Genomic DNA, 70,187 nt, shown 5'->3' with positions numbered 1-70,187 from the left:
ATACTTCCTCGGGTCGCGCCTCCGGGCCTTCTCACCCGGGTGGGCGTACGGACACTCGGTCCAGTCATGTGACCTTCCACGTGCGCACCTCCTGACCTTGAAATCGAACATCCTGAAGTGGTCGCAGGAGTAGGCGTCGACCGGCGCGTCGGATTCGCGGCCAGAAATGTCGGAGTCGGAATCCAGGTCGGTCTCGTTGGACGGCAAGAAGCGCTGGAGCGTCGTTAGGGCTTCGTCGAGGTAGTACGGGCTGTTGAAGTCGGCGCCGCTTGCATTGCCGTCGGAGTTAACGGAGACGCCGCTGAGCGGGTACGGGGAGTACATCTCGCCCGTAGGATCGTCCAGCTGAAGCCACGGTGGGACGTGAACCGTTGGATTAGGACGGTGCGGTTCTCCGAGCATCATTTTTTCAGTGGTTTTTTTTGGGTGCGGATGGCGGTGTTTGGGGGAACATGAGTGAGGTGTGGGTTTTTAAACTGCCAAAAACCGAGTGGGTTTTTAACCGTGGTTGGGTTTACCAAGCTGTGGGTTAACCGTGGTTGGGTTAAAAATTCTAGGAGCTGCTGCACCAGTTACCACGCGGTTAAAAGAAACTTACGGGGAGTTTCTCGGTCACTGGGCTGTTCAGTTGGGTTCTCACAGCTGGAGCTTTGTTCTCCACGTGGTCCGCGCGACCGGCTGAGGTTAATTAGCGTTGATTTCGTTGCCACGTGGACGGTCGTGTTTTGAAGGTGAGCTGAACGGGATGAACATGCTGTTTGAACAAATCACACGTACCGTGTAATTTGGACAAATCACACAGATCGTTGGATCAAAATCCAACGGTTATAATTATTATAATTTTTAAAAAGATTTTTTTATTTGTAATAATTGAATTAAATTCAACAAACCATGTAATTTGCTCAGGACCTCTTAAGCTCAGGAAAGGATCTTTATTACTGCTAGGCCCTTGGAATTCCGATGGCGGTGGAGAGTGAATCGGAATAAAAGGATTTAAAACAGCAGCATAATAATCCGACAAAAAAATAAAACAACAGAAAAATCGAGGGAACAAAATAAACAAAAAAAAAATTTAATAGAAAACTCCGAATAAATTCACAACAAACGAGAAGCTTCTGGATTCTCTTTTTGTGAAAAACTTTTTGTAATTTTTTAAGGAAAATTTTATTGGCATTTCAAAAATCTCATTATACATTCTAAAAAGTATATTTTTCTTTCTTAATATAAAAAGTTTAGAGTGTAGAATGAGATTTTTGGAGTATTAGAATGAGATTTTTAAAGTACTAATAACAATTTTTTTTAATATATATTGTGTTTTATAAATGGACTTATTGCTCATAGAAGCATTCTATATAAGGACAGATTTCAATGTTCTAAACACGATTTGATATATTAAGTGCCATAAAATAATTGATTGAAACTAAAAAATAATAATTTCAACTAGCTGTACTGTGACATTTGATGTACCGCACTGTACTCCTCCTAAACACCAAAACTAATGATGCAGCACAATCTTTGCTCTCCAACACTCAAAACGTACCATATCAAGAACTCATCTTATAAATTGTTCCCAATTTTTGACAATTTGGTATAATCAAGATTTAATTATTCCACCAAGTCAACTTTAGTGAAGTTAACATCAATGCGTGAAAAAAATAGTTAAGAGTGATGCTACTCTTTGGTAGTACCCACTACACTAATTTTTGACGTAATGCAGATCCCATTGTTTGCCACACGAAAGTTTAGGTGAAGAGAAAGCTACCCCATTTTTAGGGTCAGGTTTATACTATAAATCTCTTTGGTGACTTATTGGGAGGGTTTCAGCTTTTTTTTTTTCATTTTTTTATTTTTTACAAATCCATGGATGTCTCGAACTTAGACTTTAGTCTAGAAAAAAAGAACGATTATTCTCAACTCAAACAACCCTAGTAGACAATGCATATCCCATTGTTTGGTTTGTAGCAATCAAGAGGTATAAAACAGACATTTCATACTTTGTAACCTACGAATTATACTAATTTGTTTAATTTTATTGTCAATTCCAATGGATAAAACTCTATGTAAACTGCTTAAACTACTTCTTTCAGAAATTCTTATTCTTCCTTCTTTGACTAGTAAGATTGTGCTGTGCACCACCACAAATTTTTTAGCATACTCGAAGGGTCAATTTAATCACGATCAATGTCCAATCCAATTGTCCTGAAAATGATATTTCCCTTAAACAGGGCCAAATATATTTCTAAAATATATTTAATAAAAATAAACTTACGTGTTATAATATGAATGAAATAATAAGTTCGTGCTCTGAATATTGAAAAATTGCTCGCTTTTGCTTTTGATCAATTATTTAAGTCTATAAAACCCTAAACGTTGTTGTTTTCTGTATTTGGGACGTGATTATCTGAGATTAACCAATTAGAAGCATGTGTTCCCCCATTGGGATTCAACCGTTCTGGTCCACAATGTTATCGTTGAAATGGAGCAGCAGGTTTGCGTGTGTGGTCGAGTTTGTGGCTATCCACTTCAGATGAAGCAACGATCTCCGATGCTTTATACAATTCTTCTTTTTGTGCCCTAGTCCATGATAACCAGAGGTCGGCAGCTCTAGATGGGGCTCACCTTTCTTGGATATTTTTCCAAAAGTCTATACTCCTAAAACTAATTATGGTTTATAATCAAGAAAATTAGCTGATTAACTTCTTTTTCTTTCCTTTTTTTTTTTTGTGAATTTGATTTAACTTTCGTGAGTTGATTAATTGATTAATTGTTTATACAATATTAAACTCATGAAAAAAATGGTTTGTCTCATACAATGGCCGGAATATTTACAATGCTGCATGAAATATAAATTGAACGAGTAAGATTTAAATAAATATATCATACGCTTTTGTAGCTGTATTTATATTACATATAAGTGAGATGCAAGAATGATGACGCTTTTAATATTCTTTCGAGAAAAACAATAAACAATTATCCAGAATAAATAAGGACAAAATGATAATTGTACATGTTTTAAACGAATCTTCAACACATTTTGTTGGTGGTTAATTCTTAATTATGCTTCATTGGTTTTTCAATTTTTACTGAAAATATGTAATTAGATCTAAAACATAGACAAAACTTGATTTTAAATTTAAAAAGGCCTTGTCACATGGACTTATCTACCATTAATTAAAGTTACATAATATAATAGTCATACTCCATATATATATTAGGCACTAATATTTGATGTGTCATATGTTATGTAATGAGAGAAACTTGCTGATGATACGAATAAAATTTTAATACCACATGCCAGTGTATCAGGATAAGGGGTTGACACATAAAATTAAGGATACTAATATCCTTCTCATTCGAATCATTGTGTTTTACTTAGACTCTCCTTTTCATTATGTAAATTACTTCATGATCATAGTCATCTACTTTTTTTGCTCGTAAATGAGCTAAGTGAATAGATCACATTTTACTGGCTAAGCAAGTTATAAGTGTGTATTTCTTATAATTTAGTGAAATGCTCTGGGATTGCAGCTCGGTTCCTCATGTATTGTGACAAATACGGGTTCATATCGGGTCTTAGCATAGTCTGCACCAATGCTTGCGAAAGCATAAGCACCATTATCTGATTCAAGAAAGAATAAGTTTTATGTTTCTTCGAGTGTAGTGAACGATGTCCAGAAGATTAGTGCGAACTGTTGAAACTCTTTTAGAATCCACTATGTAATTAGTTGTTTGTTCCTTAGTTGTAGTTGTAGAAGTTGGGTCTTTCTTTTTCTATGTGGTGAATTAGTCTATAAAACAGGCTCAGGACTGTGGGTAACAGTTGTTGAAACATAATTCATAGGAAGCAGCACTAGATAAGTACTTTACTAATCCCAGATAAGACTTCTATACGATTTACGACGAAGGCGTAATTTTGAATTTAGTTAATTATTTGCCGATGTTGTTTAAGTGAGAGTTAGAAATTAAGCGATTCAAATTATTTATAACATTGTAGAATGAAAAAAAATTAAAATAAAATATTAAAATAAAGAAGATTGTAAATATCTGTCTTACAAGCAATCTGTTTAAAACTGGAAAAATTAGGTTCTCTCAACATCATATTTTCTATGGATTCTCTAATAACTCACAATTTAACATTTATTTTTGTGTTAAAATTATAAAATATTATTTTAAAAACATGAAAAGCGAGGAAGTACATAAAAATTTTCACTTTTAGATAATCTCCGTAATATTTATCTAACATTAATCAGAGGCCATCAAGCATCTTTGAAATCGTCACCTCATTCTCTTGGATCTGAACCCCATAACAAAACAAAACAAATTCAAATTAGATAATATGAAATGATTGGAGATGCGGACAACTGGAGGTAGACGTGGAGGCAAATGAAGGGATAAGAATGAGGCAGGCATGTGCAATTAAAGGTGCAGCAGTGAAGGAGTAAGGTAAAGGGCAAGTGTGTATATATGCAGAGCAAACTTTAGCCATGCAAAAATATTAAAACCCTAGCCAACCTGCTGCTGCCGCTGCATGCTCACCGTAATAATACAGGTCATGGGACTCTGGATGCTAGTGCTGTTAGCCTTTGGGACTAACACTTGGCCCTTCTGTTGCGGCACGTAAGGTTTCATCTGTCCCCCACAACACAGCAGAATCAATACTGTCTGATGCAAGGGATTGTTAAGTCCTGTTTGGTGGTTCTAGCAATCTAGGGTTTCCAGCGCATTCTAAAGCAGTACCATCTTTTTGTCCAACATGTGCTTGCATCACTGATCACTGTGCCAAATTATTTAGGTTCTTTTGGGACTTTCATTAGGGACGACGGTACCCTTTGCTTTTAGAACTCGAGATTCCAAGTACAAGAGTAAATAATCTTCACGCACTGAATGATTAACTTCTTCGAATCGTTTGGTTCTTTTGAAACATGTTAGGGGACGATGCCCTTTGATTTTAAAACTCGAGATTTCGATTACTTGCATGTAACCAACTGAAATATAAACTCCTCGTTTTACTAACCGTTTTCCTTTCTCTAGCCTTCTTGTCTTGAGGGCTAAGTATTTGGTATTCTTATTCTCCCAATTGGGAACTGTGACCTGTCAACAAACATCTGGAATCTAATTAAATATTACAGGATAAGTTTAGAAATGTTTTTAAATTAATTGAAACGTTTTTAACGAAAATATTTTTTAAAACTAATTTTTAGGAAAAATTGTAAGTATATCTTAAAAAAACGCTTCAAGTGTTTTTTTTTAAAGAAATACATAATTGTAATTTTATTTTGTAAAATGTAATCAAATATGATGGAATTGTGCATTAAAAGTTGTTTAACGTGTGTATAGATGACAAATAATATCAATTTTTGAAATTAATTTATTCATACGCGCATAAACGACATATCTTAACTAATTTCTTATCATCAATTAATGATGAGATGATGGTTTGAAACTAACTTATTTAAAAGAGAAACAGAGTTTGAAACTTGGGACGTATATAAAAGTTCGAAACATTATCCACCGAAATATTGAACCAAATGCTATTTTAACGTTTTTTTTTTTTCGACATATGAAATTAGCTGCCAAAATACTGTGGATAAGGTTGTTTGGGTTGCCAAAAAAGTACTGGTACTAAATTGCAGCGTCACGTGAAATATTGTTGACGTAACAAAGGGTAAGGCCAAAGGAAGTCAGAAGGGTGGGATATGGGACACATGGCCCAAACTTGGGGGGGATGTTTTGGTGTCCCGACAAAACAGAACAAACTCCCCGTACGAGAAATATCCTAGCTTCCTTTGAGGTCACCGGGATTCCTGTACGTGTGGACCCACCACGCGTCCCGATTTCATCTCGTTCGCCGTACACGTGTCCCCGTCCTTTTCCACTAACTCCCGGAAGCGACAAGTAAGGACCCATACCGGCTGCTGTACATACACCTTTGTCCCACGTGGCATCATTTCCCTGCATCTTAGATCTTGAGATTCCCGTGATTTTGACGTTTCTGGATTTTAGTTCCAGTTGACCGCTTTGAACTTATCGGATAGAAGAGCTCTAATCCTGTGTCTCGCACCTATACCAGCAAGAACAGTCGTTCATCAAGGGCTCGAGATCACGGTATGATCAATGAACTTGATTTGATTATCATACACCGTTTATTTACGTTCATAGGATAAGGTTTAGAAGAACTCAACGTTTGTATTGAAACCATACTTTCTTTAGGATTTTAAGTCCTTCGTTGCATGCGTCATTTAAGCCGTTCGCTTGTTACTAGAAATGACTTGTCGCACTAAGACTATCATCTATTGGTACCTCTTTAATCGTAAGTTAAACAAATTTAGATTTAATTCTGATTAAAAACGAATTTGAATCACATTATTATGATTAATTTAATATGAAACTCAATCTATTCTTTTATTTCTTACCGTAAATAATATTGTAAGTTCAAAAATAAAAATGACTTATCATATGAGTAGATGCGAAGACGCTAATTTTTAAGATTTTAGAATATCTTTTGCTTCTTTCTTTCCTCTCTGGATTGGTAAGTTTTTCCTTTCTGATCTTGGTTTGTAAACTCGAATTTTAGTTTTGCAATTGTATTTTGTGAAGAATTTTGTTTTTGATTTACTTGGTGATTAAAAATTTATGATCGTTTGTTGATTAACTCTCACTCCACCTTGAGTTTGATATAACAAATTAAACACATCCATTTATTCTTCCTCTTTAATACCAAATTTAAATTTCATTTTCTCGCACTAAAAAATAAGACGACATTTTTTGTGCGCTAGAAAACAGTACATATAGGATAAGTTATGGATAATGCTAAAGTGATCATTTAATTCTATATTATAACTATCAATCATTCATTTAATATTAATTATAAATTTATTTTTTATTAATTACACGTTATTTTCTTTACAACTAACATTTGTTTTTATTTGTTGATTTGGGTTACATGGTAATGGTGAACAACATTTGACACGACGTGCAACGACAGTGATCTTCACTCAACTCTCGATCGTCTAAATTCGGAAATATTTATTTCTTTCTATTCTTAGAAAATTAATTATATTATAATATGTGAGGTTACAGGTTTATAGGGTAGTCTGTCGTTCTCTTTCAACACAGGTTACAGTTAGAGAAAACTGTTTACTTGCCTTGCAAACAAGATATATGCACGTGACATTAAGACATTTTGCCACCATTGATATGATATGATATCACTTACTACGTGACATGATTATATTTGTTTTGGATTTTGATATAAAGTAACGTCCTAATGCATGAATATCTATACTATGATACATAGTAGACTGTAGTTTTACTTCCTGAAGTATTAGTCTAGTTAAAATTGATAGTTTAAACTATCGTTTTGGTACATTAACTCTCTAAACTATTTGAAATCAGCCAATTGATCTCTTACCGTCAGGTTTGATGAAATTTCATATATTTTGCCTTTAAATACTGGCACATGACCAACACGTTGTTCACTCTTGAAGGTAAAGTCGTGCCAGTATATAATAGCAAAGTGAATGAAATTTCATCAAATATGATGGGGAGGGGTTAATTGGTTGATTTCAAATAGTTCAAGACATTAATTTACATAAAAACAATTAAGAGATCAATTTCAACTGAAATAATAATTCAAGAGGCCAAACGGTAGTGTACCCTTTTATTTATATGTCGAAGAACATTGTTTTCGCCGATATAATATAACAAGTGTCCTAGGTCGATTATTAGGCATAAAGCAACTGAAAAATTAACGAGGGTGCACGATCTTTGGAATCGGAACTCAAAAAAACTAAATAGAGTAAAGAACATCCTTTTCATCAAACAAATAGAATCAAGAACACAACTTGAGTTAATAATCCTCTTTGATTTATTTTAATTTATCGACAATCTGAAATGTTATATTCTTCTTGTTTGTACTATATAAATTACAATTTAAGTTAATGATTAGTATTAACCAACGACATATATTCTATGCTATTATCTAAATCGCTAAAATGACTATTGCGCTCTATTTATGCTAAAAGAGATTAGTAGTAAATAACCAAGGATAATATGGTAAAACTCACTAACATAATTTCTTCCTTTTTTGTTTGTTTTTGTTTTAAGTAACTACTCAATCATTAATTGATTTTCTGTTTAGATAAATTAATGAAACAATAGCAAAAAAAGAAGCCGATACAACAGTACTTTTTGGCCATGAATATCGGAGTAGGCCGAATAACCCAGTGAATATTTTGTTTCGGAACAAAATAATTAGAATTAGTAGATCAACATCATCACAAACATGATATGTGTATTATTTTGGATTAATTGAACCCTAGAACCTGTTAGTTGAGATATATACTTTACATTAGTGGTGGTGGGCACGATCACTGCTCGGAAAGATTTTCAAATCCTCAAGTTTAAATAATTAAGTTGGAGAGTCTTTAGCTTGTGATCGAGTGAAAAGAAAAGCATGCATGCGAATGATAATTGCACTACTGCTGCTGCTGCTGCTAGAGTCTAAAGATCTAAAAGAGGGTTTTGCCAATCTCATCTGGTGCTGCCCAATCAAGTTCTTGGGGTGAGCTTTGGTTCGGTAACCCTAGGCTGATGTACATATTTATATACTTTGCCTTTTCAACTAATGGAGGTGTTGTCGACGTTATTGGGATTTAGAAGATCTTGCTGCCTGTTTAATTGAAAGGGAAAGCACACTTCACGCACTGGCGAAATTAAGAGAAGTAATTTACACATAGCGAATTTACAATCATATAACATTTCATTCAATAATATGTTGTCATGTGGAAAAAAATTTGCACTTAATAATGTATTATTGAATAAGAAATACCACATGACGATGAACATGTTATATATAACTCATTCTCTAAATTAGGAGGAAAGAAGAAATCATATTCCATACAATAGTTGTAAAGTTGAAAGAAAATATTAATTAACCTGTTAGTTTGATACGTTTGGTAGAACTTTAGAGTCTCATTAAATTAGTTAAACTGTGGGCACCAGCCAAAAATAAAGAGATGCAAGTAGGGGTACCTCCTAAAGTGTAAAAGAATTATAAAAGAGAAACCAAGACAAGAACAAAAACATAGGAAGAACTAATTAATTTGGGAGGTTCATAAGGGTAGAAGCTAAAAGGTATCTTTCTAACGTAGTTAATTAAGAATTAATTAACTAATAATCACGGAGTAGTTCAACGGTTGAAGACGAAATTCAAATCCTTGTTCCATATAACACGTTTTGGATTTGATTTTTAATGCTGATGAATTACACGATAGTGGTTAGGAGGAGGATTAAATGTCTCTATAAGTCTTTTTAATATCCAGAAGGATGGACTGCCCGCTAATCCCCTCTCAAATAAAAAAAAAGTACTAATTAACTATATGTTTATTTTTAACTATAAAGTGAATGGAAATCAGTCGGCTTGATCTGCTGTTTTCTGATTTTTATAAACAAAATTGCCAATAAATCAACATCACAGAATATTAAACTTAATTTTACAAAAGCAAGAAAAATGCCGATATGGATATGACCAAGGTTTCCCTAGTTGCAGTTACTTGTCTAGAAATGGATTAATTCCACAACTTTGTGCCTAATTATGTTGCTCAAGACCATTGTTAATTTGCTCCCCCATATGATGTGACCAAACACCTACCTAGCTATGTCGACATGGAAGATTTTGATTTATTAATTTATGCACGGACACATCATCCTAGTTTTGACCATCGATAGCTGTTTGCCTACTACGATCCAAAGCCAAAGATAAAGGATAAGAATCCATCAAATTGTTTGGCATCTTTTAAAACAACAATATTTGGCTACTTAAAAGGTAAGTAAAATTTATATTTAAAATTATTTGTTATTAATTTATAAAATTTTGAGTTTATGATCTGAATTGTTCATAATATAAACTACTATATAAAGATCATCTCTACAAAAATTCAATTAAAACTAAGATCATTTATTCATCAATTGTATAAAAGCAGATTAAAGAAATTGATAAAAGTATTATGAACTGTCTATGTATTTGCTAAAATAAATTGACTAAACGGTCTTAGTTTTAATTCATTTTTTGTAAAGATGATCTTTACAAAGTGATTCATAATATGAACGATTCTGATTATAAATCACAAAGTTATGTGATTCGAATACAAAGAGTTTTGATTTGGAGTTCGTACTCGTCCCAAGCTTATTCATTATGAAATCCATATTTCTGATGGTTGTCACCACTAGGACTAATGATTTAGTGATAGTCCTGTAATTTTTTAGGTGGGAGATTTAAGCTCAACTTTCACAAATGATAAAGTTGATACTTTATTATCCAATTCATTGTGTTGTGTAATTCAACTCTCACTCTCCAAAATTATTTATCCTAAAGAAAATAAATCATGATTCTTGAATTCTCATATTTTACATTATATTGACATAGTACTCGATCATATGCGTCTGTTTGAACACCATGGAAGCTAGTGGCAGAGTTAGCATGGATCCATTAATTGTCCACGATTTTAACTTCAAAAAACTCATATATATTGTATCCAACACTATAAACAATTAAAACAAACTAAATTATAACTCATTCTCGTACTTCTTCTTTATTGTTTATCATGCATGTCTTCATTTTCTCTACTTGTGTGTGACTCTATTGTGCACACCAAATGCTCAATGAAATACCTCAATTGACAAGCCTTGACAATCTTCAACATTACTCCACAATTCATGTAACCACCATCAACGAGCCTCTACATATCATAGCAGTTGTTCACATATGTTCGTATAAACATTCGGCATATGTTGGTAAAAATTGATTGGTTCCTACTAAGTGCTTGATGAATTAGTCTAAGGAGGCATTCGCCAGCGTAAGGGTGCCCACCAAGCGACACTTTTTCTTTTTTTTTTTGGTTGTGCTGTGAAGTGAAATTGTATTGTATGTTAGTTAGAGAGGTTGGCGAACTACTACGATCTATAGATTCCCCATCTATATTCAATCCCAACGAGAATAGAAGCGAGTCGCTTCCGGCTTGGCTTGTAGTCGTAGTCTTTTTGCTTATGTAGTGGTCGGCCTTCCTACACGCACGCGCCCGCCGGAATGCCCCCTTGGTTCTGGACGAAGCCAAGCCGATACATACGATAGGCGGAGGAAAAACCCTCATTTCATAGCGCCTGGGAACGTAAGTTTGATTGAGGATTAGATAGGAGAGGTGGAAGAAAAGGCTCGGGATAGATTTAGGAGTCTTTGTGCGAGCCGCATGTGTTGTATGCCTAATTTACTGAACAATTATGGAGGCCATAGAGAGAGGGAAGGTGCGGCATAGAGAGAAAAGTATAGAGATGTGTAATTGTGAGATGTGTTATTCCACCCTCATTGTGCCTTTATTTATAGTAGTAGGATAGGTAAAATCCTTACCCTTTTAGGATTACAACTTTTAATGTGTAATCAACTCCTAATAGGAATATAAGAGATATTCCTAGATACACTAGGAGATACACTAGGATTTATACAATCACATTCCTAATCTAATAAGACTGCAACACTCCCTTTTGAGTGTGTAAATACTCAAGTAAATGGCGCATCTGGTCTTCAGTGATGAAGTAAGTACAGTTGATGAAGTCGTCGGCACAATGAGCGAATGCGAGTTTTAGATCAACAAAAGAATGCATAAAAAAGTAAAACTCACAAAATCTCGCTATGGTAAAACCTAAGGTGGGAGAAAAACCCATAGACTAAGGAGGAAGGTGAGAAGTTGCATTAAGTCAAAACTATATGTCTTTTGGAGGCAAGTAGAATAGCTCACAAGGATATGATCAGCCCATAATGGGTGTCTTGTTAAAACCTAGTTAGATAGCAAAAACCCAGTGGCAAAAATGCTCATAATCATAGGGAAAAATAGTACATTAAGATCAAGTGAGTGTATTTCTGGATACTCCCCCTAAGTTTGACATAACTTCCAAATGAGAACTACAAGCATTACATATGATAGTTAGGCATACCAATTCCTCGGACAAGCTTCTGGAAGGTTGACTTCGGCAGTGACGTCGTGTAGAGGTTGGCAAGGTTGTTTGGGATTGGCTTGCATAACTTCAATTTCTTGATGCTTTGATGATGTAGATGTAGACGCAATATGTCTTAGCGTTGACTTTGTTGATGTATCATGGCTTGGTCGGGTTGATAAATGTGGCACAATCTTCATGGATTGTCGTTGGGACTCAACGATGGATGAAAACAACAAGTATTTCGAATATGCTCAACAAGAACTCCTAACCATGTCTCACTTGTGGTGTAGTGAAGTAAGGTGAGTCTTGGAACGATTTGAAGATTTCGCAACTAAGGTCATATAGTGGACCTCCAAGATATTATGATATCCCTAACAGTAAAGACATAACCGTTCAAGGATTTTTCCTTATGTGGGTTTCATAAGTAACCAACGTCAGCATAACAAACAAGGCAAGCATCATTTTAAGGATCGGGGGGGGGGGGGGGGGAGGGTCAGATTCGCTCGAGATGCTTTGGGATTTAATTTGCCCAAATTCGTAGTACCTTCAGGGTACGTCTTTAATACCAATTCAATGGTTGTATGTAGGCACGATGCTACATTTTTACCAATAGATCAACAACGAATGAGATGTCTTGTCTAATACAATAAGCTAAGTACAACGAAGTGCAAAGTTGAACTTTAGATATGGAATTTCGGATTCCAAAACGTCTTCAAGGGTCTTATTTACCAAGGTTCTAAAAAACGCTAGGCGCTTGTCGGGCGGCGGGCTAGCGCCTAGCGCCTAGGCGGCCTAGGCGGATTTAGGTAAATTTCTTGTATATCTTATAAATAAGTGCATATTGACACCTAAAAAAAAACTATACTTGTATGGATAATAAAATATGGGTTCTTTAGAGAAAGGCCCTTGAAATTCCTATTTTTCAAACAAAAACCCAATTAATATTAAACATTCAAATAAAATCCAAATTGCAAATAGACTACCATGTAGATAAATATATAACCAATTATTACAACATATTTACAACTTATGCCACAAAACCCTAATTATGTTAATAAATATTTGTGTGTATGAACACATTTTTTAGAAAATGAGGGAGAGATAGGGAGAGAGAGAACGTGGGGGGAGTGAGAGGTTTTTGTTTTTGGTTTTTTTTTAATTTTTTTATAAATATTGGAGGTATTTTAACATCACATGTAGGTGATGCTTCAATAAAAAAAAGTAAAATTTGGACATGTAAAATTACATTATTGCCCATCATTTTTTTTTGTGATAGAAGACTAATTTGTCTTTTTACCCTCTTTTGGTTGACAAAGAGGATTTTATTAATTAGTAGAGATTATTACTGACCCTAATTATGATTAGCAATTAACCCCATATCAAAATTTTACCTTTTTTCTTTCATAAATATTATTAACATATATATATATATATTAATTTACCCATATTCATAAACAATTATAGGCATATTTTTCGTATGAAAAAAGAATCCTTTGTATAATCAGTTATTTTGCATCAAATAATATTGTTTGATAAAAAAAATAAGAATCAATTAATATTATTTTATTTTGTAGGTAAATTATTTTACACATATTATTACATACATTAGCCATTTTGATTTGTAATTATATATGTGTGTCAAAAATAATTTATCTATATTTATATGTAAAGTATAAGTAAATTAATTTTTTATAAGAATCAAACAATAGGTAAATTATATTGTAGGTACATTATGTTTTAAAAAAAAATTGAAATTTATAAACAAAAAGTAGTAGATATATTATATTTTCAATCAAATTACATTCCTTTATTTTGTAGATAATTTTTTTTAAAGGATTATTATATATACCGGGCACATTTTACTACTAATATATGTATGTACAAATTTATATTAGTTTTACTATGAATTATATATTGTAGGTACATTACGTTTGTACAAAAAAAAAATAGGTAAATTAAAATTCATAAACAAAAAGTAGTAGATATATATATATTTTTTTAATCAACTTACATCCCTTTATTTTGTAGGTAAATAATTTTACATGCATTATTACATATATTGGGCACATTTGAGTAATATATATGTGCAATTATACTTTAATATATCAACTGTAGATAAATTAATATTGAATCAAATAACATTTTTTTATTTTGTAGATAAATTATTTCGCATGTATTATTACATATACAAGGAATATTTTATTACTAACACATATTTCCAAATAGTATACCTATGTTTTTATGTAAATTACTCCATAGTTCCCTTTCAGTTTCCATTTGGTAAGAAAATGACAAGATTAAATTAAAATTGTCTAGTTTTATGTAAATTTAGAAAACAATTACGAAATATAAAGGAAAGTATAACATTAATGTTTATTTATTTATTTTTCCAGAAGCATTAACATAAAATTTGTTATGATATATTAATATACAATGAATTTAAACATTAATACATTTTTTTTCATTAATCCCTCCCTTCAAATCTGCATAGAATTAAATGTATACATTAAAATTGTAATCAAGGGTATTTTAGGCATCTGAAAAATGCAAAACGTGTAAAGTCAAATAGAATAAATGAATTTGCTTATGTGGAGCCTAGTCATTGGGTTTTATTCAAGTAAAAAGACTATGTCGGGTTTTATGTAAAGAAACTTAAGTTTCAAGGGCTAAAATCATATATTCAAATAAAATAATGATAAAATGCAAATTAGGTACGCTATTTCCATAAGTATTGGATGAACTTGTAGTAAATCCACAATTTCCATAAGTATACCACCATGAAACCAAAAAATGAAAAAAAAGCACCCAGTTAATAAAAAATTAAAAAAAAACCTCCTAGGACCGCCTAGAACCGCCTAGGACCGCCTAGTCGTCCAGCCCGCCTAGGCGCGCCGCCTAGGCCCAACCTGATTTTTCGGCACGATTTGCCCAAAAACGCCTCTGTTGCTAGGCGCCCAGCGCCTAGGTGGCCGCCTAAGGCGTTTTTTAGAACACTGTTATTTACATATAATGTATGGAGGATCATAGGTATACTCAAAGGTAACACATTTGGGGTGTAGTTCGACCAGTAGACCAACGTACCATCAGAACAATGCTTGAACTTCAGGTCAAGGCATAAACGAGTTTTCCTAAGATCTTTCATCTCAAATTCCATCTTCAGGTGCGAGGCAATTTTCTCAAGCTCTTCCGGAGTCTTAGTGAGATTTGTGTCAACGACATAAACTGTAACTCTAGCAATTCAGAATAAGACTTCATAGTTTAACACGCAAGGGCATAATTCATATCCCTGACTAATCAAATAATCACTTAGACGGATATACCACATCCGTCGGATTGAAAGTGAAGGCTTCAAACATGTTAAGAGGGTGTTTTGTGGTTTAGAACTATTTGAACAAGTCCATGTAATTCTTCGGGAACTTACATGTCGATCTCCGTATCTATATCCTTATGGAGAAGACACAAACCACATTTCATAATGTTGCTATCAATCACATGACGTTTGAGATAAACCTTGTGTTGTAAGGCGTGCATCATATCACACTATTTCATTCATCTCATAACGCTTCATTTCCCACTTGTAACACAACAGGGTTACTTAGGGCAGTGTAGGAACGATAGGTCTAAAACACACTTTGGTAAGGAATTTGACGTGGATTGTAATTTCAGTTGTCCAATCAGTTCTACGTTGTCACTTAATCAATGGAACATGGTTCGATATCGTTGCTTTTTCATTTATGTTGGTAACTACTATATAAGTGAAAACATCATCGATGGTAATCTCATTTCAATTCCATTTAACTTATCCAAACTAGTATGCTGGACCAAGAACTTCAAGTCTCAAGAGTAATCCGGATTAATCTCATGAGATGGAAATGATTTGAGACAGCGATCAAGTATATATTCATTTTGTGACGTGTCTTCCTCTTCTAGGGAAGTGAATCCTACGAATCGAATGATTTGTTGTGCTCCAAGCCAAGAAAGATTGATTGGCTATCTGTCGATGTACTAGACCGTCCAACAGGGGCGGTACACACTCTAGGGATGTTGACTTGACGTCTGTTAAGTACGTCTATCTTTGCAGGCATGTTTGCAGCTGATATATAATCTCGTCACTTCAGCTGGATCAGAGGAATGCGTTTGGGGCAACATTATGAAAGCTAGAATCCATCGCACTTGCTTATCACACTTGAGTGGTATGGGGATCGAGATAAGACATAGTGGGCAACGTCCACGTAAATTCGCGTCGTTCTACATGAACGTTGATGTTCTTATCTCCCGCTAAGCGGGAAGACTGTCTCATTAAAGTGACAACCCGCAAATGAACAGTAAATAGATCACATGCAAGGGCTCAAAGAGAGTTAGTGTGAAGAAGAATCATAATTGACAAAAAGTCACATCCTTCTTTGAGGACCCATATTAAATTAATACGTTGCGGTGACACAACTTGGCACATGGAATGCACACCCAAATGCGTAAATACAAAAATTGTCAGGTTCGTACCCAGTAACCAACTATAACGTCAAATAGGTTGGGTGGCAATGGGCCTTAAGGCGAACCAACATAACTACGTACAAGATTGCAGAAATCGAAAATTTGGTACGTTACCAAAATATGTGCAATCATTTAAATTGCGCTTTATGATTGCTAGGCGAGGCTATTTGGGGTGAACATGAGAATTTGATGTTTAATTATAAATCCAAAATACATGCAATACTTTATCAAAAACCGTCAATATAAACTCTTCGGCATTATCCAGTCTCTTGGACTTGAAGGGATAAGTAGGGTGGTGAGCCCTTAATTGGCCAGGAGGTTTAACAATAATGTGTGTGGACAAACATGTGACCAGTTTGTCAATTCATCAACCAAAACCATAAGTATTTACATGATCCGCATTTTGGTTGGATTAGTCTACATATATTCCCTTGAATCCACAGTGAAAAGAGAGTCGTGTCGTATATTTGCGAAGAATGATATAGAAATCAAATTTCTTAACGAGCGAGTTTTGGCAAAATGTGCTTGTAGGCATAAGATCCTTACTTCGGGTAAGGAGATACGTCGTAGCATCATTGTTCGACCTAAGTGTCTCAAAAGGTCATGCCAAAATAAGTAAATTGCTCAATCACCAGGCTTTAGGGCAGCCACATGTGGTGTGTTCTTATTTGGGAGACCCATTGGCCCCAAATCAAAGCTTTAGGCTCATTTTTTGAGGTGGTGCAAATATATTCCACTCTATTTTCTTCGATGGTTTCATTGATGATCATTGTTCTCTTGAATATCCTTAAAAACTCAACGACAATGAGAAGTTAAGGTCCCTTAAATGGTGATGCAGTATCATTCATACAACGAGGAACGTGCCAATGCTAATCAGGTTGGATATACCTGAAGTCATTGTTAAAGATATGATTTAGGTGTAAAGTTAGTGTGCGTAGTATCGCAATCATCCAGACAACTAACTTCCCCCACATTTTTACCTAATCACGTGGTTAATTGAATTGGGCCACATGTATTAAGAAACATGATTCAATTAACTCATATTCGAGGACAATATCAATAAGATTATCCATAAGTAAAACATACACCAAACTTGAATCCAAGAACATGGAAAAATGTTTACAAAGTAAATGGTTTACTAAGGGGATTCAACCAATAAGGTCATCCATGCCAAAATTCTGCTCTTCCAACGGTGTTCGATGGAGCAAAATTAATCTCACATATTGATTGCAAGAATGTTACTTCTTAACATCATTGGTAGGGGTACGAACAGGTGCATAACCAATGATCTATTCCATCGAGATAGAAGTAGATTATGCAGGGTTAAGGATTAGGAATACTATCCCTTATTCTTGAAATCTTAGGTCTTAGGTGCCAAGGATCATGCTTCAGGCATGATGCCACACCTTGGCAAGCCCTGATTCTACCATATGTTGTAAAAAAAAACTCGAAATTGGATTATGAGAGAGTATGCCATTTAGTGTATCCCTGCCGAAGTAGTGCATCATGACCAAATTGGGTCGAGCCATTCGATAGATTCCAGTAGAACCGAGTCTATACCGTTCGGTAGACTCCAACCAAATTGGTCTGTACCTTTCTCTCACGTTTGTGGTAGTAATCAGATCCGAGAATTTGGTAAACTTCTGTTTTCTACACTACTGCTTCAGGAGCGAGTTAGAAACATGAAAGGACAATAAAAGTATTCTCTAGTCAAAATTCAATCGGATTTATAAATTTTAGAATTATACTCATTCATGGACGTAATCATGGTGTGCTTCAGGCAATGTCTTGTAACCCACATAAAGTGGTTTCTATTATAAACGTCTAAATAAGGGAAATCGAACTTGTGACGATTCGACAATCCATTGATTGAAGGGAACAAGATTGTGATTGATGCTATGAGAATGAATCATCCATAAACATCAAAGTTAGAACATTCGAGTTCTAGGACATGGTTTTCATGAAAAAAGTTGGGTTTTCATGGGGTGTATTGTTTTATGAAAACTTCGGGTTTCAAAGGCACTAAATTTGAAACTACGAGTTCAATTTAGTTTATGAACGTTTAGTTCATAAAAGAGAGGTTCTTGTAAGAACATAGAATGCAATATGCTGATTTAAGTGTAGTGGATTTGAGTTGCTTTAGGAACTCAAGTTTGAGCGCTTCAGGACTACGAAAGTGTGTCAACGGTTCAAAGTATAAAAATAAGTTATTTAATCGTTAATGTCCAAAAGTGATCTTCAAGTTAATAATTTTGGATTCACTATCAAATTAATGGACTGTAGGTCACTTTTAATTAATTCAATAAATCGGACCATATAAGGTCTGTCACGCCCCACCCCGAATAATATTTATATCGGGAGTTAATTTCGATGATAGGCCCAATTTCAATCATGGTTAATTTATTACCCTTAATTACATTTCTTTACTTTGAACAATTTAGTTCCGTACAAAACTATCCATGCTTTTCTAATTCAACTCACTAATCCTTTACATTAAATTCATGACCAACCTTTATTTAAATTACCATAAGGTAAAAACTCAAATTGTTTACCAAATTCCTTTCTTTGGGACAAAATTACAACAATGAATTTCTCTCGAACAATTACCACTTATCGTGATTTTTAATTATGTGTCTTATTTCCAACCATGAATCATAACTAAAACTTTAAAACCAAACTTACTAATTTATTCTCACTTTGTCACCATTTCGATTATAGATCACTTCCCATTTAAAATAATTATTGCTCAAATTATTTAAGGCTGCATCTAACACTGTTAGACTGCCTACGTACCCTTGAATGGGATCAAGCCTTTCATAGTTTACAATTCATTATTTACCAATTTCCAAACATATTCTAGAAATCACCATATTCAACACTAACCTTCATAATCCAATTCATATCGAATGGTTACCAATTATAGATTCAGAATATCGAAATTTACAGGAAAAATGGCAACGTCGGCTCCCTGGTCGTGCACCGCCGCCCCGAATCGCCGGAAAATATCAACTATTTCCAAAAATTACCAATTTTTACAAGCAAGTATATCTCAATGAGTGGAGCAACTTTCATACCTGCGGCCAAGTCCAATTTAGCCGGGAAACACCTCAAATTTTCCATGAACCGTCAGAAACCCTTGTTTTTGGGTGTTCTTGATTCGATTCCAAAACAACTCTGCCGCCCCAACCAATGCATGGGCTTTGTCCCTGGGGCTGAGGGGAGTCTGTTGGTGGTGGTGGTTGAAGGAAATTGTTTTAGGTTTTGGTGATTCAAAGATAAACCCGTCGCACCCTCCGATGTGGGTTTTGTAAAATCAAAGCCAAATTCTCTAATTTTTGGGGTGTAATTGATAGATGGATCGATTGGCCTCGAGGTAATGATCATTTTGACACCAACCTCCATCTTTGGTGGTCGGAGTTAAGAGATAGAACTGGGTCGGGTAACGGTTCCTCAAGGGAATCCGTTTCCCTCTTTTCTTCTTTCTCTCATTTCCCCTCATTTCTCTCATTTCTCATTGGCCCTTTCTCCCCCATCATTTCCCTCCTTTTTCTCCTTTCTCTTCTCCCTTTCTCATCACAACCGTCCCTTCTTTTCTTCCCTAAATCTCAGCCACACACGTGGCTTTCCCCAGATTTGGCTCAAAGAATCTGGAGCCTTCTCAAAAATAAATTGACCATTTTGTCATCGACTTTAAACATTAATAACTTCTTCGTTATAACTCTGTTTCACGAACGGTTTGTGCCTATGCGTTCGTGAGATTGAGTTCTATTTAAAAATATAAATTGTGAGCCTCAAACGGTCTACAACTTTTAAATAATTAATTTCCGAACTTCAAACTTCGTAACTAGTTTAATTTAAAACTAAACCCAAATAATTTTATCAAAATTCTCGAAAGATCATATAAAATCTCAATAATACCAATACGTAAATTATAATAATTTCCGGAAACAAAACTCTTCTATTTTTATAACCATAAATCGATTTATTTTCGATTTTCTCTACATTTTCATACTGATGAATATATAATTCATATGTTTAAATTTCCAGGGTATTACATTCACCCCCCCCAAGTTAAAATAAATCTCGTCATCGAGATTTCAATCATTGAGTTACGGAAAGGAATTAGAATTATTACCACTATTCCTTTATTGGTGAATCATATCATAGACCCAATCTACGATTTTATTTAGGCTCCAAAATAAGCAACCACGAATAATAATTGGGATTCTCACCTACACTCTCATATTCCTATCCACATTCGTTGGCAAAAATTATATCAACCTTAACCATAATTCTCGTTGGCTAATTAAATACCAAACATCGAACCACATCAACCATTTACATCTACTACTAGGAAATTCCACAATGGAAATTTGCTCTAAAAAAATGCTTGGACGTAACATATGGTAGGAAAACCAAAGTTCAGAATTTTAATAACTTTGATAACATGGTGTAACTCATAATTCAAAAGCTCTTCTTTTGTCATAAGGACAACATCGCCATTATCATGTAAAGAAATAATAGCACAACTAATACACATCAACCATTGGCTAGATATACATACTAGCATAATAACCACAATATAATAAAGTTCAGGCATAACCATTTTCAACCAATTTAAATATCAGAATTTCAAGCCAAAATCATTAGTGGATAAGTAATTTTCAAAATTTCAACCACCCCAAACGAATCGACAATCAAGTTCCAAAATTCCAACCAAAATTATTGGAATTTCCAATCACATCACTGAAAAAATGGAAAGAAGAATACCAAGTGATCACAAATGAACCGAATTATAAGTCATTGATCAAATTTGACTCAAATTATTTCCATATCATCTATTATCTGCTTACTTTTGCTAAAAAAAAAATTGACATTCCTTTAGTTTTGTTTTCAAAGCATACCTATGTCATATTTTGGTACACAAGGAACGAGATCATAGGTATCAATGTGAACGTTGTGAAAACAATCTTTGAATCAAGAATAGCTATCATGTCAGTAGTTATTTTCTTTCTTACAAATGAAGGGTTAAACTTTAGTCAACATGCCACATTCAACCAATTTGTTCCCAATTTCTCACCAAAATAGATTATGCAGTCAGTTCACGTATCAATTTAAAGATAGTCTCAGTCATAGAACTAACTTATCTCACATTGACAAAGTCACATGTCAAATTTCAAGCCATGACTAACGTGGCTAACAAAATATCAGAATTTCACACCATAATGCGTTAATGACAAACCAACCCAATCAAGTTTATAATTATCAATTTTTCCCGTCACTTTTTTTCATTAGACGAAGAAACTCAGTTGGGAAAACATTTATATTAAACGAACTCAAAAATTTCATTCCATAATTTCATTCATATCCACCCACCATTCCCATTATAATGGCAAACCATAGTGGTATCAGAGCCAATCCCTGACCGGATGTGTGCCAACGAGGACGTCGGGCCCTTAAGAGGAGTAGATTGTAACATCCCACATCGCCCAGGGGAGTAGATCATGTAAGCCTTATATGTATATTCCCATCTTTACCTAGCACGAGGCTTTTTGGGAGCTCACTGGCTTCGGGTTCCATCGAAACTTCGAAGTTAAGCGAGTTTGCGTGAGAGCAATCCCATGATGGTTGACCTACTAGGAAGTTCTCACGTGAGTTCCTAGAAACAAAACCGTGAGGGTGTGGTCGGGGCCCAAACGGACAATATCGTGCTACGGTGGAGTCGAGTCTGGGATGTGGTGAGGGCCTAGGTCGGGATGTGACAGGGTCGATTGTAGATGCAAAATAATCCTAAAATAATAGTGTTGGGTCGAAAATACCATGGCCCAAAAAATTGGGCTAGGTGTCGTGAGCAAAGGGGTTGGGTACGACTGCAAAAGCAGCCCATGAGGTGGTCTTTAGGCCATGAGCTTAATGGGTAAGCCCAGCAACAGTAGCAGTTGGTTTTGGGCTGGACCGGGGGGGGGGGGGGGAGGGCACGGATCAGGCCTAGCAAATTGCTAGCCATGGGTTTGCATAGGAAGCAAGCCCAGCGAAGCTGGTTTGTGGGTTTAGGTCACATGAGGCCCAGCCGAGGCTAAAGGCGAGTCTAATGGGCTATGGTATAAGCCCAACAACCAAGAAGGCTACGACATACATGTCGGGGTAGGTGGGACGAAAGCCCATCATGGATGCAGGCATACGGGTCAGGTCTGGGGTCTTGGGGCCCACAATGTAGTCCAATCTAGGCCAAGGCCTAGTAATGGTGCAAGGACAGCGAGCCCAATGTGCTGCTGTGATCCGTTCGAGGTGGTGCACAGTGGTGGTGAGGTGGGCGTGTCGCACCATGTCCAATTTTCCTTTTTTTTTTTCCTGACATGGGTAAGGTTTTACAAACCCTAGATTTGCTTCTAATTTATTTTATATACATTGACTCACAAATTCCACATAGCAATATAATTGCGTAATGCATGAAACAAATATATATATATATATATATATATTGACAAATATACGAACATATACAATATATATATATATATACAATATATATATATATATATATATATATATCATAAGGAGAATATAAACATAGAGGGGTTCATACATCATGGGGAATGTTTTCATGCTTTGTAGATGTTTCAAATATCTTCCTTTATTTTAAGCGTACCTGATTGGCAGAAAACAACAAAAACCTTTGAATTTGTAGAAGATCCTTCTCGGAAAGCCGAAATTGCATTTCTAATGTGTTGTATCATGTTCAACACAGAAAAATTAAATTGAATCAATAGCATGTATATCAATTCAATAAAATAATTAATTAATCATAAAAAGAATGATTAAAACGTAATACTCTCCTGATTGAAGATCAAACTCTTGTTAGCACAGCGTTAAGAGCGTACTGATAACATGTTGTAGGCATAATTTACTGAACAATTATGGAGGCCATAGCGAGAAGGAAGGTGCAGCATAGAGAGAGAAGTAGAGAGATGTGTAATTGTGAGGTGTGTTATTCCACCCTCATTGTGCCTTTATTTATAGTAGTAGGATATGTAAAATATTTACCCTTTTAGGGTTACAACTCTTAATATGTAATCAACTCCTAATAGGAATATAAGAGATATTCTTAGATACATTAGGATTTACACAATTATATTCTTAATCTAATAAGACTACAACATAATGAAGTTTTTTTGGATAAATCCATTGACCCAATTATTTGAAAGTTCTGACTCTACCAAAGATGGTATCTATGAAATGATTTTTTAAATAAAAAGATGAATAATTATAATTTTGGAAGCATTCATAAAGTCACGCATTTTGTGTCTGCGTCACCTAATTCTCAATCCTAACTTGTGAAATTCATTGATGGTGTTGGTTTCTGCCATGCAAATTCAATGTAATCGATTAATGACCTAACTTTACTTTTTGGACGCACAAGTTTTTCTTGCTATAGCTTGGAAAATCTTGGCACAAGCTATGGGTGCAGTTGAATTTCGTTTTTTTTATTCCAAGTTGGGTGAAAGAATGTAAAAGAGTGAAGACAAGATGGTTGTAGAGATGTAGAGCAAAATATACAAGGAAAAGTAATAAAAAAAAACTAAGAATCAACAACAAAATAATTACTTTAAGTTGTTTTTAATTTCATTCATTATTCTTTATTCCTTTCATTTTTTCCAATCATCCTTCTTTATTCATTCATTTCTTCGTATTTCAAGCATAAACTGTAACAACTAAACTCATTAAAGCCAAAATGGTTATTAAACTGAAAAAAGTTAAGATTCCACAACAAAATAATTGGTAATATGGAAAGTAACTCAACTTACTTTTAAACTCATGCAAGATCTATTTTCTCATCAATGTGAGGTTCATTCTCACATACCCCCTCACGCGGACAACACAAATGGGATGATATGGAGCACATGTGACAATTGTGCTTCACATGCGGGACAATCTGCTCTGATACCATGAAAAAGTTGAGGTTCTATTGTAAATAAATTGTCAATATATATGAAGTAGCCCAACTTACTTATAAGCTTATGCAAAATTCTTAACTCATCTCTCGTTAATTTGAGATTCATTCTCAGGTAAACAAGCCTTCATGATCAATCCAAGAGCATTGTGGGATTGCCAAGTAGGACTGAAGTAGTCTCCTAGCAGCTGTTGCAGCCCGTAGGTCGGTCACAAATTTACTATATCACATAAAGCAAAGGTCAAGGAGAAAGACATTTTGGTGTGTGGTGAGGAGAGGTTGTTAAGGGGGGACGCTTTGGCAGCTAGTGAGTGTGGTTTGGGCAGCATAAGGGGCTTTCGGAATTTTATTATGAAAGGTGATTCTCTTCAGATTGTAGATGCTTTTAACGATTCTTCAACTAATGTGTCTTCTATCGGGCATATTATTAAGGAATGTGCTATTCACACACTCATTTTTACTTCCCACACACCCTTTGTTAATTTCTGCCATTTGATCTTCTTTAATTCAGTCGATCCGACTGCCACAAATTAAGAGGGTGTGTATGAAATAAAAAGGGGTGTGTGGATATCACATCCCATTATTAAAAATTTGAAGAGTTTGCTCACTGCAATCACTGAAGATCTTTTTGCCCATTTCCACCTACAAGCCAACATTGTTGCTCATAGGTTAGCTAGGTTCAGTCTAAATAATGGAAGTCGTTTAGATTAGATTGACCAGCCTCCTTGTTGCATTATTGATCTCCTTGTGGAGGATGCAATGTAACCATTATGTACTGTGACTCTAGGCTTTCCTGGGACTCTGTCAATCTACTACTATCGTTTATCTAAAATAATAATAATCTTACAACGAAGATATGGTCCTAATGTATCACTAGTTTAATAGATATTTTTCACATTTTCAAAATATGAACTATCTATCAATAATAAACACTTGACACGAAATGAATTGGTGACAAGAAAAATACTCTCATAGTTGAAGGTGATGGGAAAAATTTACCTACAATGGATCACGAACTTCTTTACATTTATCTCTCTTAGACCATCTCCAACCCTTGGGCTAAAAACCAAATTTTTTAGCCCGGAAAATTTAGATTTTAGCCCAGAAACATCTTTTCTGCTCCAACCCTTCTACTCTAAAATTTTAGCCCGGAATTATTAAAGAATGAAATTAGCCTAAATTTTTTTCTTAAATCAATTTAAAAAAAAATAAATATGTAGATTATTGTAAATTAATTTTATGAACATTTTAATCTAAAAAAATTTAAATTCCGATAAACATTTCGCATTTAGCCCGGGGGGAAAGCTGGGGGGGTATTTGGCCCAGAAATAGCATTTGGCATTTAGCCTAAAATTTTAGCATGGGTTGGAGAGTGTTTGGGGGGGGTAATTTGGCTTTTAGCCCAGGGTTGGAGATGGTCTTATCAAGTGAAAAGTAATCATATAATAAAAAGAAAGATTTAATTATTCCCCCATAGGGGAATGTACATATTCCACATTTTGCTAATAACGTATCCTTACTGTATAAACTCCATTGTCATAATTATTTAGATTTTTAATTTTTATTTGAAGATTATTCCTATTAAAAAATTACTCGAATCGAAGATTGTTTAGTCATTCTAATGTATTAAATAATGGTTCATCATGAGTATGTTACTTATTACTCACCTGTCAATTTGTTTTATATATTTGGATAACTAAACGATTTCATATTCTAATAATTTTAGGGAAAATGAAGATTAAGAAACTGAACAGTTCCGATTATAAAATTTAATGTTAAATATAAGTTTTTCGAAAGAGATGAGATACGTGCATTCCCCAAAGAGAAACACAAGTATTATCCAAGAAAAAATACACAGAATGATATATAACACGTAGCTTAACGAAAGTTGTAAGAGCATCTCTAGATGATATATAACATGTAGCTACTCTTTGAGCCCCTACAACCATTGGTCTCTAAATATATGGGCAAAGGGCTTACAATAGGTCGAACTAGAAGTCATCACAGTATCTCAATATATAGAAGACTTGTCAGATATCTCAAAAAAATCCTGAGGACCGTATATAAGTTGATTTTGAGTGGGAAAGAATCCCACCAACTTAGGCACCAACGTGGAAATGCTACACAACAACTGCTCTTTTTTGTTTCTTTGTTGCTTTTGAACCAACCCACATTGGAATGCTATGCAACAACTTCTCATTTTGGTTGTTTCCTGCGTCTTCCTTTTTTTGAACCGTTGAAAAATTAACGGTAGAGATAACATTTTTGTTTTTTTCAATTGCCACAATACTTCAACGAAATGAAAAATAATTTTTTTAATATTTTAAGTCTCTACAATAAAAGTTATATTTTAAAGACTTCTCATTGCAGACAATATTTTTTTTTTAGGAACTCAAGATATTCCTTTAAAAAATTTAAATGAGTCCTCAGTGTTAATGATTTGGGCGTTCCACATTTGAGATGCTCTAATTGCTGGGAAGTTGGGGACATGGAATTGATATTGGAAAACTGGAAGTGACACTATCAGTCACACGAGATTCCCAGTCACACTGAGACAGACATATAGATAGGTTTAATAACCACCGTCACATGTCATTGTTAATTTGGTAATATCTGTACAACCAAATTTATACCAATCATACGTTTTATATCTTCTTCTAGTTTTGGTATGTAATACGAAGATAAATGTTAATGAGATTTTTAAAGTTGAACTATTTATTTTCTGTTAACTTTGAATTTAACATTACTTTATGTGTAATATTATAAAATATTGTATCAAATGAGGTGATAAATAATTCATAATGAGTTATACTTTTGATGGAATCTCTCTTGCGTTTCTCCTAATTTGTATATGATTTTTATTTTTATATATATAAAGCTAACAACCTCTTTTGGAATCACAAGCTTCACTAAAAAATTTTGGACAAAAAAGTTTTGGACAAAAATGTCCCTAAAACAAAAAATTTCAAAAGCAACCCAAAATAATGCACAAGGGTATTTTCATCATTTTAATATTTTTAATAAATTCTTTTTGTACAGTTTTTTATTTTATTTAATTATATATATATATATTAGTACCTCACAATATGTGAGCAATAATGTGATTCAATTAGTTGTTCATTAAATATTATTTTCTCTATTTTTAAACACGTTAAAAATAATAATATGATTCAATCAGTAGTTCATTAAATATTATTTTCTCTATTTTTAAACACGTTCAAAACATCTTAAGAGGAGTGTAATTCCGGCTATAAAAAAGGTATTTCGCACGCGCATAATAATGTGATTAAATTAGTTGTCAAATGATTGTTTTTTTTAACAAACATCTTAAGAGGCGTGTAATTCTGGTTATAAAAAAAGTCTTTCGCAGGGGGAGGGGTGGACTTAACCTCACAATTGACTAGTAATGATGTGATTCAATTAGTTGTTTATTAAATATTAGTTTCTCTATTCTTAATGTAAATTCAATAGAATGTATATGGAAATTGAAAGACTGATTTTATTATGTGAATTCAGTTGCTTTGATTAGTGTGTGAGGTTTTTTTTTTTTTAATAGACGATATTATCTACACTAAGGGGGAGGGGAGTGGGCTTAGCTCATAATAGGCTAGCAATAATGTGATTCAATAAGTTATTTATTAAATATTATTTTCTCTATACTTAATGTAAATTCAATAGAATGTAGATGGAAATTGAAAAATCGATTTTATTATGTGAATTCAGCTGCTTTGATTGATTTGTGAGGGGTTTTTTCTAGCATGATTTAAGATTATTCATTTACTTCAAATATTTGACTTTCCTTTTGTCAATTAACGCATATTACATTTAAAACGTATAAGTCACGTGCCGTGATTAAAAAAATGTCTTCTGTACTCGCGTAAACGCGTGGAGAAGGCTAGAGTGCTTAAAGTGCGGGTTTCCTTTTGTATGTCACCGATGAATTCATGAAAGTGACAATTGATTGGTATATACCTTTTATATATATATATATATATATATATATATATATATATATATATATTAATGGACCCGACTTCTCTGTCCTCCTACTTCCCATACACTCTCATCCCTTCCTATTTTGTGCGGTTACGGTAAGCCACATCAACATTTTATATTGATTTTTTTATAAAGATAATAAGACAAAAAACAATAGTAAAATAAAATGTTGATGTGACTTAACCGTGACCGCACAAATAGGAGGGGATGAGAGTGTATGGGAAGTGGGAGGACAAAGAAGCTAGGTCCATATATTAATAACTATGGATGAGTTTGGGTTGATCATTGATGTAACAATCTATTCTATCTAGAGAAGAGAGCTTGTCAACTTTTTGCCCCATTTTCTTTCAATTTTGCCCTCACTTTTAAATACACAATGTTGACATGAGAAGGGCAAAATAGTAATTTTGTATCCTTTGAACTTTTCCCCTTTTTGCCCTCACTTTTGATACACAATATTTACATAAGAAGGACGGCAAAATAGTAATTTTATATCGAAATATTTATATAAGATAAAAAATATGCACTTATTAAGAGAAATTGTTCCACCATCATTTTTTCATACACGTAAGTGAAATCATGATGTTTTTTGGATAGTTTGAATGAACTAAAATAGTTGTGCTTGAGGAGAACGTGAGAGGATGTGAGCGGTTATTCACACACATAGAGTGTGTGCTCATTTGCTAGTAAAGTATTAATGAAAGAATATGAATTGCAAATCATGGAAATAGTTTTTTTTTTAATATTTAAATTTCACTGCATTACGGGTTTAAATTTTCCATCTCTCGGTACTGTAGTTTAGAATAAAATCTCGTGTATTAAAAAAATTGTGTTCTTTAAAAGTAAGCTAAATATCATTGTATAAATGCTAAGTATAATCATTTGCCTATGCATGGATTCGTATTGGATATGAAACTTGTCAATCGTTAATGTATGTCTGTTTTACTAATGATATTGCATATATTGATCAGCAATTGTCAGTCGTCCATTCAATTAAAGGTACCAAAAGGGCCTTATTATTATTTTATATTTTTATTTTTTTTGTGAACGAGGGCCTTATTTATTTTAAGTTGAAGAGATGTTTTTCATTTTATTACAAACAATATTACTATTCTAATTAACAGGCCAATTCCTTACTTATTTAAGTTGGGAGATTAAAAAATTGAAAATAACAGCAGCAGCACACAACATTGAGATTAGACCCGTGGATAAGATTACCAATTGCAAATTAATTTATTAGTTATTTATTATTATTTTATGGATGGTGTTTAGAGCACATAACTTGATTTAGGACTCAAGATTAAACAAATCATGCATGTTTTAAAGTTAGCTTCTTTCTGAAGATTAGGGCCATTAGGCCTGAAAAGTGGATAACAATCTCACCTAAACTAGATTTTCATGTTTAGCTTTTGACTAACCAAAATTCCCAGAAAACAAATATGTACTTTTGGGTCCACAAATTTGAGATGGTAAACCACAGTTAGATTCCAAACAGGGGACTGTCTTATAATATAAACAGATGTACAAATTAAGTAAACTGAAATAATGATGTTACCAAAACCAATAGTATAGATAAATAATGTTGTCCAAAAATTAAAACAAATTTGGTATATGGAGTGGCTGATTCAGTATTTAAATTATCGGGGTTCCAATGTTAAAAATTCAAGTTTTTTAGATACAAACATAGCATGAAGAGTGCAAATTTCTTTTTCAATTTATTCATTGAGACACTTCGTCACACACTTTGTAGGCTTGTTGTAGTCGGCCAAACCATGTTGCGAATATGTCAACAGAAGTCGACATATGCCGAAGCAATCTGATTAGTGATATCGAGTGAATTTGTCGATTATTGTCGATACAACATATTGAGATATGACTAGCAGATATTACATTTAACACTTGATAGGTACAAAAATGACCCATACCAAACATTCGAATAGTTATCTGAAAACCTTCACATGTATATTTCTCAATGTGCATCCATCCCTAGGTTTATGTAGAAATGTTTTTTTTTTTTTCGTCAAAGCATGAGCCACGAGGTATCCCACACCTCGAAGAATAGGAGTAATCCTAATGGGTTCCGAAAGTTTTAGCCCACCCCTAAATACAATTAAATAGCACACATCCTTCCAAAGTTTTCAACCAAAGAATCACATGCGTTGTCAACTCCATTCCTCAATTTCAAGACTAAAAAGTATACCTGACTTGGGATTCTATCGCATTTTCATCGTACCACTTTCAGTAGTTGTATACATAGAAACGTTGACTAACTAATTCTTAGTCCAGCAGTGTTTTTCATCCCACTATTGCAAGATGTCCTAATTCGAATCTTTACATGCTGCCAGTAGTAAAAAAATAGGGAATTTTAACGAAAAGCACATGTTACTGTTCACTTTAACGAAAAACCACATTTTTACACTAAAAAGTCAATCTTGGTACTATTCATTTTACCCTTTATTTTGTCCTTATCATTAAAACTCAAAGTTTTCAAGCCATTTTCATTAGTTTTCTTAAAAAAATAACCCGAATGTGCAGAAGTCTTTGTGTCATGCAGCATTTATTTATTTTCCTGGGTTGTGAAAAGCAACCCAATTTATTTGGTTGGTCTGTAAATCAAAAGAAAACTGGTTGGTATGGGCCAATCTAGTTTTAGTTTTACAAGTTTCTCGATATTTTTTTGTCCGGTTCAACAGAAAAATGATTTGAGCCGCCAAATTTTGGGCGGTCTACTGGGTAAAGTGGCCGCTTTCAAATATATCCTCAGTTCCACACTCCAAATGACAATTCTCAATCATTTATGCATCCATTTTCAAATTCGTGCACAGATTTTTTTTTTTTTTTTTGCAGCTACTGCATGGAATAAAAAAAATAATAAATTGAAAGAATAAAAGAGTGACGGGTGAAGATTAAAAACGAGTGTGTAGAAGTCACTTTTCATTTCGAAACTATTGGAGCTCAGCATAAGATTATGTATTGGGGTACTAGTTTTGTTTTTGGTAATTAGTGGAGTGGGGTTAAGTCTATTTTGTCATTTCGAGCTTTGTATTCCATTACAATGATTAGTCCAGTAAACTAAGATTAGAATGCCTATCTCGTTCATCTGGATGGTGCTATCCACACACCTATTTTTATCCTTCACACATCTTTCTTAATTTTTCGTCGGACTGAATGAATTGAAGATGATCAAAGAACAACATTTAACAGAAGATGTGTGGACAAATGCATTTCAGCCTCTTCCTGATCACCAATACAGACTTGTAATTCGCCTCTAACCATTGGACCATCTGGTGAAGGTTGAGGGATCTTTGTTATTAATTTGCATTGTGTTATTGCCCAACCGTTGCATTTCTTACTCATTGTTATCAGTTGGTATCAATAAACATATTGGCATCTTTATAACAATTTCAAGTCATTTTGCAAATTTTGTTCTTCATTGTTATTACCCGATATTTTTAACTCGATGCCAGTTTGTCGGCCCAACTGTTGGTATCATCTAAGATTACTATTGCAAAGTAATACAATAAATTAACACCAATTTTTATTTAACCAAAATGAACTTACAGAAACCTTGACTAAAAGATTTTACTGAAGTCTTGCCAAAAATAAACTGAAATACATGATTGTAATTGTACTAATTTCTCTGATGCAAAAGTTATACTTGAAGTCTTAGAAAACCTGAGAATATAAAACTTGAAATTGAAAACTTGGATGGCTGAGGTTTTGGAGCCTTGTATTTATAGGTTGAAGCTTGAGGCTTGAATTGTTGTAAGAGCGACTGTTGGAGCAATAGAGGCTTGAACTAATTCAAGAGTGACTGTTGGAGCACGCGTGAACAGAGACTTGTCTAAAAATTGGCTGTTATTGTTGATTTTGCATACGTAATGATTCTGCAGTGGCATCACTGTAGACGAATAGTATCTTGTCGGATCACTGTTCGACTTTTTGCCCTCGGTGAATAGTGACCTGGTGTGAACCTGTAAGTGCACAAGATAGTCGTAGTATAGCATTTCACAAGTCCATGTATCATACCCATGAGGATCCTAATTCCATCTCCAATTTGATAAACTAAACCTAATATAATTATGTTAAAGACATAAAAACATGAAAATGTAAACACAAAAAATGAACTAGGCTCGATCTTAATTAACAATTCAATTAAAGTTGTGAATACTTTGTTGTGATGATTTTATACACGAATAAAAAGAGAATAGAAAATTAAATCTAAGATTAAAGAGAAGAGACGTTGGGTGTAAAGGCAAGGGATAAAGGTCTAGGGATTTGCAATCAACCACAAGCAATCTAGTTTAGGTAATGCATTCAATGGAACTTTAGATGATGATTCTCTTATCTAAGTCCAATTAAGGCACTAGAGACTATGGTTTTCCTAAAGTATATGATTCTTTTGATTAGAGCAAAGCTTGTATATCCTAACATGCGGTCTATCCAATTAGGGCATAAATTTAACATGTAGAACTTATTAGGTCTAAGAGAAAGAGAGAACATGCAACCATAAATTTACATCATCTATGTAATTCACAACCTTCTTCACAAGAAGCTAATTCGAATTATATTGCAATTACTCTCAAATCTATTTTCAAATTACTATATGCAAAGTCCTAAGGTGACAAGTCAAAGAACTTGAACATAAAACATTCAATTCTCGTAATGAATAATTATTCATCCAATCAAACAAAATATCCATAAAATAATCATTAAAAACATAAACATTCACGCTAGGCTATCGTCCTAGCCCTAAAAAAGAGCTTAATTAGTTATTCATAGAATACGAAAACATAGTGAAAAGTGTAGAAAACATGAAAAACTTATGAACGATGTAAATGGATACAACAATGCTGCTGCTTCAACTCGTTTTTGGTTGTGGTCAAAAGCCTCTCCTAATTATTAGGTCTTTGCAGTCCTTTCCTCACTGCACAGCTGATGATGTGGCAAGTAAATTTCGAAGTTAAATTACTTCAGACCCTTTTGACTGTACACGTCCTCTTTTGGGCTTTGGGCCTGAATTGAATATGACCTAAAAAACCCAACAGATTTTGCGATTTCTGTATAGACTTGGCTGACTGACGTCCTGTACGAAAATCTTCATAACATCACCTAGAAAACTCAAAATCATGGTCAGTAAAATTTCTCTGAAAGCTAACTTCCATACCTTTCGAATGATATGAGGTTCAATAGCTGGTTCCTTTTTAGAAAGTACAGTTTATTCCATCAAGTTAGCTGGTCTGCACAGGAAGTTTCTGCTTCCAGGACGCAAAACTCATTTTAATCACCATATCTCTCATTTTTCTTGTTTACTCCTCATACCTAAAGATGAACACAAAACTAAGTAAAATAGAACTGAATTCAGTAAAAACAATCACAAGAATCCAAATAAAAAATGTGTAAACCGTATGGAATAATTGTTCTATCAAATACTCCAACTAAATCCTCGCAAATCTTTAGCATTCTCACTACACCTAACATGTGTGGACATTTTTAAAATTTTAATTGACTACTCTTGGATTTGGATGTATTTTTAAAATCCTTTAAAATCCTATTTTAACTACACCATGATTTCAAAATCTTGTAAAATCCTCCTTTAAAATTCTAATTGAATACATCTTGATCCTATTAAAATCCTATGAAATCATAGTTTGACTACACCCCACTTAGACTTTGCTTGTCCCCAAGCAAACACAGCAAAAACTCAAGATTAAAGTAGTTAAGACTTTCCATATAGATTCCTGAAAGATTGAATTGAAACTGTAGCTAAAAAAATAGATAAACATTGTAAGGATTCTTTTTTTTGTTTTTTGAAGGAAACTATAGTAGATTCCTTGAGTAAAACCATTACAAAAGATCCATTACAAAGAGCCATTCATGGCGACAAACTTTCCTTGACAAGTACTACGATTAAACTTGGAGGAGAGTCATACCAATCACAAACTTGACTCAAGGACAAACCAAAACGTGCAAGCCTGTGGGCAATACCATTAGCTTGGCGGCGAGTATGGGTAATGGGATAAGTTAGTAGACTGATGTCTTGACGCTTTCAGTTATTGTACGAAGTAACACCTTGATATCCTCTACTATTTGCCCAATATTGGATAAGTTAGTAGAATGATCTTGACTCTTTCACAATCTGAAACGAATCGCTCTCACAAGGGAAGTTTTGAAAACCCTGTTTACTGCCCAAACCAAGCCCTCTCTGACAACAATTTTTTCTCCCCATTCCACGATCCATCAACATTCATCTTAAGTCTTCCACTAGGCAGTGCTGACCATTTTTGAATCCCTTCATGTCGAGCTCTGGTTCCCGAGAGTGCATTAGCCTTAGTGTTATCATACTCATGGTATCGGAGTAATGCCCTGGCCGCACAAGTATCAGGTGAATCGTGTTTTTCTTCCCATAGTTGTTCATTCCTAACGTCCCATAATGGCCAACAAATCATTAGGAAAGAATCAAATCTGTCTGCAGGGATCAAATCAGCAATCTCTTCGATCCATATTAAGAAAGAGTTTGGGCGAGCACCCCTCCAAAGAATACCCAAATGTGATGCAAGTCATGCACACTTAGTATATGGACACTCTTTCAATAAGTGTAACCGTTTCACCATGGGAGTTACACATCACACAACATTCGTCAGTGTGTTGATATGGCGCCTAGCTAGATTAGCTCTGGTAGGCTCGAAGTTGTTGCAGAGTCTCCAAATGCACACCTTTACTTTTGGTGGAACATTCACATCCCAAAATTGGTGCCACAGTTTGAAATACGAATTAGCATGAGAGGAAGACGATGCCCCATTCAAAGGTTAACACCATCTTACAAAAACATTCGTATGGTATGGGGCTGAAATGTGATTAGTCGTATTAATTACAATTTTGGTTAAGGTTTTTTTTTTTTTTGTGTTTATATAATTAGAGTCATATGTCTTTTCTTTGGTTATATGACTAGCCAATGATTAACACTTGGAAATCGGATAGGTACATGCAAACAAGCATGATATGAGTGATCTCTAGATAATCAATGTATCGAACCCATAGGCTTGCTCTTCATTTCATATCTCCACTAATGTAAATCAATGCTACATCAAGGATCAAACAATCTTTACAAGGGTTGTAACATTAGGCTAAGTTATGGCCATGGTCCGAAATGCCGATAATATCGGCGATATATCGCCGATATTATCGGTTTTCAGGGGTACCGATTTTTTTTGCACTATCCAAATGGTTTTCGGGATAATATCGCGATATTATCGAAATTAACGATAATATCGAAACAGGCTTCCCGGAGAAGAACGCCGGAGCTGTAGAAGCTCCGGCCGACTGTAAAACAGGACCCTAGACTCCGATCTAGGTATGAAAATGAAATAGAAGACGAGATGAACGTTTTTATAACTTCCGTTTGCCGTGAAACGGTCGGAGGTGTTCGGAAAGTGGCTCGACACTCACGGTCTCGCCGGATCTGGGTGTCCTTGGGGTCATCGGCGTTCCTCTGCACGTCGGCGTGCTTCCCAGAGACGGAGGAGAGGGAGGGAAAGTTCAGGAGGGTGGTGGAGATGCTGCGCTGGCATCGGGGTGGACAAATTTGGGTGTGCCTGGGTGTGGGTGCGATCGGGGAAATGGAGTGAGAGAACGGGAGTGAGAGAACGAGATAGAGTTGAGAACTAAACTGAGAGAGAGTGAGGGGTCTAAGAGAGAGAGAGCCTTTCTCCTTTTTTCTAAAAGGCTGTTTTGGTTTCTACAAAACAATAAAAAAAATGGAAAGGACATCAAGGGCTGTTTTGGGCTCGGGGTTGATGCAAAGAGTCGTTGGCTCGGCTCTGGTCTCGAGGCAGAGGGATGCAGAGCATCCCATGTGAATTCATATCTAATTTTTTTTTTCTTTTGTTTTTCTGTTAGTTCAGTTCTTTTTAGTTTTTTTTTTTGTGTTCTTTTCCTGTTTTTATTTAGTTTAGTATATTTATTTGAGTTTAGGTTCTTTTTATTTATAGTTTATTTTCTTTTTCTTTATTTATTTTTCACACCTTGAGGACAATGTGTGATTTAAGTTTGAGGGTGGGAAATAAGAAATTTTAGGTTTTTAATTTTTGTGTCAAGTTAAAAATTTTCGTTTTTAAGTTAATATCCATAGTTTATTTTAAGCGTTAGAACAAATGGACAAGGTGAAGGTTAATTCTATATTAGAGTCTTTTCTATTTATCGTCAATTAGACATTAATTCACGAATTATACTTTGAAAATTTGCATTATATATAAATGATTATGGTGTGTTTAAACTTCTTTCATTAATTATTACATGTTTTCTACACTCACAATGTTTGCCAGCTCGCTATATAATCAACTTAAATCAGTTAAATCCATCATGCAATGCATTTTCTTCCAATTTTTTGTGATAAACTAATAGATAATTGACTAAATAAACATCCTACAAAGTTTCAATAAAAATTTCCAAGTTTTTCTTACAATTTCTGTGGTTTCCATGTAATTTTTATCGATATCGATATTTTACTGATATTTCCATCGATATTTCCGTGTTTTCGGAATACCGATATTTCCGATATTACCGATATTTAATACCTTGTCTATAACTAGTGCTTTTGTCAGCTTGAGCTTGAAATGGTGAATAATCGAAATGGGAAGATCATGCGAACGGAGTGGGTTCATGAAAACTTGTATGAAGTATATGAATCTCTCTCGTCGAGATATAGTATGACATGAGTGGGTTGATAATTACAATCCATGACGGTGTTGCAGTTACAAATAATATTATTTTAAAACATCATATATTTTTACAAATAATTTTCTCTTGTTAGAATTACAATGCTAGATAAATATTCTTTAACAAGATTATGTATGATCTTTTTAAAACATCATATATTTTAACGGATAATGTTCTCTTGTTAGAATTGCAGTGCTAGATAAATATTCTTAATAAGAGATTGGTGGAGAAGACTAACTTAAGGTATATGCTAACAAGTATTAACCGTGAAGCAATGACCATTTACAATCTTATAAGATGATCATTCATATGTCCTGTCATGCAGTTTGATAAGAGAAGATTTTCTGTAATCAAATGTAAATCATAGCCGGCAATGGTATTAATCTATGCCAAGAAAATTATCTACCGCGTATCCTCTAAGAATATATATATATAAGCGGACCTGTTGTATTATAAAGAATATATAGCATCTGCATGACAACAAGAAGACAAGTTACAGGTAGATGTTCTCAGCAAGACTACTGCAAGTAGTTGTGGGCATCCAATATTCAGTCCTGGCCGTGGATTCTGATTACCACCGCCATGTTAGTCAATATTTAAATGAAAAATATATCAGGAGGATCAAAACCTAAGCTTTTACTATTGTTTATTAGTAATGTCTGATGAACTTTTGGAATTGTTCCACATTAATTCACCACGAATTTTTAATTTGGTTTTCACCTTCACTCAACGATTCGCCTTCGGCCGTCAAATATGTTAGATTTTCGGTTAAATTTAGTCGTATTATGTGGACGTTATGCACATATGAGACCCTTAATTTAATCTTCAGCAGTGACCATTATTTTAAGATACAGGAGGGAATTTATTAATTGAAAAAATTTAAAGTTATAAACTTTACCCCTCGGAATAAAAATAATTTGATAGAGGACTCCACTTACTGATAAAAATCAAAACCCCCTTTTCATAAGTTAGGCATGTTTTTTGCATTTTAATTAGTTGTGATCGATCAAATGTCCCTTATAAGTGTATTATGTGCGTCATGAGATGATAAATTTAACAAAAAAATTACCACGTTCGACGATATATAGTGGGTGAAATTTCAAGATAGTTCAAAACCGAATTAGAAATTCAAGATGCAATGTGAAAAAAATTGAAACCATTTCAAATAGCGATGCAAAATTTTCTTCTGACTCTTAAGAACCGGATTAATAATAACAGTTTGCATGCATTACTTGGCCATGACTAGATTCCAAGTCAGCAGATCCAAGCAAGATCTCTAGATAATGATATCCACGTAATAGCTGACTCTGAGTCTTGTTTAACTTAAAATCCAATCATTTTATTTTTCTAAATGTGGGCAAAGATAAAATAGAAATTTGAACGTTTCATTCGGACTAGTTGGACAATAATTTCAGTTGCGGACTCCCACGTTTCTTAAATTTTCATGCAAGCACAGTATTTTTGAAATTTAGTTGGATAAAATAGGAATTTCAACAGGTCGTTTTTTCAGTTGAGGACTCCCTTGCTTCCAGATTTACATGCAAAGGACGTTTTTAGGTTAAACTATAAGAACCCACTTTTACAACATATCGTACCACACAACCAATTTGCTTTCTTCTCTGCTTTTGGATTCTTGTTTGCTTCGATCGAGCCATATTTTAATTGCTCGATTTTTCGGAGGCAAAGATGACTATCCTCATTGAGCAGCCTGAGCTAGGTAAACCCTCTACCCTTTGCTTTGATCTGTTTTTTCTTCGATTGAACACAGAATTTCGGATGCTTGGGTGAATGTTCTGAACCAAGCGAGCTACAAGCCCTTTCCCTTCGTTCCTTGTTTATGATTAGTTAATTAATTATGATCTTAATTTTCTGATTAGGGTTACGAGTGGAGGAAAAGAAGATTATTTCTTCAGAGAACAATGGAGAAATGAATGATTTAGTATTAGATGGTGGGTTTGTGGTGCCCAAAGAGATCTCAAAAAATGATGGAACTGTGGCACAAGAAATTACAGGATCTAATGAGGCCTTCATTGCACCTGAAATCAATTCATTTGGCCAGTCGTTCAGGTCTGTAATATTATTTTCTTAATTTTTTGTCACATTTTTCATGTGGTTCTTATGAAATATTGAAGTCTGACATGTTTATGCACAATGAAAACTATGCAATGCAGGGATTATAATGCAGAAAGCGAAAGGCAGAAATCCGTGGAGGAATTCTACCGGTTGAACCACATTAATCAAACGCATGATTTCGTGAAGAGGATGAGGGAGGAGTACAGCAAGTTGAATCGAGTGGAAATGAGCATATGGGAATGTTGTGAGCTGCTCAATGATGTTGTGGATGACAGTGACCCCGACTTGGATGAACCACAAATTGAGCACTTGCTGCAAACTGCTGAAGCCATTAGAAAAGACCATCCCAATGAAGATTGGTTGCACTTGACTGCTCTTATTCATGGTATATTCCCAATTGAAATTGTTTTATTCTGATTTTTAACCTAATCACACATTTTTAGAAGGGTAGTTAACCGCATTGTAGACGGACTCCTATATAATCGTTTACAGATAGAAATAGAATTCCACAACTGCTTCTGACTTTTTTCAATAGAGTTTTACCATATTCTTCTAGGATTTGATAAAAGCGCTTCTTCTTGCATTTGACTTCAGCTTCTATTGGTTTCAGATCTCGGAAAAGTGCTTCTTCTTCCTAGCTTTGGAGAGCTTCCTCAATGGGCTGTTGTTGGTGAGCATTATGTTTTGCCTATTGATATGTGATCCACCTTTTCCATTTTTGAGCTATTTAATGAAAAATAACCCAAATGTTATGCTGCAGGAGACACACATCCTCTCGGGTGCGCTTTCGATGAATCCATTGTTCACCACAAGGTATAATTTACTCTCAAAGATTAATTAGTTGCACTAAGTAAATATCTTAAATCAATAAAGTTAAAATTCTTTGCCCTTGCAGTATTTCAAGGAAAATCCAGATTACAATAATCCTTCCTACAACACCAAAAATGGGATTTACTCAAAAGGATGTGGACTAGACAATGTCATGATCTCATGGGGTCATGATGACTACATGTACTTGGTACGTCTTTCGCTGAATCGCTTCAAATGAACAATTTTGGACATTTCTATCATCAAACCCTGATTTTGTTAACCTGTATGTTCAAATCAATCTGCAGGTGGCCAAGGAAAACGGAACAACTTTGCCTCAGGCAGGATTGTTCATTATCCGGTATCACTCATTTTATCGTAAGTACCATCACCAAATTCCCCCGGACATGAAATTACTCCATCCAATGTAACAAATATTAAGCTTCCAATTTATTATGTTGCAGCTTTACATAGGGCAGGGGCATATACACACCTTATGAACAAAGAGGACGAAGAGAATCTAAAGTGGCTTCAAGTATTCAAGTAAGCTCCATTTCTAATTCAACATATATACATAATATATATATATATATATATATATCTTGTGATTGCCAAATTGCATGGACCAGACTGACCTTATTTGTGCCTTTTTGGTTATCATTTGCAGCAAATATGACCTCTACAGCAAGAGCAAAGTTCGAGTTGATGTCGAAAAAGTTAAGCCATATTATTTGTCCCTCATTGAGAAGGTGAGTAATGTTCCTCGAGCGCATTCCAAATTTTTGTATCATTCACCAACTCATATTCTGATTTGGATGTGAATTCTTTTTTGCAGTATTTCCCAGCAAAGCTCAGATGGTGATCCGTTCAGGTTTTCAACACAATTGATATATATTAAGGAGAATTGCACCTTTGTGTTCTGCTTCAAGACTTCACCTGTCCAGTGATGTACATAGTGTTTGGTTAAGAGAAGAGGCTGTTGAGTTGTATTTCATGTTTGGGACTTTTACGAAATGTATTCTTGTTGTGTGCTGCTGCACCAAATTCAAACATGAATAAAGAAAAATGAATTTCAGCATATCTTTCATTTCAGTAATTATTCCAAATGCTTCCAATTATTCTTCTTTCTCAACCTATATACGTTTGCTCGAAAAATTTCTGAATCCACTACTGTCTATGACCTAAGTTAATTTACATCCATCCCTAGCACATTACAGAAAAATGGTCAGCGCTCATGTCTCATTTCTTCAACTGCATGGCACCTCCGAGTGTATTCTATTTCTTTATCACTCATCACTCGTACTAAGTTGATGAGTGATAAAAAAGAGGCGCATTTACTGCTGTTGCATGATATTTCTCCACCCCAACAGATTTCATGAGAATTAGTCCCCACCGGGACAAATCACTGTTTGGAATTTTGTTAATCAAGCTGTGATTAGTTAAGTAATGAAGAAAAAGATCAAAGAGCCAAAGTCGTGCGTTCTTATTATTCAAACCCCATATTCAAGGTGACCGATCCACTAGTATTATAATACAATCATATCCCTGTAATGTCGGAAGATGTCTCGAATTTGATTCCCTTCTCGTTAGAATGCTGAACTTAAAAAAATTAAAAGATAAAAGTAACTATTCTTACCATTCATGATTTAAAAATTTTCCATCTCAACCAAGAAACAGTTAAAAGTTTTTTTTGATGAACCTAACACGAAGAATGACTTAGTTGTCATTTGAATATATTGCAAAATATAATATCGTTATAAGATAATAGCTTATGATGACATAAAATATATTGCATGAAACAAAAGAAGTGTGACCTTATTATATCAGTGCATTTGACGTATTAAATAAAATCTAATAACTTTATGAAGTAAAAATGATTTTCAATGTGCTCAGAACACGAGCATATATAAGTGAAATGACACTTAAAAAAAATTTCTCCACTTATGTAAGGTTAGCCGACATTCACCTCTCCAGACCATGCGTAAAGCGGGAGCCTTGTGTACTGGGTACGACCTTTTAGTCTATCAGACTCATGTAAAACATCACCGTAGTTCGAACAAATTGAAAAATCTCTCCACCATGTGACACAAAACGAATTAATTCCATTAGCATATAAAAATTAAATAATACACAAATATTTGCTAAATTAAATTAAAAAAAACTAGCTATTTATAAAAAGAATACGTATGATACACCGGTCATTATAGATTTTGAGTGTATTCTTATCAGAAACTGAAAAAAAAAAAAACCTTAAATTAAACAAAGAAGGTTGCACGTGCCGTGCAGACGTTCGTCTGTTTTGTTCTGTTCCGTTATGTTTTGTCCCGTTCCGTTCTGTTCTGTTCTGTTCTGTTCTGTCTGTTCTCCTTCCACCGGGCATCAGCTCTTCGTCTTCTTCCCTGTCAAAGCCAAAGCACCACAGAAGCCATATATTTTCTCAGATTTCTTACCATTTTCGACCCCAATCCAAAATTCTCAAAAGGTCCAAGCCTTCACGTATTTACCTAATTTATCCCACAATTTCTCGTTCAATCTCTGGTCTTTGATCCAAAAATCTCACCACTAAGTCCAATTCTCACAAACCCCGAATCCCCAGCTAGGGTTTTCATCTCTGTGATAAGTTTGGCCTCTTCAAGATGGCTCAAAGCGCCCCGTTTCTTCTCCACCTTTTCATCCTCAACCTCTTCATCAGCTTCGCCATAAACCCTAGCCTCTGCGCTGATTCCGACGATGAATTTTCAATTCTCGCGTTCGAAATTCACGGGGACTACTCGCCTCCTTCTCCTCCGCCGGTTCCGCCGCCGCCCCACCCTCCCCCGCTCTCGTGCCAGGGGGGTCTCAATGGAATTGGGTCTCTGGACACCATTTGTGAGCTGAATTCAAGCTTGATTCTTGAAGATAATGTGTATATAGAAGGAAATGGGAGCTTATTTATACTTTCCGGTGTTAATTTGAGCTGCCCATTTTTAGGTTGCGAAATTGTGGTTAACATTAGTGGGGAATTCAGTTTAGGTAGAAATTCAATGCTTATTGCCGGGTTAGTTACGGTTAATGCTTCGAATGCGAGCTTTTTAACTGGTTCAGTGGTAAATGTTACGGCATTGGCGGGTGCACCTCCTGAGCAGACTAGTGGCACCCCCGACGGTCTTCAGGGTTCTGGTGGAGGGCATGGTGGGAGAGGTGCTAGTTGTGTGATTGATAATACGAAGCTCCCCGACGATGTTTGGGGCGGAGATACGTATGCTTGGTCATCGTTAAATGAGCCGGTGAGTTATGGGAGTAAGGGTGGAACAACTAGTAAGGATGAGAAGTATGGTGGGGAAGGAGGTGGGAGGATTTGGTTGGAGGCAAGAAGTTCAATTGAACTTAGTGGGAGTGTTTTGGCTGATGGCGGTGATGGTGGGATTAAGGGTGGTGGAGGGTCAGGGGGTAGCATATTTGTCAAAGCTCGTCGAATGTATGTACTTTACTTCTTGTGTGTTTAACTTGAAACAATGACTCAATAATGATTATGTCTATTAATATGCTCAATCATGGATGCTAATAGTTTGTTTTGTTTGATTGGTTGTTACGTGCCTCTTTCATTGCTTAACTACAATTATTTTTCTTGAAGAGCAGGACTGGAAGTGGCAGGATAAGTGCAGTGGGGGGTAATGGATTTGCAGGAGGAGGAGGTGGAAGAGTTTCCATCAAAGTTTTCAGCAGGCGTGATAATACAGATATCGTTGCTCATGGTAAGTAAAAAGTTATCATTTTGTAATATAATTTGTATATCAAAGCAAAGAACTTGATTTACTCTTCAGTAAATGTAGAGGAAGAACTTATTATCACAATAACCATTGGACCTACTTTGCTTTTGTACATTATACCACTGGTATGTTGATGTTCTGCTTATTCTGGCAGGGGGAAGGAGTTTAGGCTGTCCTGAAAATGCAGGTGCTGCAGGGACATATTATGATGCTGTTCCTCGGAGACTTATAGTCAATAATCATAACTTGTCCACACAGACTGACACGCTTCTGTTAGAGTTTCCCAAACAGCCACTTTGGACAAATGTTGATATCCAAAATCATGCCAAGGCTTTGGTTCCTTTGTATTGGAGCCGTGTTCAGGTCATTGAAGAACTAAACTAACTTCTATTGCTCTGCGATGAAGGGCTTTTCTTGTCTTAGTATTAATTTAAAAAAATACAAATATGCTATTTGAAGTCATATTATGCTGAAATTGTAATGTATTGTGCAGGTTCGAGGTCAAATTCGTTTATCATGTGGTGCAGTTTTGAGTTTTGGTCTTGCACATTTTGCTTCATCAGAATTTGAGTTAATGGCAGAAGAGCTTCTGATGAGTGATTCTGTTATCAAGGTAATCGTAAGACTTATCCTTTTTCTTTCTTTCTTTCTTTTCATAAATGTTTGACAATCAGGGCATAAATAAATTGGGTGTCGAAGCGGAAATAGGAAAGTGCAAAAATAGATATAATTATACATGCACATCTCATATCTTGAAATATTTTAAAACTTGAATGTCTGCTGTCTTTTCCTGATAAACTCAGATATTTGGGGCTCTTCGAATGTCTGTCAAAATGCACTTGATGTGGAATTCTAAAATGCTTATAGATGGTCTTGCTGATGCAATTGTGGCAACATCCTTGCTTGAGGCAAGCAATGTAGTGGTTCTCAGGGTATGTTGAAACTAGAAGCTTGATTGTACACCTAGGAAACAGATAGAACCTTGATTTACACTGTCAAATCATGCTTCCGTATTTGATTGTCAGGGGGCGTCCGTGATACATTCTAATGCAAATTTGGGAGTTCATGGACAAGGTTTCTTGAATTTGTCTGGGCCAGGAGATCTGATTGAAGCACAACACCTGATTCTGTCTCTATTTTTCAGTGTCAATGTAAGTTACTGATTTGGTGTGTATTTTTAAGTATTCATCATTTAATTAAAACCAGGTTTTATGAATTTTTGGTGCAGAGGTTTTTAAGTATCCACCAAAATATCACATACCTAGAATTGTTGGCATCTGAGGGACAATTATGTTGGCACAGTTTTCTGTTACTTGAATTTGGAAAATTGTATTGATTTGTTGATTTGCTTTTTCACAGTATCAGCAAATCCACTTAGAAATATGTATGAGAACGTATTCTCATCCATCCAGTCTGATTTTGTTTCATGTGTGAATTTTGAAGTGTACCATATGATTGTGCACTATTTGTATCTTGTGGCATGTACATGCTGAATCTTCTTCTTTTAATACTGAAGATTGGACCTGGATCTTCACTGCGAGGGCCTCTGGAAAGTGGTGGTAGTAATTTGACGTAAGTTTTAAATTCATAGTTCTCAATGATGTCATTTTTTTTCCTTCGGAAGTGACTCTCATTTTGGGACTGGCAGGAAACCCAAACTCAACTGTGAACTTCCAAACTGCCCCATGGAATTACTTCATCCACCCGAAGATTGTAACATGAACTCTACATTGACCTTCACTCTTCAGGTCTCCCATTGATCCAGATTGGGAACTAAGTACTTATCTTTGGCAATTTATTTAAATTTTTAAAGCTGAACAGAGTCCACCTTGTGTTGCTGATAAATGGTTGGCTTCCTGCTTCAGATCTGTCGAGTTGAAGATGTTATTATTCAAGGCAGTATAACTGGATCTGTTATACATTTTCACTGGGTTAGAGCTGTAGAGGTCCACTCTTCTGGGGTAATTAGTGCATCTGGCCTAGGTATGCATTTGGACTCTTAGTTTCTTTTTAACAGTTTTGACTCAACATGTAACCTGGATGTTTTCTTGGATTTGAAGCGATAAATTATTACCTAAACCATGCCTTCTAAGATCATAGGGGTTTCTATTTTATACACAGGCTGCCCTGGTGGGATTGGTAGAGGAAAGTTTTTCGCAAATGGGCTTGGTGGCGGTGGTGGGCATGGTGGCAAAGGTGGGGATGGGTATTACGATGGAAATTTTATTGATGGTGGTGTTTCCTATGGAGATGCTGATTTGCCGTGTGAACTTGGTAGTGGTAGTGGAAATGATAGCCTAGCTGGTGCAACTGCAGGTGGTGGTATCATTGGTAAGAAATATAAAACAAATATAATAAAAAATGTGGAGAAAGTTTTAGAAGATATCAGCAGATCAATGGATGATTTTCTTTTTGTGATCGATAGCTACTGGGTCATATATCCTTTTTTGAACAGTAACATGTGTTTTTTCCATCCCTAAACAGTAATGGGTTCATTGGAGCGCTCATTGTCAAGTTTGTCTCTTGATGGTTCACTTAGAGCCGACGGAGAATCCTTTGGAGAAAAATATCTGGAGAAAAATGATAGGGTCTTTTCAAATATAGGTCCTGGGGGTGGTTCTGGTGGAACTATTCTATTGTTTGTTCAAACATTGGCACTTGGTAATTCTTCTACAATCTCAACTGTTGGTGGACATGGTAGTCCTAGTGGTGGTGGTGGAGGAGGTGGTGGGAGGATTCACTTTCACTGGTCAGATATACCAGTTGGGGATGCATATCTACCCATAGCAAGTGCGAATGGAAGCATCATTACTGGGTTAGTATCCGGAAATAGATACTGCTTTTCACAATTTTGAGATATATGCATCGTACGTTGTTGAAGTAAAATTCTTTGAGTACTACTATTATTTGCGCACTTAATGATAGGTGTACTAGAACGTGTGCCACTTCTAGTAAGTTTCTTTAATATAAACATTGTTTTCACATAGTTTCTTTGTATAACAAGTTGTTTCTGGTGTTGAGATATCACTCGAGTTTTAACCCTCTTTTCATCTCCTTGGTGCAGGGGAGGCTTCGGTAGAGGTCATGGTCGGGCTGGACAAAATGGGACTGTTACCGGAAAGGCCTGTCCCAGAGGGCTTTATGGTATCTTTTGTGAGGTAGCTTCACTATTTGTATTTGATGACATTTTGACTTAGTTTAAGATATCCTATGGCTCTGCTCATGCTTTTAAATCAAGCATCGCATTAAGAAACATGTTGTATAAGTTAAGTTTTGTTGTTGTAGACTTATTTTTAAAATTCTAGTTGATGCCAGTTTTACATTGTTTGATTGGAAAGTTTGTTGGCTAGTTATGTTAGCAAGATCTTGGTCATATTATATTCGTATACATATTTGCCTCTGTGATTATAGTAATGAACATGCTTTCAATGAGTTTGCTTAGTTTCTCTTGGTTTTCATATTTTTGTTTTTTGTTGTTTTTTTTTTTATTTTTGTGGGGAAAATATCATTTTTGGTTCACTATTTGACCAAATTGTACTGCAGGAATGCCCTGTTGGCAGCTTTAAGAATGTGAGTGGCTCTGATAGAGCCCTTTGTCATGCTTGCCCATCTTTGGAGCTTCCACATCGTGCCATATATGTCACGGTTCGAGGTATCCCTAAATTTTACTCTGGCTACTTTGGGCAAGAGTTTTGCTATGGTTTTCTTGTGAGCTTATTTAAAGAAGAACTGGAATTTGTGATCGATTGGATCTTTTTTGTTGAGAGTGGTGTTACATGATTTGCCTAGATTATGTTTTCTTTGGGTAAATCATCTCTGTAACTTCATTCAAATTTGGTCAGGTGGTGTCACTGAAACTCCATGTCCGCATAAGTGCATTTCTGATAGATATCACATGCCTAAGTGTTATACAGCATTTGAAGAGTTGGTTTACACTTTTGGCGGACCATGGTGGTTTGGTTTTATTCTGTTAAGCGTCCTCATCCTGTTAGCTCTTGTGCTTAGTGTTGCACGGATGAAGTATGTTACTGGAGACGAATTACCGACTCCTCTACCTGCTCGACAGGGCTCTCGTTTAGATCATTCCTTCCCTTTCCTGGAATCGTTGAATGAGGTTCACCTCCAATCTTAACTTTGGCTACATAGTTTTTATAACTGGAAGAATGGTCATTTGAAAACCAAATTACAGTGCCCTGTAATGTGTGACATATCATGTTAGATGTGACAATCCTGTTTTCGTGTAGGTTTTGGAAACAAATAGAAACGAGGAATCTCAGAGTCATGTGCATAGGATGTTTTTCATGGGGCCAAATACATTCAGTGAACCTTGGCATCTACCTCATTCCCCTCCAGAACAAGTCACAGAGATTGTGTAAGCTCTCTTTCGCTTTCGTGTATTATGACTTTGGTGGTCGGATGCCCACTGAAAAATAATGGCCACAAGTCGTACCTGTGCCTAGTTATGCATGTAATTCTACATTTATGCTTTGAGCTTGATAATTTAACTCATTGTTTCATATTAATTCAAGTTACGTAAACTTCTGTAAGTGTTTTAAAGTATTTCATGACATGTCAGGTATGAGGCTGCATTCAATAGATTTGTGGATGAGATAAATGGTTTAGCTGCTTATCAGTGGTGGGAAGGATCAGTCTACAGCATTCTTTGTGTGTTTGCCTATCCACTTGCCTGGTCATGGTTACAGAGTCGAAGGAAAAAGAAGTTACAACAACTTCGTGAATATGTTCGATCAGAATATGATCATTCTTGTTTGCGTTCTTGTCGTTCACGTGCACTGTATGAAGGACTCAAGGTATATCTAAAGAAGTCATAAATTCTCTTGCCAACATCTTTTGAAGTGTACCTAATTGGAGACATTTTGTTAACAGATGCATTAACAGTTTTAGCATCGTTTACTGTTTTGTGCCGCAGGTAGCTGCAACTTCTGATTTAATGCTTGCATACGTGGACTTTTACCTTGGTGGAGATGAGAAAAGAGCTGGTCTTCCTCCCCGTCTTCATCAGCGATTTCCATTGTCATTAATTTTTGGAGGAGATGGAAGTTACATGGCACCTTTCCATCTTTGCAGTGATAACATTCTCACTAGCCTCATGAGTCAGGTCATCTACCTATACCTTTAGGGTTGTGTTCGATGTGAAGTTGTTTCCTATTGATATTTTTATAAAGCAAAGTTGTGATCGTTATATTTGATCTGCTTTCAGAGTATTCCACCTACCATCTGGTATCGGCTTGTAGCTGGTCTAAACGCTCAACTGCGATTGGTTCGGTGTGGTCACTTAAAGTTAACTTTTGGTCATGTTATCAGCTGGCTTGAAACGCATGCTAACCCTACTCTCAGGCTATATGGCGTACATGTTGATCTTGCCTGGTTTCAGCCTACAGCTTCTGGGTATAGCCAGTTTGGACTATTGATGTATGCAATCGACAATGAAAGTGTGCCACCAATACTGGAGGGTCAAGATGCATTGTTTCCGCGGGATTATCTGTCACGGTAACATTCAGCTTTTGATTATCTTTCTAGCAAGTTACATATCATATGGCTCATGTTTCTTCCACCCTATTTGCAGTACGCCAAGAAATCATTGGGAAAACTCATCTGAGCATTTGAGACTCATCGACCATTGGATGTCACAGAAAAGATTTTCTGGAGGCATTTTACACAGCAAGAACTTAAGGACGTTTAAAGAGAACAAAGCTATATGTTATCCGTATTCTTTCGTAGTTTATAATGGCAAACCGGTTGGCCATCAGGTATTGAACATGCCTATATTTATATTGTACCAACTTGGTCTTTTGTCGTTCCTCATTCTGATTTCCAGTTGTTCTTAGACGTTTTTCTAATTTTTCCCTCCTACTTTCTTCCATTCTCACAGGATCTTGTCGGTTTGTTCATCTCCATTCTACTCTTGGGAGATTTTAGCATGGTCTTGCTCAGTTTGCTGCAGCTATATTCTATTTCACTGTTGAACTTTTTCCTAGTCTTATTTATTCTTCCTCTCGGTCTACTGTTCCCCTTCCCGGCTGGAATCAGTGCTTTGTTTAGTCGTGGACCTAAACGGGCAGCAGGTCTTGCGCGCATATATGCTTTATGGAATATCACATCCTTGATCAATGTCGTAAGTTGCCTTGAATCCAGTGGCTTTCGTATTCAAAACAATGACATAGGGTACAAGCAGGCGATGCACTTTTTCCGGCGTGATTCCTGACATTTTTCGGTTGTTGCAGGGTGTTGCGTTTACGTGTGGATTGATTCATTATGCGACCCACTCGAGGAAAAAGCACTCCAACTTTCAGTCCTGGAATTTTAGCATGTAAGTTTTTCAACCCTTCATGGCAGCAAACTGTTTATATCCCTGATTGCAGCAACTTCAGTCCTCACTAATGAAAGTTCTTGCATCAATTCAGGGATGAAAGTGAATGGTGGGTGCTTCCCTGCGGCTTGGCACTCTGTAAACTCGTGCAGTCGCGACTCATCGATTGCCATGTGGCGAACCAGGAAATTCAGGATCACTCATTGTACAGCAGCGACCCCGACGTTTTCTGGCAGTCATGAAAGAGGTTCATTGACAAAGTTCAAGTTTTATTTATTTTTAATTTTTGGTTTAAATTTTTTGGTAAATATGAACCGTGTATAGATTTTTATTTTTTTTCGATCGAGGTCATTTTTTAGATTGTGGCCTGTCTTATGGAAAAAGAAAAGAAAAAAGAAAAGTTCTCGTACGTATGTTTCGAGACATCATGGATAGCATCATAGCCGTTGTCAACCCGAGCACATTAACTTTTCAACACACTCCATGCCTTGCGTCCATTTGCTTGTGCCGTGCCGGTGCATCCAAATCGGTTTTTTCTCTCCATGGTCATATATTTGGCTGACATTATGATAAAAACCGTCGTTATCGATCCTCGAAAGTCCGAATTCATGACATGTTTGATTACGAAACAATCGTGTTAAAATGGCTTGATGTATATGCTAATGGTGTTTTGTGAGAGGAAACGGAACCTTTCAAAAGAACACAAGGTCAAATTTTGAGAACGAACGGACATTCGAATTTACAATTTTGACCTTATAAAGGGGAATTTGTAATTGAAAAAAATGCTAAGCAACATTATTCCCAATTTGAAGGGACTTGACTTGGCCCCACTTCATACTTTGTTTTTTAGGCAAGCCCAAAGCAAGATTCTTCCACAAAGTCCAAACTTATTAGGAGGAAGTTGGTGGGTGGGTGGGGTTTGGACAGTATTTAAAATATCGGTATTTGTAAAAATATTAATATGTAAATTTACGAAAATATTGATTGATATATTGAATACCGATATCAATATCGGTTGTTTCCGATAAAAAATGATGGAAATATACGAGTTTATTAGATATTTAACAGATACGTCAGAAATATAAACGAAATCTGTCGATTTTAGTCTAAACTTAAGACCATTTTTATGAGAGGAAAACTAATGAAAAAAGCTTAAAAACTTTGAGTTTTAACGATAAGGTCAAAATAAATGTAAAGTGAATAGTACCATGATTAACTTTTTAATGTAAAAATATGATTTTTCGTTAAAGTGAATGGTACTGGAAGCTTTTAGTCAAAGTTCACTTATATGAGACCATTGTATTAAAGTAAAAGGATGTCAATTTATTCACGTTAATTCCTAAATTGGGTGCACTCAAGACTATTTTTACCAGAGATTTTTCAGTGTGATTGGAACACAAGATGGTACACCACGACACGTATCACTATACAAATGGTGGGATATGTGTGTTAAAAAATTAATAATTTGAAAAATAAAATTTCTTACCACTTACATAAAAATACACAGTATATCATCTATGTTCTAATCATAATAAAAAAAATTCTACATTTTTACTATTTCAAGTTGCGGTTTAATAATATTTTCTTTCATTTATGATTGAAAATTTTAAATGTCAGAATTTAACACTTATTAAAGCCGAATCGTTGTATAATTTAGTGCCGAACGCACACCACAACTATCACAGTATCAAGGAACAAGATTTCTACTCTTTGATATGATGTGGCAGCAGTTAATTGGTGGAAGTTAACCAAGTACAGACGGAATCTAATTCTAAACCTTCTATTTCGTTTCTTGGTCTGACGGCGGGAATCTAAACCCTGTATATGGTTAACGGAGGTTGATTAATTCTAAGAAGAAAAAGCCAATAATAAACCTAACTAGATTAATAAATATGAGATTTTCACACGCTATTTTTCTTTTTCTACATTACTTTCGTTCTATGTTACTTTATTTAATCTAAAGATTAAAATTCTTCTTTCATATTTTATACTTTCATTCTCCTTTACTGTAGTTAATATAAAAACAAGAGATAAAACCGTAAAAGTCATTTTGCAATTAAAATAATGAAAACCAAACCATCATCGTCTCCATATAAACGTGACAAATACATTATTTTTTGTTACAAGTGTGCATTTGTCACGCCTCACTAATTCATAAAAAAATAGCCTAAAAAGATATCCCGTGAAGGACAAGCATTACTGCCATTCTCTGTCACCTAACCTTCTCTCTCCCTCTGTCTCTCTCGGTGAGTCTGAGGCCAGACAGGAATAATGGGGCAGCAGAGCTCGGAAGCTCCACTCCTGGGCAGTCATGGTTTGGCCAATAAGAGCAAAAAGACTACCGGTCCTCTCTGGCTCCTCCTGTTTACGTTTCTAGCCATCATCATCTGTCAGTTCTCTCTCTCTCTGATCATTTTTTAGTTTTGATCTTCTCTGGTGTATATATACATACATGTAAATATATAAATATAAATATATATATCTGTGTGTGTGTGTCTCTGTGCGCGATCTCTGTGTTTGGCAACATTTTTATTTAAGGAACCAATTTTGTTTTCCCTAAGTTTGACTTTATACATGCCAAGTGTGTTGGTGCTTAAGTTTGCAGCTATGGAGGAGACCAAAAATTTTCATAATTTAAATTTCGTTCTCATAAATTAATTTCCACCCTCCGTTCACTTTCTCCATAAATTTTGCCATGTAAGGGTAAGAACAATTCTTCCTCACAACGAAATCACAGTACACGAATATGCAAATATAACTCGAGAAAATTACAAAATAAATAAGTTTTCGCATGCACGTCAAATTATAATTTGTTAGTAAAAAAAACGACTTGAGAAATTTTTGTTCATCATCCCCAAATTTAACATATAATATCACATTTTTTGGGAAGTGGGAATCTACCCTTTTTTTATAGAATTCTTGTTTGTACAAAGTAGAAACATAATTATTGACCATACTTTGTAAAGATAAATGCTTTAATAATTGACCTTTTTTCCATTTTTCGTGTAATTTTCTAGTTGTAGGCCTTATATTCGGAGGGGACACAAATGGCTGGTTACTTGAAGGATCAAACAAACACAATGATGGGAAATTTGGAGGCAATGAATCTGACGTAGTTGAGTCAGAAAATGGAGTTGTTGCTGCAGATGATGCAAGGTGTTCCGAAATCGGAGCATCAACGCTCAGGCAGGGAGGGCATGCTGTTGATGCAGCAGTGGCAACTGCATTGTGCCTTGGTGTTGTTAATTCCATGGCAAGTGGGATAGGAGGTGGAGCTTTCATGCTTGTGAGATCTTCAGCAACCTCCCAAACCCAAGCGTTTGATATGAGGGAAACTGCCCCATTAGCTGCTTCACAGGTCTTAAAATCCTATCTTTTCGGTTGATATGCTAGTTTTCACTGGAGAGATTGTTTGTGCAGGAAGATCGGACTCGTTGAGAAAACCTCACTTCTAATTTTCTTCGACTTTGATCCCATTTATTGACATGGTTGACCCCTTAGAGCTTCAAGTTTTTGTTAACCTAAGGGATCAACCAATCCGAAACTATAAACCTAATTTCTGAGAAATGATGATTCTACACCTTAAAACAATTAACTATGTCATAGGATGGGGTCAAAGTTCAAGAAAACCGAGTAGAAGCGAGGTTTTCTCAGGATGCCCTGCCAATGGATCCAGTCTAATCTCGTAGGTAAATATTCGCAGTAATTTTGTTCTGCATTTTGTGTGTAAATTGTTATTGTGAACAAACAGAACATGTATGAGAGCAATCCGAAAGCCAAGGTTGAAGGTGCATTGTCAATGGGAGTTCCGGGTGAGATAGCCGGTCTCCATGAAGCTTGGTTGCAACACGGGCGTATCGCTTGGAGGACTTTATTTCAACCTGCAATAAAACTAGCTAGAGATGGATATGTTGTTGCTCCTTATCTGGGACGATATCTAAGTGCATTAAGAGATGATATTTTAAGTGATCCTGGCTTAAGGCAAGTGTTTGCACCAAATGGGAAGATGTTAAAGGAAGGCGATACATGCTACAATGTGGAACTTGGCCGGAGCTTAGAGGCGGTGGCGGAACTTGGGCCGCAAGCATTCTATAACGGCACTCTTGGCGAGAAATTAGTCAAGGATGTGAGAGAGGCTGGTGGGATCTTGACAATGGAGGATCTGAGGAATTACAAGGTGAATGTTGTGGATGCAGTGGCTGCGAATGTGATGGGCTACACAATTTTTGGAATGCCTCCTCCTTCGAGTGGAACATTGGGGCTCTCTTTGGTGGGTGATTTCTCTTTACCATTTTGTTCTTCATCAAACTCGATAGCTTATGAAAGCAAGAGTTTTCGATCCTAATGGGATGACGATGACAATGCATTTTGAAACACAGGTTCTGAACATTTTCAACAGCTATGGAACTTCAGATGCTGCAAAAGGAGATCTTGGTCTACACCGCTTGATTGAAGCGTTGAAACACATGTTTGCAATCCGAATGAACTTGGGCGACCCTGCGTTCGTAGATACAACTAAATACGCCTCTGCTATGCTTTCCCCATCATTCGCAAAGAAAATTCGGAAGAAGATATTTGACAACACGACTTTCCCTCCCGAGTACTATCTGCACAGGCATGATGTTTCGACTTTTCTGGTTCAAATTAGAGCTTTTCTTCTAAGTCATTACTCTAAAGTTCTTTCAGCTCACAATGATTCAGGTGGAGTCAGCTCAGAGATCATGGAACAAGTCATTTCTGCATAGTAGATGCAGACAGAAATGCAGTTTCGGTTACTAGCACCGTAAATTACCCTTTTGGAGCTGGAGTGCTTTCTCCTTCTACCGGAATTCTGCTCAACAACGAGATGGGTGACTTTTCAACCCCAACGGATATATCCCCCGACCATCTCCCTCCTGCTCCGGCAAATTTTATCGAACCAAACAAGAGGCCTTTATCTTCCATGACTCCGCTTATTATCACAAAGGTACAGAAACTACTGCATTGCATACTCTGTGTCCTTAAGATAATGGTAGCCAATAACAGGGAATTTTTCGGCATTTGCAGGACAATCAGTTGGCCGGGGTTCTTGGCGGCAGTGGCGGAATGAACATAATTCCAGCAGTAACCCAGGTTTTCGTTAATCATTTCGTGTTAGGGATGGACCCGTTAGATGCAGTTCAAAGTCCAAGGATCTACCACAGGGTTTGTTTTCTTGATTCAGATCATAGCCATGATAGATATTATGAACTCTTTACGTTTGTTTAATTTATTCTTTTAATTCCGTGCAGCTGATACCGAACATAGTTTGCTACGAGAACATGACAGTCATAGATGGCGATCACATCGAGCTTTCAGACGAAAGAAAGCTGTTCTTGCAACAGCGGGGTCATCAGTTACAGGCTCAGGCAGGGGGAGCCATCACTCAGCTCATTGTCCAAACCCTTCAAAATCCTGCAAACATAGGCCGGAAAGGCGGAAAGAATTCTAACGAACAAATATTTCACGGTAGGCTCACCGCTGTAAGTGACCCGAGAAAGGACGGGAAGCCTGCAGCTGTATGATTGCAAGTTTCTGTAGATTAGGAAGGAGAGTGCCTTGTGGGATATTTAGTCTTGCTGTGCAGATTTATTCGTACGTAGAAAGACATCATGTGTAGCTTAGGTTGTGCTTCCTCAGACATCAACAAGATCAAATGTTACATAAATTTCCACAATGTTCTACTTGCCTTTGTGTTTTTGAATGAATTTCAACAAAGTTAGTGTATTCAAGCAAAATAAACGACGATTTTCATTAACAAAGAAAAAAATATGGTATTTATCCTCTTTGCAGTTATTGTACAACAGGCAAACACAAATAAATTCAAACCCTTCAAGTAACTCGATACAATGCATAGCGAACTAGCATCTACAACGGCATCTTTCTAAGTCATTTTGTCCATCAGCTGTATCGGTGCCAGAATGTTAGACTTACTCGTCTCAACAATGCATCCATTCATGACCATTTCTTCTAGCATGAAATGCGCTTTCTCCAAATGGAACATGATGTCTAGTTCACACTGCGAAGGTGAACCGAGAAAACAATATAGTTGGAAGTAAATACACGAAACTGCAAGTTTAACTCGAAAGTTGGAAGAAAAAGAATACTTAGTTAATCTGTTTTGGAAGAGGAGCTTACCACATTGCCGAAATGGCGATCCATGGTTTCAACCAACAGATGTATGAATTCCAAAATTGCAAGCTCATTCTGCAATGGAAATGACAAGAAGAGAGAAACAGCGATTAAGAAGACATGGTTGGAGGCATCAACAGAACAGGGTTGTGTTGTTAGTAACTTACTTCATCATTGTCGACTCCAACCAGAAAAAACAACGAAGCATAGCGCCTGTACACAATTTTGTAGTTCCGGTGCTCAACAAACGAACACTGTTCGATGTACAATACAAATCAGCATCATAGACATGTATAACGGCTGTCGTATAATATCTACTAATAACAAACAAACAAAAAACTAAGTTCACAAATTCATCAAGTTTCATATACTTGTGCTGTTCAACAACGAAACTTAGGACACAGCCCAGCCAAATTCCATAGATATGCAAGCAAAGAAATAACTGGTGCTAAACATGACTAGCATTAGCATTCCGCATTCACCTATATGTGTAAGCATCCTAATAACCAATACAACCCGTTTACTAAGACCTTGTTCAAGGGAGGAAGGCAGGTAGTGAAATCTTCCACATGATGAAAAGTTCAGCAGGACCCGAAAATATGAACTTCGAAAAGGGTTCGTGACAAATGAGACTGCCCACCGAATCCCCTAAACATAAATCCTAATGCAGAACATGGACCATAGGGTAATGTAGCAAGTGCTTGATATTTACAACCTATATTCCAATTCAAATTATCAAACTTTATACTCGGGAGTTTCGAATTCGACCTAAGCGACTAAACAAGAACATCCTATTTCACTTGTATGCGACTTCAATTTCAGTAAGCAATGCATCCAGTAAAAATTTAAAATTTCTTAATTCTGATACAAAACCGAAATAACCCAATAAATTTCTGGATCCCAATTCCACTTTTTTATGATCACAAGCAAAATCTAAACAAAATACTTGGAAACTAAGATCTCAGAATTCAACCCAATTGAACATGCAAACTCAGAATTGAACAATTGGGCATTGCTAATTTCGTATTAAACAAAAGAAAATCGGAGATTCTGGTTCGGATAATTAGATTTGATGATCAGGCGTAGAAATCGATGAAAGCAAAGTGCAGAGAGAGAGAGAGAGAAAGAGAGGACCTGTTGCTCGTTGCGGGCGAGGCATTTGCGGACGATTTCAGCTTCAAGAGCTCGCCGTTCTTCGAGAGTGAGGTATTCGTAGTATTGGGCAAGTCGGGTCTGCCCCTGCTTGTTCACCATAAGTATGAATCTGATCCCCATCTCCTTCCCTCTCTTTCTCTCTCTCCAACTTCTCAGACGGACGTTTGGTTTTTTTCTGCAGCTCGACCAGCCTCGATGTTCTGTTTGGCTGAACCAGTTTTACAAGCTTCCCTTTTTCTTATTAAAAATAAATATTTGGCTTGTTTTATTGATATTCCACATTTACTTTTTAAATTAAATTTTTTTTTTAACACACACCGTGTATTTTCCAATACTACCATCACACCTCACATCTTGTACACCCCACACCTCACATTTCACACACCCCCACAATCATCAACTAATTAACCACACATCAAAATCTTCATCTCTTTCACGCAATAGAATAATCCACATTTTAAAGATAAGAAAGATTAATTAAATTGTATAAAATCTCACATCAAACTCTTCATCTCTTTCAAACAATAGAATAATCCATATTTTAAAGACAAGAAAAATGAATTAAATTATATAAAATCTTCATCTTGCCGTTTGATTTATTTACATCCTTCAAATTTTCTTGAACAATCACGTTGGATTCTAAGAAGTCTGATGGACAAATAGTAGGAACTGAGGTCATGTCAATTCCAACCGACCAAAAAATATTGAATTTCTTCATCATCAAACGAACAAGAATATTACATTTATTACATCTTAAAATTTTACAACATTCTCTAGTTTTCTTCCTATTTCTTGGATTCCAACTAGAGCAAGGCTTTGCAAAAAGTCAAATTTTTATTCTATTATTTAAATAATTTCTTAAATGTGATAACCAACGAATGAATGAGGAGCAAAACTCGTTCCGTTCATCAAAAGATATATTTTCATCAACTTGTTTGTGTTTTTAGGGTCTTGTTCTACAATGGAGAGTAAGAGTAGCTTTGAGGGCTCGAATGGTCATTTCATATTAGAATTACAAATTGTTTAGTATTACATTTTTAAGTGGAGTATATTCAACAACATTTGGGATGTTCGGTGGAGTGCGTCGAAAGTACCTATCTGAATAAGGTCAGTCAAGATACACCGAAATTGACTTTGATTTCGGTACAGGTCTACGGAATGTGTTCCCAAAAATGGTTCAAGCTTTTTGTTCGGTTGTGTACCACTGAACCTTCCGATAGTGCTGGTTTGAAAAACAAAACACGAACTCATAGTTTTTTAAAGGGTATGTTAGAGAGACCATATTTTGTAAACCACATGACGTGATGATTGATGGTTAAATTTCTTCTTTAAATAGCGAAAAGACATAATAGTTGAAAGAATTGGTAAAATGTCTCTTCTTGATCTCTCCAAACGACGTCTTGGTCATCCATTACTTTTTTCATGGTATACTGCCTCAAAATCATATGTTTACAATATACAACCAAATCATCTTATTACTGTCATTATTACGGAAACAAACGTCCATACAAATTTTTGATGAAGAAAACATTTCTTACAGATATGTGATGCCTTACATCCCCGAACGCCTTCAAAGATAAGACTTCGACTCTCGCTCTCTTTCGAATACATGAAACTAAAACTAAGGAGCATTACAGTAGTGATCTCAATTACAAGCAGAGTTGATTTTCTTGTTCAACAAGTTGACCTCCAAACCATTTTCGTGATCCAGCAACTGGGTTGGTGGTTCTTCCGCCTTGTCCTCAATGACATCTTTGGTGCTCAAAAAGCTCGGCTGATTTGTCGAAGATAGGAGCCGCGCCCACATTCTGTCAGTTATCACAACCTTGTTCTGCTGCTCAATGATTCTCTGCAAATCAACCATCCAACAATCACTTCATGTCAATCCCTAGTTCATGTTTTATCAAAAACTAAAAGAAAGATTAATTTTCGGGTAATGTGCGTTAACGGAACTAGTTACAAACTTTTAATCAAAATAGAGCTGGAGGACACTAAGCAGACATTTAGACCTGTTTAATGTCCCTCCGTTCAGTTTTTTAATAAAAGTCTTAAACCGATTATATGGTCTACGTATTTTTCTTAATTTTATGGATGATATGAGGCACTCACATGGAAGGGTATATAAGAATGTCTCCCATTGACAGGCCCAACTGTAAATCCTGTATAACCTGCCATTGCTCCATGGACGGCGCTTTGAGCAAGGAGCGTGCAGTACACGTTATCAGATGCATTGCTTGGAACCGCTCGGATCATATACGTAGGATCTGCAAACAATGAAGTGCAAGGCTTGATTGATTTGCTCTAATCCTTCCCACTTGATGGGAACATAAATGTGTAACTAGAAATTTTGTATGTTTATTTACCAACCTATATATTTGAGGTTTATGCTCATTTTGTTCCCCTCCTTAAAATGATCCTGCAGAAAACAAAAGTTAAATCAACGAACCTGTTGCGCGAAAATCTTATTTAGCGGATTATAACAGGTGAGAATGCATTTTAGAAATTAGAATTTAGACCTTGATCTTCTGGGAAATCCATAGTCCAACATCTTGGAGAAGCTTGTTTCCAGAAGCGTCCTGTTTGGTCATGGAATGAATGCTCTCAGAAAGAAGCTCCTGGCCAGCACCTTCGGCCATGACTATGACCATGTGCCCGTTTTCTATGAGTCGTTTCTCTATGTACTCGAAAAGTCCACCCGGGCCTTCTAGGTAAAAGGGTGATTCAGGAATTAAGCAGCAGTCTACATCCCGGCTTGCAAGCGTTGCATACATAGCGATAAACCCTGCATCATATCATCCAGTTTAAGTGGTGAAACAAGTAAATATAGGTAGACTTTTCGATACAATCTTAGTGATTTTTGAACAAGCAGTGAGCTTAATTACCGCTGTAGCGACCCATCAGCTTTACAACACCAATGCCATTCTCAATGCTTTCAGATTCGACATGCGCTGCATTAATTGCACGTTGTGCCTCCTCAACGGCAGTGTCAAAGCCAAAGGACCTATCGATAACCTGTAGTGTACCAACAAGAAAGAACATTTTACCAAAAGATTTTGTGCATAACTCAGCTGCAAACAGGTACGCTAAGCCCAAAAATGTACCGGAATGTCATTGTCGATGGTTTTGGGGATTCCGGCTACTGCTACTTTGAGACCTCGTCGCTTAATTTCCTGCACGACGAATAGCCATAATGTCATTGAAAATAATTTACAGTTAAACGTAATGATAGTATGATACTGGAAATCTTATAAATTAGACTACCTCATATATGACAGATGCACCCTTTTGGGTTCCATCTCCTCCAATTATGTAAACCTGCAACATAAAAACCAATTAAGCTAAAATCTATGCATTGTGAAGGGGATCTAGACCCCGAGAAATGCACAGAACAATATAAAAACCTGATTGATTCCGCGATCTTGAATGCTGTCAACGATCTTTGTGGTATTGTGGCCGCCACGAGATGTCCCAAGGATTGTTCCACCACGTTTATGGATGTCGTTCACGGTCTTAGGAGTCAGAGGAATCGTATTACGTGAATAAAATCCCCGGTATCCTCCCTGAAAATTTCCGAAAACTTCATTAGCCAATGACGCCACTGAATCATGCAATCGAAAATCGGTTTATACTTTAAATCACTTACATCGATTCCGAGAACTCTCTTGACACCATACATATGGTGCAAGCCACATACTATCTCCCTAATCACTGTGTTGAGTCCAGGGCATAGACCCCCACATGTCACAATACAGGCATGAACATCATCCGACTCAAAATACACCTGATGACGAAGAACCAACAGAGTCATTGACAGGATCATGGTATTTAATCATGTCGAAATTCGTTTGTAAATCACACGAAAAAAAACGTACTCTTTGACGCGGTCCTGCCCGCCGGAAATGTGTGCCCCTTGGACTATTGTTGTGAACAACGATCTACAAAAGGCAGAAGAGAACACTTGAACTAATTCAACACAGATAGTAAAAATTGCAATACAATTCCAACATGTAATTTCTTCGTCAGAAAATTGGAGGGAAAATTACATTCAACATGGAAAAGGCTCACCTTTTGGGCAACAGTGTCATCCACATTAACAAAATACTGCCTGAAAATAATTTCAAAAACAAAAACAAATCATGTAAATTACCCAATTGAGCAACACGCTTAGTAATTAATCGGGCAATGACTAGCCGCCTAGTGGACCGGCCGCGCTAGACGGGACTTTTGGAACGCTTGAAACACCGCAAACAACTTTAGACAAAAGTCATACAAGTACTTACTTGACAACTGAGTATGCAGGATTGTCTTGCAACGGATTTGGGTAGGTCTGCAAAAGGCCATCAAAACACAACCAATTTACCACAAAACCATCCACAAACAACGAAAGTTCACAATCGAAAAGATAAGATGGAAACGACGACGTACCGGCAGATGAGGAATGTAATCCGAGAAATGAGGAACATCTTCGAGAACATAACCACCGGTGCCGACCACCACCTTATTACCCATGCTCTCCATCTGGGAACGAGAAAAGCACCCGACTTTCTGACCCGAACCCGAAGAACTCTTCAACCAAGTTCTAGAACCCGAAACCGGGTTCGAAAAATCCGAAATACCTGTACCCTTCAGTGAAACGATTGCAGAGGAAGAACTGTAAACTGAATGCATCGGAAAACAGAGGGAAAAAACGACGAGTAGTTTGAACTAGCTTCAGAAACAGAAACGACCACCATACTTTTATACGAAGAAAAGCCAGAGAAGAAAAATGGTGGGTGAAAATTCCTTTTGATTTGTCTTGGGTTTTTTTTATGGTGAATAAAAAAGTGAGCTTCACGCAAGAATACTTGGGGACGAAACAAAACTACAAACTAGGAAATTTATAAGGTTCTAGAATTTATTTTCTTCAACGGTTAAAAGTGTTACCTTTTGGGTTGTGGGTGTTGAATTAGCAGACGTCGGGAAAAAGTAAAATATTTATTGATTTAAAATTAAAATGCAGAAAGAATACAGGGAAAGGTTTGACCGTTGAAGCTTCGGCGGCAATGTTTGAGAGGGTAGTTGGAGACGACACGCCGTTTACTGCAAGGTTGTTGTGTTCACAGGGATTGCTTGACGTGGAAAAAGAGCGCGCGGGGTTCATGGAGGGTGGTGTGGAGAGGTTGGACTTGTCACGTTCAGTGGCCGTGTGCCACACGTAGTTGTATGGTCAGATTAGGGTTAGGGTTTTGGTCTGTGTAGGACTCTATAGAACCATCTTCAAGAGATATTTTTCAATGTGACCAGAATAAGAGATATTATATCACGTGTCACCGTAAAAATTGTGAGATATGTGTGTTAAAAAGTTAATAACTTAAATATTAAAAAATTTCACCATTTATATAAAAGTACGTAGTTGTACCGTCCATGTTCCCGTCACAATTAAAAATTTCTCCATCTTCAGGCGTTCTTGTCACAATCTTAATGGCGATAGGTGGATCGAAGCACTTTATTTGTAAAAGAGATGAACGTGATGTATGGACTCATGGTTAATAATGTTCTACACTAGGGTCACATTTGGAATTAATTTTAAAATGACTGAATACGATTTTAACGAAAATCTTTTTGGATTCTAAGACAGGATGAAAGTACCATCTGTAGATAGCCATTGTATGCAAATTGATGTGCATGAAAAGGAGAGAAGGTGAATATTGAAGGGAATAGCTCTGCAGGACAAGTAGTAGAGAAAAGAGAGAGCAGTTAATTTATTATGCATATGTTATGTCAAGATTTTAAAGAGATATGTTAGCCGCTCACTATTAATCAATGTTGCATTGTAAGTGCGTGATTTTATTACAATAATGTTGTGGTATAATTAGTTTCAATTTGCTTTCAAGTCGGCAGGATTCCTTTAAAACCTTGCTCTTCTAGATCAATCTCTAAACAGAATCATCATTTTGAACAAGGATCAATGTATCATTAACATTAGCGTCGTCATGAGTTACTAGCACCAAGGATATATTCACATTCTTTGATGCTCATACGTTGCTAGAATAATTGAACTGTTGGAATGGGACCATGTGTCACACCCGAGATCTAAGATAAATAATTTACCCATTTGATGAATATTCTAACAAAAACATGATAACTTCATAGAGGGCAATTATTTTATCATAAGCACACAAAACACAAGGGCGAAATTAAACGAAATATAGGAATTTTATGACACATTAGAAGTCACTCATCTTGAATCAATTCGTATGTTTTAGTGAGATTTTAAGTGGCTAGAAGATTGAAATGGATCAAATACCTTGGATTTCTTTTTTGGACAAACGATATTGTTAGTAGGTTAAACTGTTAGTTGTTAGGGGGAAGGAGATCAGTGGTTATCGAACCCACACCAAGGTGCATATGCATCATTATTTTTCGTCACTACGATAAAGCGTCATCTACTTGACCTTGGAGTTTAAAAACTTGAATAACGATATTTTCATGTACATTGAAAAAAACTATTTAACTCTCATTAGTTAATACTATTAGATTCAACCTCCCCGGGGTGGTGCAATAGTTGAGGTTAATTTTAGGTCTGTATTCTATATGGCACGTCTCAAGTTCGATTTTGGATGCGGTTAAATTACACGATGTGGTTAAGGAGGCTGAAATCCTTTTTTTTTTAAATACTATTAGATTTACTTTTTGTTACATGTAACCAATTTATTGCCTGGTATTTAATGAGACGATAATTGGTGGGATTTTTTATTTTTTTTTGGTTTTGAATGTGATTTTCTTGTTATACAAGGAAAAATAAAACAAATCCAAAATTCGATTTAAAGCCCAAATCCAAATTTCGTTGCACACTTGAAGGGCAAGGCATATATGCTCATACGCGAGTGTTGACTTGGCACCACTCCCAGCCGTCGATGTAAAGATTCAATCGGTATCTTGTCGTCAATTCACCGGCCCAGATTTCCCCCTCCAGAAAATTCCACACGCGTCCGACCTCCGCAAACCGTAACGGTGCCACCAGCACGCGCCAACCAGTGAGTCCCTGACAACCAATTCCTCCTCCACTCTTCCGAAAACCTTCCACCAAATATTTACAGCGACAGCAAAGTCCGTACGGTCAAGGATTTTGAAGGTGATCGGCACGCATCGGACCGCCGCCATGTTCAAAACCGCAGCTTCGCGCCTTAGGGCTCTCAAGGTCAGTACTTCTCTCTGGTTATTCGGTGATTTCATCTGGATTTTCGTAATGCGTAATGGTTGTTTGAATGTTTATGAGACGTTAAGATAGTAAAATTCGATCCGTTAGATTAGAAAAGTTCAATTTTTTCAGCGTGAATAGTAAAATTCAATTAGTTAGAACAGTAAAGTTCAAGTTTTTGAGAAGGAAAATTAAAAATTCATGACGCCCCAAAACAGATAAATTCAATTCGCTTGGTTGGTAAAGTTCAATTTTTCGAAGGCTCTGCAAGTTTTGGTGGAAGTTGAGAGGCTCGGTAATTTATCCGAAAACGAAAGGTTCAGTCTTTATGTGTGTGTATTGGTATTCTGGTAGAATGTAACTTTCTATTCTTTGATTTCGATTGGGGATATTAGGGGCGTACAAGTACGTTCCATAGGGGAGTGGCCAGATTTTCAAGTTTGAATGATGTTGCAACGAAGCCGTCTTCGTCTTCCTCTCCTTTCGGAGGTTTGTTTGGCTGGCTGATTGGGGGAAATTCCAGGTCTATGCCTCCATTAGACTTCCCTCTTTCAGGCATCAACCTCCCACCTGCATTGCCTGACCATGTTCAACCAGCGGATGTCAAAATTACAACTCTCCCGAATGGTATCAAAATAGCTTCTCTAAAGTCAGAGGTATGTATGATCAACATGGAGGTGCATATTTTGAAGTTTCTTATCTGCTTGCGTATGACCGAAAAGGAGGAATTTAACTCAATAATTGCTGGATTTTGGTGTTCAACCAGAAACCAGCTGCTTCAGTAGGTTTATATATTAATTGTGGTTCGGTCTATGAGACACTGGAATCATCTGGGGCCTCACACCTGCTGGAGCGTATGGCATTTAAGAGCACGAGGAACAGAAGCCATTTGCGTATTGTGCGGGAGGTGGAGGCAATTGGTGGTAACGTCCAAGCCTCAGCTTCGCGGGAGCAGATGGCTTACACCTTCAATGGTCTGAAGACCAATGTTCCTGAAATGGTAGAGCTACTTATTGACTGTGTTCGGAACCCTGTTTTCCTAGATTGGGAAATTAATGAGGAGGTAAATTTCCAGAATGTTGTTGTTTGTCTTCTGACAATTTACATGCCGTGCAAAATTTGTGGTTAATATTGGTGTTGTATTTCATCTTTTACAGCTTCCTAAGGTGAAAAATGATATTGGTGAAGCCTCCAAAAACCCCGAAGCCCTTGTTTTGGAAGCAGTTCACTCTATTGGTTACAAGGGTGGCTTGGCCAATCCACTTTTAGCCCAGGAATCTTCAATTAGTAGACTGAACAGTAACATTTTGGAGCAATTTGTTGCTGTAAGTTTAATAGTTATATTTAAATCCAAATTATTCATTTAGTTTTGCAGTTAATTATTTGCCTTGTCGGTCTTTCCCAATAAGTTGAGGTTGTGATGATAATTTTAGGAAAATTATACTGCTCCTCGGATGGTACTTGCAGCTTATGGTGTTGAACATGAAGAACTTCTAAAAATTGCAGAACCACTTTTGTCTGATCTCCCCAGTGTCCCTACTGCCAAGGAGCCACAATCTGTGTATACTGGAGGTGATTACCGCTGTCAAGGTGATTTAGGGGTGTGTATCTTATCTATTTGAACTACTTTTTCTATCCTTTCTTTCTTTTTCATCCAGTAATTAAAAGTTTGATTTGCCTTGCATGACAGGAAACTCATTTTGCACTTGCCTTTGAACTTCCTGGTGGCTGGCGAAATGAGAAGGATGCAATGATTGTGAATGTTCTTCAGGTCTATATCAATTATCGTCTGTCTCTAGTAACTATAACTCCTTGTGTTCCCCCCTCCCACAATGAGAGTTTAATACTAAACTTGCATTTTAGATTTTTACAACTCTTTATTAGGATTGAAAGTTGGAAAGCAGTAATGAATCCAGTTTATTGTAGGTGCTAATGGGAGGAGGTGGCTCTTTTTCAGCCGGTGGACCTGGAAAAGGGATGCACTCACGTCTATGTAAGTTTTTCAAAAGACAAACAGAAATTTAAATAGTCCAACAAGAAAAAAGTATGACACAGGCATTAATACTTCAAGAGGTTTTGCTCCACTAAGTAGGGTCCCTTTGTTTTACAAGCTGTACCATCCTTTTAGAACTGAAGTGTTCACTCTTTTCTTTTTCTGGTTTAAATAACCTTGGCATCTGAATTACTGTGCTATGCCTGATGAGCAGATTCTCGTGTGTTAAATCGATGTTCAGCATTTCATTCGATTTTAGCGTTCAGTAGCCTCTACAACAATACTGGCATTTTTGGAATCCAAGCCTCCACTGTAAGAAACTACTATATGTCATGCGAAAATGTGAATAAGGAGAATTTTCTAGATATATGCTTAAATAATACTGGGAGCTGTCTCTGGATTTCAGGCTCCAGATTTTGTCGCAACAGCCATTGATATGGCAGCTAATGAGCTTATTGCAATCGCAACACCTGGAGATGGTTATCTTGCTATCTTTGATTCTTAATTTCTTTGTTTTACATGAAAATTTGAGACTGATGTTAACACGTTCTTTTCTCTTCTGCACAGTTGACCAGGTAGAACTAGATCGTGCTAAAAAGTCAACAAAGTCTTCCATTCTTATGAATTTGGAATCCAGAGTATGTAAACAATCAGTGTATTTTCGCAACAATGGGCTTCATACTTTGTTATCAAGATTTTTTTGAAAAAATGTTATTTTGTTCGCTGATCTTTTATTTCAATTCCGTAGACGGTTGTTGCAGATGATATTGGGAGACAGATTCTGACGTACAATGACTGGTAAGGCCCTTCTCATACCTGTATATATTTGTGTTGAACCGTGTTGGATGTGAACAATGCCTAATGCATATTTTTACTGTTAATGCGGACCCTGCTTCTTAGTTATTATGTCTTGTGAAAATGAATTGTCCGAAAATGCTTTTTGTGAGCATATTTTTAGATTGTACCATCATTGCTATTGTTAGAATTTCGAACAAGGCCCCGATATGTTTCACAAGTTGAGTTATTGTATGCTAAATTAAGTACTAACCATCAGTGTCAGTACTCTTCTCCTTCTTACACCTTGCATAAACCACTTGAAAGAAGTCTGTTTTTGGTGTTTTCTTCACGGCAATATTTTTTATGGTTAGGAAACTGAGCCAGCTCTTGAAGGCTGTGGATGAGGTTTCGTTAGAAGATATTGCTTCAATTGGTCAAAAGCTTTTATCTTCCCCTCTCACAATGGCAACATATGGAGATTGTATGTTCCGATCTTAGTGCGAATCCTCTGTTTATGATTCACAAGTTTCCTTTGCTTGTAATACCTTTTTACGTTCTTCAGTCTTGTCTTGCAGTTACTAGCGTGACTGGCGTCCCAAGCTATGATTCAGTCAGCAAAAAGTTCCATTTGAAATGAGATTGTTTTCGTGTTCCAAACCGGGCAGTCAGCTGACATGCTGCCATCGCTGTGCTTGACATCCGCATACGCTAGAGCTTCTGTACAAAAAGTTCGAATAAAATGAGGATACTTCATACGTAATCTCGAGCGTATATGTTTCTCTTGTTGGTAGAGTTTATCAGACAGCTGATGGTTATGCCATTATTATTGTATCACTATGTCTAATTTTATTAGCAAATGTTGATGGAGAAGTCAAAGAGCAAATTGTTGAAGAAACGGAATCAAATGTTAGATATGGTAGATAAACCTAACATCAGCATTGCTATACTCTCCCAACCATTAGGAGTCCTATCCTACCAAACTTACAAATTACAACGACAAATCTTGCACGACCGTACACTCAAATTCGTTGGATAATATATTTTATCACAAGAAGATACTCTAAACTATTGACCATACTCTAAATTATTTTAATCTACAAATTAGAGTATCCGAACTTGGTTTAAGGGGAGCATATATGATATGGATAATGTTAGGAAGATTACATTTTTAAACTAAATTTTGGAAACTAAATGATGTGGTTGTTGATGATTGAATTATTACTTAACTATTGATTAACGTGCTTATTTCTTAGTAGTAACAAATCATTTGGTTTGCAAATTTTGTTTAAAATTTTGATCTCTCTAGCATTACCCTATACGATATACAAGAAATGCCTAGGAGACTCTCAAAAGTGAGACTCTCCATGTACTCTTTGCCACCCCATGTTATTGGCGCAATGTTGATACCGAAATTGACGTTAAATCGTGAGGTGGCAGAGAGTTCCCTTAGTATTTCTCACGATGTACTAGCCAACTCTTGATTCAAGAGAGCAAATATACTATTATGATCAACTGATCTAACTCACGTCAACTCTGATATAAATAATGTTGAAGAGATTTAGGGACAAAACTCTCATTATTCTTCTCCCTCTGCATCTTCTATTTTCTTGCCAACCTGGAAAAAGGAACAGAACAAAACAAAGAAAAGAAAAGAGAAGTAAAATAGAAAAAGAAAATTATATTATTCGTGTCTTTTGTCTCCCCTACTTGTCTCTCCCTTTCTTGTTTGAGAAATCATGAATGTGCCGACGGATTTACCATTTGTGTCGAACATCCATTGGCATTTTGGTACTCACCCACTCACCCTTTCACCCATCAGACGCAGTTTTACTTTTACAATGAGATGAGATTGGCAATGAGGAATGTGTTAAAACATGCATGCAAAAACACCATCATGGTTAACTCATAGTCATCATGAATATTATTTTCTTCCAAATTAAAGTACGTTGTTTGCTTTCCACAACCATAATTTTGATGACAACGTGGTCTTTTCACCCCCACCCTCACTCCTAAAGAGGGAAAAATGAGTGGTCTCCTCTTGCATTTTGTACCAAAATTCATCAACTATATGTGTAGTATATTTTGTTTGGTTACAAAGAGGTCAAACTTTGAAGACCATTTGAACTATGAACTTGACTGTGGAGGTAAATGTTCGCTATCAAAAAAGCTTTAAGATCATCTCCAACAGATGAACTAAACTCATGTTTTTACTTAAAGTTTCTCAAAATACTCCTTAAACAAACTAGTTACCATGAGTCAAATTTAGTTTTCCGAACAATGTTGATCACAAGTGAGCGAGGCCAGACAAATCCTACCAATGCATTACATTTTGAAGCAAGTGAGTTTTACTTTACGGAAACAATTAAGAATTCATTTGGAAGTGCTTTTGAAATGAATGAAAGCGTTTTTGGTGAAAATGTTTATGAAACAAATTCTTAGTAAAAATCCAAGTGAATTTTAGAAAAACATTTCTAAGTGCTTCTTGTAAGAAGAACATATCTGGTATTTCATCTAAAAAGCACTTAAAGTGCTTTTGAAATTAATGAAAGCGCTTTTGGTGAAAATGTTTATGAAACCAATTCTTAGTAAAAATTCAAGTGGATTTTAGAAAAACATTTCTAAGTGCTTCTTGTAAGAAGAACATATCTGGTATTTCATCTAAAAAGCACTTAAAGTGCTTTTGAAACCCAAAATCAATTTCACCAAAAGCGTTTTCAGTCATTTTAAAAGTATTTACAAATGAGTCATAAATATTTAAGACTATGCAAATTTTGGCTAGCGATGTCGGAGAAGCATTTACATCATTTCAAGTCAAATTTGACTGC

The 70,187-nt window shown here is 36.0% G+C and overlaps 7 protein-coding genes across 7 annotated transcripts in view; 4 read left to right on the top strand and 3 right to left on the bottom strand.

The window, feature by feature from the left end:
* LOC126596829 (zinc finger CCCH domain-containing protein 20-like) overlaps positions 1-452 on the bottom strand; it is a 1,824-nt gene extending 1,372 nt beyond the window's left edge. Inside the window, exon 1 of the mRNA XM_050263489.1 lies at positions 1-452. This exon is cut by the window's left edge and continues 1,372 nt beyond it. Within this exon, the coding sequence (XP_050119446.1) occupies positions 1-405 (405 nt within the window). The 5' untranslated portion in view covers positions 406-452.
* A 38,275-nt stretch (positions 453-38,727) lies between these two features.
* Positions 38,728-41,107, top strand: LOC126596819 (inositol oxygenase 4-like). The gene is made up of 10 exons (XM_050263480.1): positions 38,728-38,864; positions 39,025-39,214; positions 39,319-39,605; positions 39,831-39,890; positions 39,981-40,033; positions 40,116-40,238; positions 40,336-40,405; positions 40,492-40,570; positions 40,695-40,776; positions 40,863-41,107. The coding sequence occupies exons 1-10, from the start codon at positions 38,834-38,836 to the stop codon at positions 40,887-40,889; spliced, it is 1,002 nt and encodes a 333-aa protein (XP_050119437.1). The 5' UTR covers positions 38,728-38,833; the 3' UTR covers positions 40,890-41,107.
* A 1,214-nt stretch (positions 41,108-42,321) lies between these two features.
* On the top strand, positions 42,322-50,516 carry LOC126596812 (uncharacterized). The gene is made up of 22 exons (XM_050263469.1): positions 42,322-43,484; positions 43,646-43,761; positions 43,931-44,139; positions 44,270-44,389; positions 44,580-44,708; positions 44,802-44,927; positions 45,293-45,348; positions 45,425-45,524; positions 45,642-45,759; positions 45,898-46,107; positions 46,261-46,591; positions 46,841-46,934; positions 47,320-47,428; positions 47,619-47,890; positions 48,021-48,148; positions 48,353-48,587; positions 48,707-48,895; positions 48,998-49,287; positions 49,364-49,547; positions 49,670-49,912; positions 50,022-50,107; positions 50,202-50,516. Exons 1-22 carry the CDS (start codon positions 42,664-42,666, stop codon positions 50,347-50,349), a joined length of 4,314 nt encoding a protein of 1,437 aa, XP_050119426.1. The 5' UTR covers positions 42,322-42,663; the 3' UTR covers positions 50,350-50,516.
* A 1,709-nt stretch (positions 50,517-52,225) lies between these two features.
* Positions 52,226-55,802, top strand: LOC126596795 (glutathione hydrolase 3-like). Its single transcript, XM_050263457.1, has 7 exons — positions 52,226-52,496; positions 53,125-53,465; positions 53,859-54,377; positions 54,487-54,722; positions 54,809-55,073; positions 55,154-55,291; positions 55,378-55,802. The coding sequence occupies exons 1-7, from the start codon at positions 52,379-52,381 to the stop codon at positions 55,648-55,650; spliced, it is 1,890 nt and encodes a 629-aa protein (XP_050119414.1). The 5' UTR covers positions 52,226-52,378; the 3' UTR covers positions 55,651-55,802.
* Positions 55,803-55,852: 50 nt separating this feature from the next.
* On the bottom strand, positions 55,853-57,646 carry LOC126596803 (AP-4 complex subunit sigma). The gene is made up of 4 exons (XM_050263463.1): positions 57,392-57,646; positions 56,425-56,511; positions 56,264-56,332; positions 55,853-56,144 (listed from the first exon to the last, which is right to left on the bottom strand). The coding sequence occupies exons 1-4, from the start codon at positions 57,530-57,532 to the stop codon at positions 56,010-56,012; spliced, it is 432 nt and encodes a 143-aa protein (XP_050119420.1). The 5' UTR covers positions 57,533-57,646; the 3' UTR covers positions 55,853-56,009.
* A 1,214-nt stretch (positions 57,647-58,860) lies between these two features.
* Positions 58,861-62,278, bottom strand: LOC126596787 (ATP-dependent 6-phosphofructokinase 3-like). Its single transcript, XM_050263449.1, has 13 exons — positions 61,838-62,278; positions 61,693-61,739; positions 61,478-61,517; positions 61,285-61,347; positions 61,056-61,193; positions 60,814-60,972; positions 60,674-60,727; positions 60,514-60,582; positions 60,295-60,424; positions 59,929-60,194; positions 59,780-59,828; positions 59,522-59,676; positions 58,861-59,261 (listed from the first exon to the last, which is right to left on the bottom strand). The coding sequence occupies exons 1-13, from the start codon at positions 62,078-62,080 to the stop codon at positions 59,058-59,060; spliced, it is 1,617 nt and encodes a 538-aa protein (XP_050119406.1). The 5' UTR covers positions 62,081-62,278; the 3' UTR covers positions 58,861-59,057.
* Positions 62,279-64,242: 1,964 nt separating this feature from the next.
* LOC126596778 (mitochondrial-processing peptidase subunit alpha-like) lies at positions 64,243-68,257 on the top strand. The gene is made up of 13 exons (XM_050263445.1): positions 64,243-64,592; positions 64,988-65,248; positions 65,359-65,655; positions 65,750-65,917; positions 66,026-66,193; positions 66,283-66,363; positions 66,519-66,585; positions 66,800-66,897; positions 66,992-67,064; positions 67,153-67,223; positions 67,334-67,383; positions 67,734-67,843; positions 67,938-68,257. Exons 1-13 carry the CDS (start codon positions 64,554-64,556, stop codon positions 67,997-67,999), a joined length of 1,545 nt encoding a protein of 514 aa, XP_050119402.1. The 5' UTR covers positions 64,243-64,553; the 3' UTR covers positions 68,000-68,257.
* The last annotated feature ends 1,930 nt before the right edge of the window (positions 68,258-70,187 follow it).

This window comes from Malus sylvestris, chromosome 2 (assembly GCF_916048215.2).
Source record: "Malus sylvestris chromosome 2, drMalSylv7.2, whole genome shotgun sequence".
NCBI lineage: Eukaryota > Viridiplantae > Streptophyta > Magnoliopsida > Rosales > Rosaceae > Malus > Malus sylvestris.
Note: the sequence above shows the minus strand (reverse complement) of the source record. Positions and strands in the feature narration are given on the sequence as shown.

Excerpts from the sequence above, each read along its gene's own strand:
- LOC126596778 (XM_050263445.1), top strand. The coding sequence starts at position 64,554 with ATGTTCAAAACCGCAGCTTCGCGCCTTAGGGCTCTCAAG. Across the intron at positions 66,586-66,799 it reads AGGGATGCACTCACGTCTAT|ATTCTCGTGTGTTAAATCGA; the intron begins GTAAGTTTTTCA and ends CCTGATGAGCAG. Across the intron at positions 67,844-67,937 it reads AATGGCAACATATGGAGATT|TTACTAGCGTGACTGGCGTC; the intron begins GTATGTTCCGAT and ends CTTGTCTTGCAG.
- LOC126596795 (XM_050263457.1), top strand. The coding sequence starts at position 52,379 with ATGGGGCAGCAGAGCTCGGAAGCTCCACTCCTGGGCAGTCATGGTTTG. Across the intron at positions 52,497-53,124 it reads GTTTCTAGCCATCATCATCT|TTGTAGGCCTTATATTCGGA; the intron begins GTCAGTTCTCTC and ends GTAATTTTCTAG. Across the intron at positions 54,378-54,486 it reads GAACATTGGGGCTCTCTTTG|GTTCTGAACATTTTCAACAG; the intron begins GTGGGTGATTTC and ends TTTGAAACACAG.
- LOC126596787 (XM_050263449.1), bottom strand. The coding sequence starts at position 62,080 with ATGCATTCAGTTTACAGTTCTTCCTCTGCAATCGTTTCACTGAAGGGT. Across the intron at positions 60,195-60,294 it reads GCTGATGGGTCGCTACAGCG|GGTTTATCGCTATGTATGCA; the intron begins GTAATTAAGCTC and ends GATATGATGCAG. Across the intron at positions 59,262-59,521 it reads ATTCTTATATACCCTTCCAT|AGAATCATTGAGCAGCAGAA; the intron begins GTGAGTGCCTCA and ends GTTGATTTGCAG.
- LOC126596803 (XM_050263463.1), bottom strand. The coding sequence starts at position 57,532 with ATGGGGATCAGATTCATACTTATGGTGAACAAGCAGGGGCAGACCCGA. Across the intron at positions 56,333-56,424 it reads TTGGAGTCGACAATGATGAA|AATGAGCTTGCAATTTTGGA; the intron begins GTAAGTTACTAA and ends TTTCCATTGCAG. Across the intron at positions 56,145-56,263 it reads ATCGCCATTTCGGCAATGTG|TGTGAACTAGACATCATGTT; the intron begins GTAAGCTCCTCT and ends TCACCTTCGCAG.
- LOC126596812 (XM_050263469.1), top strand. The coding sequence starts at position 42,664 with ATGGCTCAAAGCGCCCCGTTTCTTCTCCACCTTTTCATCCTCAACCTC. Across the intron at positions 44,390-44,579 it reads TGAGTGATTCTGTTATCAAG|ATATTTGGGGCTCTTCGAAT; the intron begins GTAATCGTAAGA and ends TGATAAACTCAG. Across the intron at positions 45,525-45,641 it reads CATTGACCTTCACTCTTCAG|ATCTGTCGAGTTGAAGATGT; the intron begins GTCTCCCATTGA and ends TTCCTGCTTCAG.
- LOC126596819 (XM_050263480.1), top strand. The coding sequence starts at position 38,834 with ATGACTATCCTCATTGAGCAGCCTGAGCTAG. Across the intron at positions 39,606-39,830 it reads CTTGACTGCTCTTATTCATG|ATCTCGGAAAAGTGCTTCTT; the intron begins GTATATTCCCAA and ends TATTGGTTTCAG. Across the intron at positions 40,777-40,862 it reads ATTTGTCCCTCATTGAGAAG|TATTTCCCAGCAAAGCTCAG; the intron begins GTGAGTAATGTT and ends TCTTTTTTGCAG.